This window comes from Panthera uncia, chromosome E1 (assembly GCF_023721935.1).
Source record: "Panthera uncia isolate 11264 chromosome E1, Puncia_PCG_1.0, whole genome shotgun sequence".
Taxonomy (NCBI): Eukaryota; Metazoa; Chordata; class Mammalia; order Carnivora; family Felidae; genus Panthera; species Panthera uncia.
The window spans coordinates 49,845,818-49,916,497 of record NC_064814.1 but is presented as its reverse complement, the minus strand read 5'-3'; the positions used below and the strand labels follow the sequence as shown (position 1 = coordinate 49,916,497).

The 70,680-nt window shown below is 43.6% G+C and overlaps 3 protein-coding genes and 1 long non-coding RNA gene across 6 annotated transcripts; 1 reads left to right on the top strand and 3 right to left on the bottom strand.

Annotated features, from left to right (window-relative positions):
* Positions 1-956: 956 nt before the first annotated feature.
* Positions 957-5,335, bottom strand: LOC125926968 (uncharacterized). The gene is made up of 3 exons (XR_007459204.1): positions 4,935-5,335; positions 4,008-4,079; positions 957-1,838 (listed from the first exon to the last, which is right to left on the bottom strand). It is a non-coding gene; the product is annotated as an uncharacterized LOC125926968 (long non-coding RNA).
* Positions 5,336-5,392: 57 nt separating this feature from the next.
* On the bottom strand, positions 5,393-31,714 carry LOC125926966 (zinc finger protein 300-like). 2 transcript variants are annotated; one of them, XR_007459203.1, is made up of 6 exons: positions 27,845-27,976; positions 25,178-25,325; positions 24,788-24,883; positions 17,929-18,151; positions 6,256-6,334; positions 5,393-6,162 (listed from the first exon to the last, which is right to left on the bottom strand). XR_007459203.1 is itself a non-coding variant. In XM_049636912.1 (6 exons), the coding sequence occupies exons 3-6, from the start codon at positions 27,872-27,874 to the stop codon at positions 18,072-18,074; spliced, it is 354 nt and encodes a 117-aa protein (XP_049492869.1). In that variant the 5' UTR covers positions 27,875-27,927; positions 30,153-30,243; positions 30,331-31,714; the 3' UTR covers positions 15,358-18,071. The 2 variants fall into 2 exon arrangements, 1 of the variants encoding a protein (XP_049492869.1); XM_049636912.1 differs by lacking the exons at positions 5,393-6,162; positions 6,256-6,334 and adding exons at positions 30,153-30,243; positions 30,331-31,714 and having other exon boundaries at positions 15,358-18,151; positions 27,845-27,927.
* Positions 18,159-22,454, bottom strand: LOC125926965 (zinc finger protein 883-like). Its single transcript, XM_049636911.1, has one exon. The coding sequence runs from the start codon at positions 22,080-22,082 to the stop codon at positions 20,529-20,531; it is 1,554 nt and encodes a 517-aa protein (XP_049492868.1). The 5' UTR covers positions 22,083-22,454; the 3' UTR covers positions 18,159-20,528.
* A 15,849-nt stretch (positions 31,715-47,563) lies between the features above and the next one.
* On the top strand, positions 47,564-65,972 carry ZNF286A (zinc finger protein 286A). 2 transcript variants are annotated; one of them, XM_049636909.1, is made up of 6 exons: positions 47,564-47,630; positions 48,028-48,248; positions 49,201-49,289; positions 52,667-52,781; positions 54,078-54,170; positions 62,732-65,972. In XM_049636909.1, exons 2-6 carry the CDS (start codon positions 48,221-48,223, stop codon positions 63,961-63,963), a joined length of 1,557 nt encoding a protein of 518 aa, XP_049492866.1. In that variant the 5' UTR covers positions 47,564-47,630; positions 48,028-48,220; the 3' UTR covers positions 63,964-65,972. The 2 variants fall into 2 exon arrangements, with proteins under 2 accessions (XP_049492866.1, XP_049492867.1); XM_049636910.1 differs by lacking the exon at positions 47,564-47,630 and having other exon boundaries at positions 47,843-48,248.
* The last annotated feature ends 4,708 nt before the right edge of the window (positions 65,973-70,680 follow it).

Genomic DNA, 70,680 nt, shown 5'->3' with positions numbered 1-70,680 from the left:
CTCTGACCTTCCCCCATTCATGCTCTGTCTCTCTGTCTCAAAAATGAATAAACGTAAAAAAAAAAAAAATTTTTTTTTAAATAAAAAACAAAAAAAGAAGAAAGGTCCCCTTGGTAAATGCTCTGGGGGACCGAGTGCTCTGTAGGGTTGAGCCTAGAAAACCTGGTAGAAGGCGGATGACACTACGTCACTGGAAGCTTGCAGCCCATTCAGGTTACTGGGATAAGAAAATTTTTAGGATTCTATTAACTACGATTTTAATGCTCAAATGGCCTAAGTGAGGATCCTTTGGAACACCTACTAAGCCTATTTGGACACCCAACTCCGGAAAATGGCTGTTAACTAAACAATCCGAGTGGGATGCATATTCTGCTTGGCGTTTAGAAGCTTCTAAAAAACACTGACAGGGTACCATCTGTGTAAGAAACTAGTAAGAAACTTTCTGAAATAGTGACAACATTGAGCCCCCAAAATATCAACTCCTGAAGAAACACTTCTTACTGGTCTACCTTTATCTTGCCCTTTAAGTGAGACACCAGGGAACGGGGCATTAAAATCAAAATCCTTCTCCCTCAACATGATAAGGCAATGATTATCTGTGGCCAGAAATTCGCCAGATCTGAAGGTGATATTCAGAGACCGATAGGAATTTTTCTTAAGACCTTATTCCCTAAGTCCAAATCAGAACTATGCACTCAGAGGGCAAGAAGTGAATTAAAGAAAATGGAATTAGGGGCGCCTGGGTGGCTCAGTCGGCTGAGCATCCGACTTCAGCTCGGGTCACGATCTCGCGGTCCGTGAGTTCGAGCCCCGCGTCGGGCTCTGGGCTGACGGCTCGGAGCCTGGAGCCTGCTTCCGGTTCTGTGTCTCCCTCTCTCTCTGCCCCTCCCCCATTCATGCTCTGTCTCTCTCTCTGTCTCAAAAATAAATAAACGTTAAAAAAAAAATTTAAAAAAAATTAAAAAAAATGTAATTAGATGGGTAGGTCAATTTCAATGTCAATGAAACTGCAACCCAGCTCCTCGAAGGAGTGAAAAGCCTCTGTCCTTATATCGTACATCTTTGCAAAAACTAGAAATATGGCCCCATTAATAATTCAAAGTCCTTCAACCTCTCTGGGAACTTTTATCCAGATCATTCCCCGTTCCCAAAACTGAAGGAAAAAAGGTGGAGGTGGGGGGTAAGGGGAGAGGCTTTTTGAAAATATAAATAGCTAGGGGCACCTGGGTGGCTCAGTTGGTTAAGTGCTTGACTCTTGATTTCGGCTCAGGTCACAACCTCGGGGTTCGTGAGTTCAAGCCCCGCCTGGGGCTCCACACTGAATTGGAGCCCTTGGAATTCTCTCTCTCCCTCTCTCTCTCTGCACTCTCCTGCTCTCTCTCTCTATCTCAAAATAAATTTAAAAATTGGGGCGCCTGGGTGGCTCAGTCAGTTGAGCGTCTGACTTTGGCTCAGGTCATTATCTCCCGGTTTGTGAGTTCGAGCCCTGCGTTGGGCTCTGTGCTGACAGCTCAGAGCCTGGAGCCTGCTTCGGATTCTGTGGCTCCCTCTCTCTCTGCCCCTCCCCCGCTCACGCTCTCTCTCTCTCTCTCTCTCTCTCTCTCACTCTCTCGCTCTCACTCTCTCTCTGTCAAAAATAAATAAACCTAAAAAAAAAAAAGATGTGCAAACGAACCTCCCCCCGTCCCACCTCTAGCCAAAGCTGCACAAAGAGGAACTTTACCTGGGAAAGACTGGCAGGTTGATTTTACAATTATGCCCATCCCTGCAGAGGATATAAATAACTCCTGGCTTCACAGATACTTTTACCCGGTGGATGGAAGCTTTTCCTCGCAGAACTGAAAAAAGCAAAGGAGGGAGTCAAGGGGTCACTTGAGCAGGTGATTCCTAGGTTTGGTCTTCCCTGAACAATGCAAAGTGATAATGGACCAGCATTTGTTTTTAAAATAACCGCTGGGTAACAGGCCCAGGTTCTAGGGATACAATGGAAGCTACATGCTGCCCGGAGGCCACGATCATCCTGGAAAGGTTGGAAGATGTAACAGAACTTTAAAGAAAAGTTTAGCTAAGCTTTCAAAGAACTCAGGAGAACTGGTCGAGGCTGCTCCCCAAAGCTTTAACTGGAGTTAGGGCAGCCTCAAAGGGAAGGCCTGCACCAAGCACATCTGGATATGCGGAGGGCCTTTTCCAAGCATCTGAGGGAAACTTCATTTGCCCAAATACTGAGACTAAACAAGCAATAAACCACATAATTCAACCAGGGACTGCTGTGGCCGCCCTCAACAATTATGCAAATAGGAGCCTCCCTTTATCAAAGGAAATTAAACTCCATCCCTAATGAGCCAAGCGACTGGGTGTACTTGAACACCTGGCAATGAGGGTCAGCTCGGGATCAGCTCAGCCCTATCTGGACAGGACCCCACTTGGTGCTGTTAACCACCTACTCTTCTCTTGAGCTACAAGATGTGGCTCCCTGGATTCAACAGTCTCAGGAAGCCCGCAGAGCCAAGTCAAGATGTTCCTGAAGCTTATACGAGTGAGCTGCTGACGGACCTGAAGTTCCTGTTCAAGAGGCAGTAATTGTCAGACAAATACATCTTTGCTCAGATGCTCGGTTGTGCACTGCGAAACTGCGTTAAGTATTGAGGATAATCTTTTTGTGGCCAACAGTAACAGCTGTAATCCTAACCTTCTTCTGTCGCTCGGGGACCAATGTATTCAGTCGATACGTTAACCTGCTAGTAAAATTTGCCTCTTCTTGGATGCAACAGTCCCATATAAATCACACGATCCAGCAGGGATATGAAAAACTGCAGCCCAAACCGTCTAACCCCAAAATTTACACTTGCGGGAGCAAGGCATCTTCACTGCTCTAACCCCTGACAGCAGGAAGTAGCTACAGAAGACTGACCTCTACCTTTTAAGAATGAAGAGGAGAATATCTCAAGGGGGCACTTTGTAGGCAGATAGGGTTAGGGGGTCGTTGGAAAAAGGAAGACGAGACATAGCCTTCTTAACATAAGAGACAAACGAAAGGGGCGCCTGGGGGGCTCAGTCGGTTAAGCGTCCGACTTCGGCTCAGGTCCTGATCTCGCGGTCTGTGAGTTCGAGCCCTGTGTAGGGCTCTGTGCTGACCCCTCGGAGCCTGGAGCCTGCTTCCGATGCTGTGTCTCCCTCTCTCTCTGCCCCTCCCCTGCTCATGCTCTGTCTCTGTCTCTCAATAATAAATAAACATTTAAAAAAAAGAGAGAGAGAGAGAGATGAACGAACATCACTTCCACCAACCTCTCGGGAATGCATTTCCCTACCGCTCTGGACTCGTGTATGTGGCTTCTAGATCTCTATCAGGTTTAAAACCCTACCCTGCCTGGTTCCCAACCTGACATTCACACTGACCTGTTGGCTTTGTTACCCTCGCTTGAGAACAGGGGCATCTGTAAGCTTCATCTCGGAAATATGGTGTGCGTCCGTCTTAGCGATCTGGGGAAAGTGTGCTCATTCTGTCCCCATAGGCTAGAAACATACCTGTGGGGTAGAACCACGGACCCGGGTAAGGTCACGTGGGGTTGAGGCATACAGAGCATGCCCTCTAGGGTTATAGGAGAGCAATGACAATTATAAACCTGAGTCATGGGGACTTTAGGTTCTGTACCACTATTCACTCTTAGCGAAAGGGAACGTGTGTTTTGGCTTCAGAAACCAGCATATGAAGAGGGACGGGCAGGCAGGACGGTAGTATTTTAAGTCATCTACCCACCATGACGTGCTTGCTTCTGGCAAATCGTTCTGTTTGCTTTCCTAAGATTCTGCCGAGCAATTCCTTCAAAACCAGTTTTTCATTGCGTAATGGCATGAGGAAAGGGTCAGGGTGCATCATGTTTCTAAAGGAAGATTATAAAATGGACGGTACGCCAGGAGCCTAATTATACCAAAAAGAAGAGCGTCAAGGGCATGAGCACGGACACAGGTGGAAGAGGGCTGCAAGTGGAAATTATTTCAAGTGTTACCTTTTCACGCCTTCTCGTATCTCCCAACGTTCAAAATATCAACCGATAATTTACATGAGCGGAGAACAGCACCTGTCAAAAACAAATCCGCGTGTTGACACGCCCCCTCTGGCAGTTCAGTGACGGTATGTTCACGAGTGGTGCCGCCCGGGGTTCCGACGTCACAAGACTTGGGTGTTTATGCCAGCTCAGCCCCGTTTATTAGCCACTTACGGATACCATTTGCTTTATCGGCCCCAGGGTTTTTCCACTTATAAAACTAGGAGTAGTTGGCTTTGTATAACTCACGGGGTTAGTGTAAGCTTCCAGATTTTAGAACAAGGTAAAGTATCAGGAACCTAAATAAACGAACGGGCAACATGCAGGTGACAGACACCACGTTCTCCGGGTGGCCCCCGCGGATGTTACTTTTCAGCCTGCCTTCCCTGCTCCTCTGGTAACCTGGCTGTTAAACTGAGAGGTTCTCTGAGGCCTTAACCCGAGACCTCCTCCTCTTCCCCACCTCTCTCTCTCTCCCTACGTGATTCACTCATTCCTAAGACTTCAGTTTCCGCTGGTGCAAATGACTCACAGGTTGATGTCTCCAGCCCAGACCTGAAATGTGAGATTCCATACGACATATGAGAACCTGGCTTTCTCACGGGCACCTCGAACCTAATGCATCCAAAGTTAAACTTTCCGGATCCCACCACAACAGAGCTGACCCTCTTCACGGTTCTTTTCTCTGAGACGGCCACCAGCTCCCGGCCAGATGTGCAAACAGAATCGTGGGGGGGGGGGGGGGGGGGGGGGGCATCCCTAACTCTTCCCTTTCCCTCATCCCCCATACCCATTCCATTACCATTTTACATCCCAGATATCTCCAGAACCTTTACCCTTCATGTTTTCCCTGCCATGACTGTAGTCCAAACCACCGCTGTCTCTTACCTGCATTATGGCCACAGCTCCAAACTAGGATTCCTACATCCGTTAGTTCTTCCCTCTAGTCCACTCTCCATATTGCATCCAGGGAAAGCTTTCTTAAAAATCACCGTCACTGATGCGGTGCCTGGGTGGCTCAGTTGGTTGAGCGTCCCTCTCTTGATTTCAGCTGGGGTCGTGGTCTCAGTGTCATGGGATCAAGGCCCACATCAGCCTCCGGTGTTGAGCATGGAGCCTGCCGAAGATTCGCTCTCTTTCTCCCTCTGCCCCTCTCCCCGGCTCACACACACTCTCTCTCTCTCTCTCTAAAATAAAATGACATAAATTTTAAAAATAAATAAAATCTTTAAAATAAGATAAAATGAGCCTCTTGTAGGCATCATATAAGTATTATTTTTTAATCCAGTTTAATGACCTCTGCCTTTGGCAATGCGGGGGAAGGAGTAGAGTGGGGGGGGGGGGGGAGGAAGAAAGCTAGTGGATTTCATTAATGGGTTAAGTATAATAAGCATAAAATATGTGTAAGGACTTGCCTTCATCTTCCAGAAACTCTGGATGCCTGCCAGGAACCCAGTGGTTCCAAACGTGTGGTCTGGACTCCTGGGGCCCAGGGAGACCCTTTCAGGGAGTGTGTGAGGTCAAAATTATTTTCATGTTATTACTAGGATATTATTCACATTTTTCACTCTGTTGACATTGGCACTGGTGATGCAGAAGCAATAGTGGGTAAAACTATGGAGGGCTTAGCACAAATAAAGGCAATATTACGGAGTTGCACTAGCAGTCACAGGGCTCTCACGCACACAGAGATCTAAAAATAAATAAATAGGGGCGCCTGGGTGGCTCAGTCGGTTAAGCACCCAACTTTGGCTCAGGTCATGATCTCGTGGTTCATGAGTTCCAGCCCCACATCGGGCTCTGTGATACCAGCTCAGAGCCGGGAAACTGCTTCTAATTCTGTGTCTCCCTCTCTCTCTCTGCCCCTCCCCCACTCACACTCTGTCTCTCTCTTTCTCTCTCTCTCTAATATGAGTAAACATTAAAAACCGTTTTAAGGGGCGCCTGGGTGGCTTGGTCGGTTAAGCGTCCGACTTCGGCTCAGGTCACGATCTCGCGGTCCGTGAGTTCGAGCCCCGCGTCGGGCTCTGGGCTGACGGCTCAGAGCCTGGAGCCTGCTTCCGGTTCTGTGCCTCGCTCTCTCTCTGCCCCTCCCCCGTTCATGCTCTGTCTCTCTCTGTCTCAAAAATAAATAAACATTAAAAAAAAAATTTTTTTTTTAAAAAAAGAAAATATTTTAAAGAGAGAAAACATAGTCTTTTGTATTTACCTACTTTTTTATCGTTTCTGGCGCTCTTCATTTTTTCCTGCAGTTCTGAGTTTCCACTTCATTATCATATCTCTCAAGCCTGAAGGACATTTATTATTTTTCATTGTGCAGTTCGTTTAGCAACAAATTCTCTCAGCTTTTATCTGAAAATTCCTTTATTTATTTATTTTTATTTTTTCCTCACTTCCACAAACATTTTGTTTTTTAAGTAGGTTCTATACCCGGCATGGGGCCCGAACTCACGACCCTGAGATCAAGAACCACGTGCTCCATCGACTGAACCCGCCAAGCACCCCTCAAAGAATATTTTTTGATAGATACAGAATGCGAGGGTGGCCATTGCTTTTCCGAACTTTAAAAATATTTTACTGTTTTCCTCTGGCCTCCATAATCTCTGATGAGAAGGGAATGGGTCCTTCTTTTCCTAGTCCCTGAATATATATTTTCCTCTGGCTACTACAAAGGTCTTTTTATCTTCAGTTTTCAGAGGTTTATGATGTGCTGAAGTTAGATAGACAGGGAGGGAGGGAGAGAGAGAGAGAGATCTGTCTTACTGGCTTTACTGAGCTTCTTAGGTCCATAAGTTGGTGTTTTTCAGCAAATTTGGGGAGTTTTCAGTCATTGTTTCTTCAAATGCTTTTTTTCTGCCCACGTTTCACTCACTTCTCCCTCCTCCTGGGCCTTGAAGTACATGCATATTAGATTGTTTGACATTGTCCCCCATGTCTCTGAGGCTCTGCTCAAATTTTCTTTAATCCCTTTTCTGTGGTTTCTCAAACTGATCTGTCTTTAAGTTTACTGGCTCCTTTATCATCTCTAATCTGCTGCTAAGCCTTTCCACTACATTTTTTGTTGCCATTATTTTTCTTTTCAATTCTAGAATAGAATTCTAGAATGTCGAGAATATCAATAGATATCTAGAATATCGAGAATATCAATTCTAGACTATCTAGGGGCACCTGGGTGGCTCAGTCAGTGAAGTGTCTGACTCTTGATTTCAGCTCAGGTCATGATCCCAGGGTCATGGGATTGAGCCCCGCATCAGGCTCCACGTGGACCATGGAGCCTGCTGAAGATTCTCCCTCTCTGCCTCTGTCCCCCTCTCCTGCTCATGCTCTCTCTCTAAAATAAAATTTTAAAACATCTCAGATAAAGCATTAATAAGCAAAATGTATAAAGAGCAACATCAAACTGATAAAAAAGAAAACTTGTATAAAAATGAGAAAGGGAGGAGCACTTGAGTGGCTCAGTTGGCTAAGCATCTGACTCTTGATTTGGGTTCAGGTCATGATCTTGCGGTTCGTGGGTTCAAGCCCCGCGTCAGGCTCGGCACTGACGGCACAGAGCCTGCTTGGGGTTTTCTCTCTCCCTTTCTCTCTCTCTCTGCCCCTCCTCCACTCACTCTCACTCTCTCACAAAAATAAACACATTTTTTTAAAAATGAGAAAAGGATGGGGCGCCTGGGTGGATCAGCTGGTGAAGCATCCCACTTCGGCTCAGGTCATTATCTCATAGTTCATGAGTTTGAGCCCCACTTCGGGCTCTGTGCTGACAGCTCAGAGCCTGCTTTGGATCCTCTGTCTCTCTCTCTCTCTCTCTCTCTCTCTCTCTCTCCCTCCCCCGCCCCTTTTTGCTCACTCTCTCTCTCTCTCTCTCAAAAATAAACATTTAAAAACAAACAAACAAAAACAAACACCATGTATCTTGAAAAACAATGAGAGGGGCGCCTGGGTGGCGCAGTCGGTTAAGCGACCGACTTCAGCCAGGTCACGATCTCGCGGTCCGTGAGTTCGAGCCCCACGTCAGGCTCTGGGCTGATGGCTCGGAGCCTGGAGCCTGTTTCCGATTCTGTGTTTCCCTCTCTCTCTGCCCCTCCCCCGTTCATGCTCTGTCTCTCTCTGTCCCAAAAATAAATTAAAAAAACAAAACAAAACAAAACAAAACAAAACAAAAAAAAAAAAAGTTGAAAAACAATGAGAAAAGGAAATGAATGGGCAATTCTTGGGCTGATGAATGTGAAAATCAACATATAAAATGATGAATGCCTAAGAATGCAGTATAATATAAAATATACATTAAAATAATAAAATATTGATAGTAGAATGTAGGAAAGAGGACGGGGAAATAGGTACACTGTGAGAGTATAGATTAGTATTGCCAAGTCACCAAGATTCTAAATGTATGTATTCTAAATCCCAGCTCTCATCTTTCCAGGCATCTATCCTACAGAAATAACAGCAGGACCGCAAAACTGCTTGGATCAGCAAAAAAAATCGGAAAGAACCCAAATGCTTATCAGTAAGAGTATATATAAATACAGTGCATGCATATATCAGAACACTAAGCATCCATTTAAAAAAATGAAGTAGACTTCAATTGCTTATGTCCACAGGATGATGCTGAGAATTAAAAGTGAATTGCAAAACAAAAGAAACAGTAAAATACTAGCTATATGTGTGTGTGCACACACATATACATAAGAATCTGGTCAGTCAGGTACACATCAAACTTAATTCTAAAGGATAGGAATTGGGGCGCCTGGGTAGCTCAGGCGGTTAAGCACCCGACTCTTGATTTCAGCTCAGGTCGTGATCTCACGGTTGATGAGTTCAAGCCCTGATTCAGGCTCTACGCTGACAGTGTGGAGCCTGCTTGGGATTCCCTCTCTCCCTCTCACCTGCCTGTGCTCTTTCTCGCTCTCTCAAATAAATAAACATTTAAAAATAAATAAATAAAGAGTGGGAATTGAAGGGGGAACAGAAGAACGCTTACTTTTTATTTTATATGTTTCTGTATTGTTTGAGTCTGTTGCAAAAAACATTTCACTTTTGGGTTTCTTTTTAAATTTTTTTTAAATGTTATTTTGTTTTTGAGAGAAAGAGAAACAGAGTGAGCAGGGGAGGGGCAGAGAGAGAGGGAGACACAGAATCCAAAGCAGGCTCCAGGCTCCGAGTTGTCAGCACTGAGCCCGCCTCGGGGCTCGAACTCATGAACTGCGGGATCATGACCAGAGCCAAAGTCAGACACTTAACCGACTGAGCCACCCAGGCGCCCCCCAAAACATTACAGTTTTGTAACTTAAAAACAATTTGTGTGGGGGCGCCTGGGTGGCCCAGTCGGTTAGGTGTCTGACTCTTGGTTTCAGCTCAGGTCATGATCTCGTCGTTTGTGGGTTTGAGCCCCACATGGGGCTCTGCGTTGACAGTGTGGAGCCTGCTTGGGATTCTCTTTCTCTCCTCTCTCTCTCTCTCTCTCTCTCTCCCTGCCCCTCCCCCAGCTCGTGCTCGCACGTGCATTTTCTCTCTCTCAAAATAAATAAATGCACTGAAAAATAAATACATAAATAAATAAATAATAAAACGATTTGTGTGTGTAAGATTAGATGGACTATTCCAATCTGCTACTACTGGTGAGGTCCTTTAACGTCTCAGCAGCGGGCATGACTGCCACCTGGTGGTCACCTACAGCCATGGTAAATTGCCTAGCTGAGGGTTTTTCAACCTCCGTGCAATTGTCATTTGGAGCCAGATAAATGGGGGGGGGGGGGGGGGGGGGGGGTCTGTCCCGTGCATTGTAGGATGTTCAGTAGCATCCCTTGCCTCTGTGTTCTAGATGCCAGTGACACCCTGTCTCCAAGTTGTGACAACTGAAAAGGTCTCCAGACTAGTAATTGTCCCCCCCCCCCAGGAGATAGGGCAAAAAACCACCCTGGTTGAGAACTCCTGATCTAGAATGGAAGTCTCGTGAATATACAAAATGTGCTCATTCATTCACTCACAAAATCACAGTAGACAAAATGTCTTTCTGAGATACTTTGGTTTTTTTTTTTTTTTTAAGTTTATTGATTTACTTTTGAGAGAGAGAGAATGAGAGAGCGGGGTAGGGGCAGAGAAAGAGGGAGGCAGAGAATCCCAAGCAAGCTCTGAGCTGTCAGCGCGGAGCCCGACGCGGGGCTTGAGCTCACGAACCGTGAGATCACGACCTGAACTGGAACCAACAGTCAGCCGCTCAATCACCTGACCCACCCGGGTGCCCCTCTGAGATACTTCCTAACGTCAGTTGGGATCAGTGATCTCTTACCCATGGTTGCTCTCACACAGAATTCTTTGCACAGCTTTGTGATATTCTGAGGTTTCAGTTCAGTAGCAGGAAAAGCGATTCTCACCCAGCGAATCCCCAAATGCCTCAGGCAAAGCCTGGCGCACACGTCCCGCACTCCACTCACAGACCTATGGCAGGAAATCACAGCAGCCCCAGCCCAGTGCTCCAGTCAGTAAGTGCCACCAAACAGTCAGTAAGCAGGTCCCCTCCTGTCCCTCACTCAGCCCACTGATTTCCTCCCTCTGGAATCATCTCTCTGTCCACTGTACCCATGGCATTACTCCCTTATGGTCTATATGTCACCCAGAAGTATTTGGGGGAAAAAACGTCTGTAGATGGGCTGCCTGGGTGGCTCAGTCGGTTGAGCATCTGACTTCGCTCAGGTCACGATCTCGCGGTCCATGAGTTCCAGCCCCGCGTCGGGCTCTGCGCTGACAGCTCAGAGCCTGGAGCCTGCTTCAAATTCTGTGTCTCCCTCTCTCTCTCTCTGCCCCTCTGCCCCACTTACTCTCTGTCTCTCTCCCTCTCTCTCAACAACAAACATTATAATTTTTTTTAATTCAGCTCTATTGACTAACACCCCTCCCAAAAAAACACACACACAGAAACAAAAACATAAAGCAAACATGGCCTGAGCATATTATTAATCTCTCCAGACCTCTATCTCCTTGTTTATAAAACACAAGATCTATACTAGATATCTGAAGTTCCCTTTCAGTTCTAAAATCTATGCTTAGAGAGGACTGGAAATGAGCCACTATAGGCTTTGCTATTCCTACTGAAATATAAGTATTTTCTCCAGTAAGGATTTTCCTGTATACAACTAGGCTGGTGTTACTGGAGTCTTTTGTATACTTACTTAAGTTCCAGGATTTGGTGTCCTATAAAATCCACAATGCTAAGCATAGGATTCCAAGCCATAGCTTTACAATACATTGATTGTATTTCTAGAGTTTGTTGTTTGTGCCAGTGTGCGTTATCACATATCAATAATCTATGGGTAGACATTGTCCCAAATATTCCCACTTTCATTATATTTATAGGTTCTGTTTTATTAACATCACACGTGCATTGTCTGATGCAGATTAAGGTGAACCGAACACAGAAGGCTTTGCTGTATTTTTAGGATTTCCCTGGGGTGAACCTGCAGATGTAGAGTAAAAGCCTAGCGACGACGACACGACGGGTCCCCGCAAATTCACGGCCTTTTTAAAGTTTCTTTTCGGTGTGAATTCTCCCACGAAGCGTGAATGAAGCTAAGACCAGAGGCTTTGGCACCTTTGCTGAGTTCACATTCTTCTCTCTGGTGTGAGTGATGGAGTGAGGGGTAACAGGTGTGTCACAGCCAAGGGTCCTCCACTTTTAAGATATTCGCAGGGTTTCTTTGCCGTGTGGATTATCTTATATCAATTAGGTTTCAGTGATTACTGGGGGCTCTTCCATACTTACTACACTATATGGCTTCTCTCTAGCAAAAGTTTTTTTTAAGTTTATTTCTGGGGGGGGGGGGGGGGGGGGCGGGGGGCCAAGGGGGGGGGGGGGGGGGGGGGGAGAGAGAGAGAATTCCAAGCAGGCTCCGCCCTGTTAGCGCAGAGCCGACGGGGGGACTTGAGCTCACAAACCGTGAGCTCACTAACGGTGAGACCGTGACCTGAGCCAAGACCAAGAGTCTGACACTCAATCCACTGAGCCACCCCGGCACCCCTAGCATGAGTTTTGGTGTAGAGTAAGATATCTGTCTATATCTGTATCTACACCTACATATATAAAATGGCTGAGAGCTATGCACACACATATATCATGGCTCCTACGTTATGCGCTATATAAAGAATATATAATGACCGAGCATTACCTTATATTTGGGAGCTAAGCAGCAGTACTGGATTTTAAACCTAACGTTAAAATTACAGTGCTAAAAACAAAAACAAAAACACGTTACATTCCTAGCATTTGTGCAATTTGGGGCTTTCATGAGGACAACTGTTAACTGCCTGAAACCTCTCTTGAACAAACGACTTCTCTGCATCTTTCCTGAAGTGTTCCTATACATTTCTAACCAGTTCTTATTTTCTTCACAGTCTTCTTCTTTTTTTCATTTAATGTACTTCTATTGAAAATGCCAGTAGAGTTAACATACAGTGTTATGTTAGTTTCAGGTGTTCACAGTCTTTTTCAAAGATGGAGCCCAAAGAGACATTTCCCAGAATCTTTCCACTACTATTTTCTCCTCTATGGGACTCCAGGGGGGCACGATTCATAGAGATTATGGTGCGACTGCCACTTGGATCCTTTAACAGTGGTCCTGCTAACAGGATCAGCTGGAGTTAGAAAATAGAAGCTCTTTGAGAGTACGGGTTATGGAGACACTCGGGAAAATTTCAAAGTATTTGAAACGCCTACGAAATGCTGCCCTCTTTTTCCTCGTGGTAAGTAGATGGAACTGACAGAATGTGACTAATAACTTTTTTTTTTAACATTTATTTTTGAGAGACAGAAAGAGATGGAGTGTGAGCAGGGGAGGGGCAGAGCGAGAGGGAGACACAGGATTTGAAGCAGGATCCAGGCTCTGAGCTGTCAGCACAGAGCCCGATGCGGGGCTTGAGCTCACGAACCATGAGATCATGACCGGAGCCAAAGTTGGATGCTCAACCGACTGAGCCACCCAGGCACCCCATCTCTTTTTCTGATAAAATAGAAAAACCCCCCAGTGGTGTGTTAGAGCCATCGGCACCACTCCCAAGAGCCAATCACGCCCATTTCTTCCCAACCCAGTGCTATTGGTAACTTGAAATCAGGCATGAGGGGACTATTTGCACAGCAGAAAATGGCAAATACTGCAAATCGGTCTCTCCCCACTATCCCTCCTGAGAGCTACTCATTGAAAATTTACCAGCACACCAGTGGGTATACAGAGTTCCACATGTGCCTCTCAGTGAGAGAGGCCACATCTTTGCAATGAAGAACATGTAAAATCAAGATCCCCCAGCTTATATGTGGAGTCTAAAAAACAAAACAAATGGGTGCCCGGGTGGCTCAGTCGGGTAAGTGCCTGATTCTGGATTTCGGCTCAGGTCATGATCCCACTGGTTCATGTGAGCCCTGCCTTGGGCTGTGTGCTGATAGCACGGAGCCTAGTTCTCTCTCTCCCTCTCTCTGTGTCCCTTCCCCACTCTCTCTCTCTCTCTCTCTCAAAATAAATAAATACACTTAAAAAAATACAAATCAACAGGGGTGCCTCCGTGAGTTCGAACCCCGCGTCGGGCTCTGTGCTGACAGCTCATAGCCTGGAGGCTGCTTCGGATTCTGTGTCTCCCTCTCTCTCTGCCCCTCCCCTACTTACATGCTCTCTCTCTCTCTCTCTAAAGTAAATAAAAACATTAAAAAATGTTTTTAATGTTTTTATTTATTTTTGAGAGAGAAAAAAATGTTTTTAATGTTTTTATTTATTTTTGAGAGAGAAAGAGAGAGAGAGAGAGACAGAGCATAAGCAGGGGAGGGGCAGAGAGAGAGGGAGACACAGAATCCGAAGCAGGTTCCAGGCTCCAAGCTGTCAGCACAGAGCCTGACGTGGGGGCTCAAACCCACGAACCGTGAGATCATGACCTGAGCCGAAGTCAGACGCTCAACTGACAGAGCCACCCAAAGTTTTTTAAAGTTTCCCTAGCTTCAAATCCTCTAAAATGGAAGCACGCTTGGTTTATTATGTTCCTAAGAAAATAGTCAGGAAGTTTGTCCCCCAGGGTCTAAATAAGGTGAAAGAACATGTCACTGAAATTATCCTAACTTGCCATTTCTGCCCTCTGTGAACAAGAAGAGATGAAAACACTCTTCCCCTTGGCTTAGATCCTACCCTCATGGTTGCCTGGCCTATCCACTGAGACACCCTTGTCACAACCAGTCCTTCCATTTTCTTCCCCCATTGGCTAAGGGTCCAACACCAGCTGTGGGGGAAGGTAAACAGGTGACTTCTGGGTGGGCAACTTGACAACAGGTGTTCAAAATATGGGTACAATTTGACCAACAAATTCCATTTCTGGGATGTTACCTTAAAGATACAATCAGTTAGGGGCACCTGGGTAGCTCAGTCAGTTAAGCATCCAACTCTTGATTTCAGCTCAGGTCATGATCTCACGGTTCAGGGGATCGAGCCCCGTGACATGCTCTGTGCTGACAGAGTGGAGCCTACTTGGGATTCTCTCTCTCCTTCTCCCTGCCCCTCCCCCACTCGTTTCACACAGGCTCTTTCTTTCTGTCTCTCAAAATAAACATGTAAAATGAAAAGATGCAATCCGTTATATCACAAAGATGTACAGAAGTACCGGGCGGTTAACACTCCCAAAGCAAACCTCAACCAATGAGGAATGGAAGTTGGTGACTATATATCCAGCTTCCTGGACCCTCGTTGGGACAAGTCTGAGATGCGTTCTACACAATCTCTCAGGGGGTCCCCAGAGGCACTGAGCCTCAATGGTCATCTGCTCATTAACTGCCCTTTATAGATTTTCTACTTGTTTCACTTCCCCAGTCCCTCACCATGCTTGTTAGGATCACCTCCAAATTAACTATTTACCTCCAAACACTTGTCCGAGTCAGCTTTGGGGGAAGTCCATGCTAATACTGTGTGTGTGTGCACATGTGTGTGTGTGTGTGTGTGTTTAAACCCAAACCACTAAGTTATTCATGGGTCCTCATACTGTCTTATCTTTCTCCTCACCACACACACCCAGGAAAAAAATAAGAAGGAAAAAAAATGGCGGGGGGGGGGGGGCCTGGGTGGCTCAGTTGGTTAAATGTCTGACTCTTGATCTCGGCTCAGGTCATGATCTCAGGGTTCGTGAGTTCGAGCCCCACGTCAGGCTACGCACTGTCCACCGTGTAGAACCTGCCTAGGATTCTCTCTCCTTCTCTCTCTCTATCCTTCTCCACTCACACTCTTTCTCTCTCAAAAATAAATAAACTTTAAGAAAAAAAAAGGAAGGAAGGAAAAAATGAGGGTTATTTTTTAAAGCATTACTCGATACAAACTAGTCTGTAAATATTTTGTAAAGTTACAGACCAGACCCTACCCATCCCTGAGTGAGGCCCGCCGTGGGCTTAAGGCCAAGCTGGCATTCTTGGTAGACAGATCTTTAGGTTATTGTGCAAACCCAGCATGATTGTGGGGTGCAGGGGCTATTTGTCTTGGGGGCTGATTGCCTTCAAGAGACAAAACATTGGTAGCCTCGATGCTCATCATCTTAGGTTGATTTCTGTGGCCTAGAAAGGGTCTTTTTGGCTAGGGCCAGCCCACAGTGATCCCTGCAGTCTCTGAAGGCCTGCAGCCCACACAATGGCTAAAATATGGCATGTTATGCCAACTACTCACTTTGAAGTGGGCCAGGCTCCTAACAGGGCCTGGCGATCCAACCTGGCTAATCACTGGGAGGAGGGAAACTGAGGCAGGAGGCAGATACCTGGGTTTGCAGAGGGATAGGTTCAGCCCAGTCCCCAAACACCCCTACCCCAAGCTATCAAGGTGTGCAGCAGGAAGGAGCTACGCTGCCAGGGGGTGGGACACAACCCAGGCTCCCTCTGGGGTGTTGTTCCCTTCCCCTGTGTTATAAGGATCCCTCCTGCCTGGGAGCTTGTTCTTCAAAGGGTGCTGGACCCAAAGTGGCCACGGTCAAGTGCTCCCACCCCAACGGCCCGTTACAGGGTCTTCCCTTGGAGGAAGGGGAACCATGCCCCACCTCCTTTCCCATCCCTCTGTCTCTGCAATGGGGGGACATTTACCCGGGAAGCAACTGTGTGGCTTCCTAGCCAATCAGCAGGTGTAGTGTTTCCTCTCTGCCCCCTTCCTACCCTCCTAGTCCCCATCTGGTCTCCATGACAACTCCCAAATGTCCCTCATTACCTCCCCCCCCGCCCCCCCCCCCCCGCGGTCAACTCAATGTCAAAGAGCAGCTACGCCAAAACAGGAAAGGCAGGAGAAAGGTGATTAATTTCTGTCTTTATCACCTAAACAGGTAGGGCTGTCTAAGGGGAAAAGGGTTTCACGCCTCCACCTGGTTCGTGAACGAGAGATTACAGTGAGAAAGGTTGGGTTCGTCCAGAAACAGGAACAAGACGCCAGTGAACTAAGTGCGTGTGAGCATTCCCAAGAAAGAAAACCTGAGGGCACATTTTAAAAGTGAAAAATAATCACCGGCAACTCTTTTTCGGGGTCCACGAGGAAAGCAGGCTAAAGGGATACAAAAAAGAAATCTCCTACCCAAATAGCAGAGAAGTTGGACAACCTTTATAGCCAACATAGAAAGCAAAGAGCCTTTCGTGAGAGGGAAGGGAACTAAAGCATTAAAAGACACTGCCTGCAACTTGGATCAGCTTTGGAGGAAAGGACTCCCCTAACTCATCTGTGATTTTCAAGCCTTTTCCTCCTCTGTTGGAGACCTTTCCCCTCCTCATGAGCAGGGGATAATGACATAAATCCACACAACACTGGATTAGGAATAATTTCGAAGCGTCACAGGAAGCACAGGCCATACTCTTAAAATGACGAGAAGTAAAAGGAAAACATATCTCAAGGATTTCTGCGTTCTTTTCCTAATTTCTTGGAACTCATCTCTGGCCTCTTGAATTTACGCCACAGAGATGCCTCTGAATCCCTTCTCATGTGTGGTTATTGCTGGGTCAATCACCAAGTACAAAGGAGGGCTAGGGGGCACGATTCAGAAGGCTCTCTTCAGAAAGAACAATCAGTACTTTTTTTTTTTTTTTTTTTTTTTGAAATGCAGGGCTTGAACTCACAATCCTGAGATCAAGACCTGAGCTGAGATCAAGAGCCCAATGCTTAACCAACTAAGCCACCCAGCCCCCGCCTCTACTCTTAAGAGGCCCCTGACCTTGTCACAGTCATGAGTCGTAAGGACCACATAGGAGCTGTCAAAAACGTTGGCCTCTCTAAAAAGGGCTAGTTAAGTAAATTTGGGCTGTTCTATCCAAGGAAAACCACTCTCTGATTTTCCAGTATGCTATTTAATACCTTATTACACTTACAGCAGTTGCCTAAGTAGGCATCATAACCTGGAGTATATTAGAGAGGGCACCTTGGTCCAGAACACTCTCTTTTGGAGCCTGGATAGGAACAAATCCCAGACAAGACTGTCCCAGCCAATGAGGCTCCCTTCGGATGGTATCTTTTTTTTTTTTTTTTAATGTTTATTTATTTCTGAGACAGAGAGACACAGAGCATGAGTGGGGGAGGGCAGAGAGACAGGGAGACACAGAATCCGAAGCAGGCTCCAGGCTCTGAGCCGTCAGCACAGAGCCCCACGCGGGGCTCGAACTCACAGACCGCGAGATCACGACCTGAGCCCAAGTCGGACGCTCAACCAACTGAGCCACCCAGGCGCCCCTGGATGGTATTCAATGTGAAGCGCACTCTCACTCCGAGCTTAGCCTCTAAGCCAATATAGAAGCTCTCTACTCTTGGCAGCTTGTCTTCCCTAAGGCTACCGGGTTGCGTAACATGGAGAAAAGCAAGTTCTGAGATCTGTGGTCCCACCCAGTCACTTATGCATCCGTTATCCTTACCTAGCAAGTAGTTCCATTCAGTTACCACATGCCCTGGTGACTGGCATGCCCAGCAGCCTTCCTCAACTGATCTCAGGGCCGCACATACATCCCACACGTGCAAAGAGGCAGCGTCGCCAAAGGGTTAAGAGTCTTGAGCCAGACTAGCTGAGTTTAAGTCTCAGCTCCACACCGCTTCTGAGTAGGCCGGTGACTTTCCTTTTCTGAGCCGTGGTTGTCTCCTCTAGAAAACAGGGATAAGAGTACCTATCTAAGAGCACTGTTGGGAGAAATGAATGAGCTGGTGCATAGAGGTGCCTGAACAGTGCCCGGAGTATAAAAAATCTTCACAAGTATTAGCTATTACTGCCAGGGAAATCTTCTGAAAGGGGTTTGGGGAGACCTAAATACAAACAAAAAACAAATGGCAGTTTGGTCATTGACTTCTACCTTACCTTATGCTTGTAAAAGGAAAAGAATGGATCTTTAACTTTTTTTTTTCTTTTTGAGAGAGACAGAATGTGAGTGGGGGAGGGATAGAGAGAGAGGGAGACACAGAATCTGAAGCAGGCTCCAGGCTCCGAGCGGTCAGCACAGAGCCTGACATGGGGCTCGAACTCTCAAACCATGAGATCATGACCTGAGCCAAAATCAAGAGTTGGACGCTTAACTGAGTGAGCCACCCAGGCACCCCAGTATATGAATTTTTAAAACCATGTGGGGGCACCTGGGTGGCTCAGTTGGTTGAGCACCCTACTCTTGATTTTGGCTCAGGTCATGATTCCAGGGCTGTGGGATCAAGCCCTGTGTCGGGCTCTGTGCTGAGCATGAAGCCTGCTTAAGATTCTGTCCCTCTGCCCTGTTCTTGTGCGCTCATGCTCTAAACTTAAAAATTAAAAAAAAAAAAAAAAGTGTGCAGGTACTTTGCTTAAAGTCAACAACAAAAGACCTAACATGATAGTTACTTTCCTCACAGGGAGAACTGTGTTAAAGCCAGAGAGAAAGCCCAATAGGAAGATCGAACTAAAAATAGATTTTATAGGCATATATGAGGGATATAATGAGTGGCACAGGTTTTCAGAAGAGCAGATTATTTTCAACTGTGGTGGTCAGGAACAAGGTGACACTTTAAGTTGGGTCTTAAAGAAGACTAACTTGCAAATTAAAGAGTGATAATGTAACAACTGCCTCTTTTTTTATTTTTTTAATGTTTATTTTTGAGAGAGAGAGACGGAGTGTGAACATGGGAGGGGCAGAGAGAGAGGAGACACAGAATCTGAAGCAGGCTCCAGGCTCTGAGTTGTCGGCACAGAGCCCAACATGGGGCTTGAACTCACAAACCGTGAGATCGTGACCTGAGCCGAAGCCGGACACTTAACCGACTGAGCCACCCAAGCGCCCCACAACTGCCTCTTGATTAAAAAAACAACAACCCTAAAAAATAGTAATGCCTCCTCAGAAAAGGCAGAAAGTCCTGCTTTAATCAACAAAGATCTGGTCCCGCAATCCTCAAATCAAACCTGGAGTCAACATACAATGAGCTCATCACAATAGTGAAATCTATCCAAGCTTCTTGGAGGAGTTTGAGATATAACATGTATATTCATTTTCCCTTTATTCAACACAAGTAAGTCAACCATGAGTAGTTTTAACCACATAAATTTGTTTTAACAATATAAACTTGTTCTAAACATAGATAATCTTATCTATGATGAGGCCTCTGGAGGTAGGGCAAATGTTTCTCCACAATCCAAACCACTGGCTCCAAAGAAAAGCTTTTGAAAGGACCTTGCTACCTAAGGGGTTATTGAACATTATTTTAAGGGCTCGGTTTCTAATAACAGACACTGTTATGGAGGACTCTTTTCCCTCACCTAGAATTTCTGAAAGTACTAAAAAATTCATGTATTTCAATGATTATTTCCAGATGTCACCATTCCATCAGAGTATTTTGTCTTACAGTTTTCGGAACAAAAAATCCTTTTTTTTTTTCTCTATCTTCAGTTGTGCTTTTCAGCTCTGAAACTCAAGCCCTGTTGAACTTGAAGCTGTAGCTAACACTATATAAGCACTTTAAGTAGAAGGATAGGAAAGTCAGTGAGAAGGGAGAGTTCAAAGGAGCCCTTTTAGTGAGGACAGTATTGCTAGGGGTAGGAATAATTGTATAGTAAGGCAAAGATTCATAGAAAGGTCGCTGAATATACGATCCACCATGAGTCGATTGAACTTGGACACGGCAGTATTCCTGTCAGTACAAGGAGGAGCAATGGGCTCAATTCTGAACTAGAACTCCTTTGCATGTTGGAACAGCCTATCCCTGGGGCCAGGGGAAAAAAAAAATCACTTCCTGGTGACATTAGTCATTTTCAGGTACAGATGAAAATACACACATACACGCACACACAGAAAGTCTGATGGTTGGAGTCTCTTGGGCTACTCCAGGTTTCAGATCAGTGTTTCTTCCTGTGGATTTGTGGTATTCCGGCAGCTAATCCTTTGCAGGAGGAAATGGGAGCATTTTCAGCATTTGGAAAAAAAAAAAAAAAAGGATCACAATTATAATAACCCACGAGAGTCTGATTCTTTGGTATTTAACAAAGTGAAGAGTCTGGATGACACGTTCAGAGTGATTCTCCACTATGAAGTCTTTGATGCCTAATGAGGGCTGAACTACACCTAAAAGCTCTCCCACATTCATTACACTCACAGGGCTTCTCTCCAGTGTGAATCCTCTGATGTTGAGTAAGATGGGCACTTCTGCTGAAGGCTTTCCCACACTCAGGACAACCAAACGGTTTCTCTCCAGTGTGAATCTTCTGATGCTGAGTAAGAGACGAACTCTGGCTGAACGCTTTCCCACAATCTTTACAGGTGTAAGGTTTCTCTCCTGTGTGGATTTTTGTATGTTTTATGAGAGTTGAGCTCTGACTGAAAGCTTTACCACATTCTCTACACGTGTAGGGTTTTTCTCCAGTATGAGTTCTCTGATGGCGAATAAGGGCCGATCGATCACTAAAGGCTTTCCCACAGACATTACAGGTGTAAGGTTTCTCTCCAGTGTGAGTTCTCTGATGTTGATAGAGGTGTGAGCTCTGACTGAAGACCTTGCCACATTCACTGCATTCGTAGGGTTTCTCTCCAGTGTGAATAAACTGATGGACGATAAGGGACGAGTTGTGGCTAAAGGCTTTCCCACATTTACTGCATTCATAGGGCTTCTCTCCAGTATGAATAAACTGATGTTCAATACGGGATGAATTGTGACTGAAGGCCTTACCACATTCGTTACATTCAAAAGGTTTCTCTCCAGTATGAATTCGCTGATGTTGAATAAAGTGCGTTGTCTTAATAAAAGCCTTCCCACATTCATTACATTCATGGGGCTTCTCTCCAGTATGGATTCTCTGGTGTTGAATAAGAGAGGCACTATGATTAAAGGCTCTCCCACATTCATTGCATTCATATGGTTTCTCTCCAGTATGAATTCTCTGATGTACTGTAAGGGCTGAATAATTACCAAAAGCTTTTCTACATTCACTACATTCATAAGGTTTCTCTCTGTATTGGGTTCTCTGATGCTGAATAAAAGGTGCATTCTGAATTAAGGCTCTTTCATGCGCATCATATTCCTTCCCACCATGAACACTCTGACGATGTTTGGTAAGGTACGAGTCCCAGATATAGCCTTTCCTATCTTCATAAGACTTCTCTCCAATATTGGTTTTCTCATGTTCAGTGTGGTGTATGCCATGGCCAAAGGTCTTCCCATACTGATTACATTCCAAATTTTTTTCTCCACTATGAGCTACACAATGTTGCACATATACTGAGCGATCACTGAGTAGTTTACTACATTCATTACACTGAAGAGCTTTCTCATTTGTGCTATCTTTCTGATGTCTTGCTAATTTTGAATTCTGTTTAAAGATCTTTCCCTGAGCATCACATATATATGGTCTCTCTTCTTTAGGATGTCTTGATTGTGTGACAAAGTCTGACTTTTGACTAACACGTCTGCCAGATTCAATACATTTGGGGTTACTCTCAGCTACAGAAGTTATTTTCTTGAAGATAACCGTTGCTTCTTTCCGGAGTCTATCTTGAGCATCCTCTTTGAACTCTGTATACCCCCAGGCTTCTTTCAAACTTGCATCAACCTCTGTGTTTTTCTCCATACTTATCCCCTGGTATGATTCTTCTTCAGAAAATACATTCTTTGGGCTTAATTTTCTGGTCTCCAAATCTGCAGGGGAAAAGTAAAAATGTTCCCTGTACTAGAAGAAGGAAATGGCTACAGCAGGAATGAGATAATAATTGCATAAATACTATTGGTCACGAATATAAGTCTAGTAGTCAAAAAATAATTTACGGTGGGCACTTGGGTGGCTCAGTCGGTTAAGCGTCCGACTTCAGCTCAGGCCGTGATCTCAAGGTTGGTGAATTCAAGCCAAGCCCCGTGTCGGGCTCTGTGCTGACAGTTCTGAGCCTGGAGCCTGATCCAGATTCTATGTCTCCCTCTCTCTCTGCCCTGCCCCCACTCACGCTGTCTCTCTCTCTCTCTCTCTCAAAACTAAACATTTTTTTTTAATTTATAAAATTATGAATTTTATTTATAAATAAATAGATAAATAAAATAATTTATTGAATACCTATTATGGGCTAGGACTCAGTGATGAACAAAGACATAGTACAAATCTCTTTTGAGATTTGTAGTCTATTGGGGAAGATAGGTGTTAATCAAATAATTTCAAGAATGATGACGCTGTAAAATAATGTGTTATGGAGATTTCAACTGTGAGGTGATCAGTGTAGGAATGATAGCTGCCCCTAGCCTCTGAACTGCTAGAACCTTCCCTTGCTTTTGCTACTATCACCACCAACAGTCCCCAGGCCCCTCATCTGGAGTTCACTACAGCTAGGGTCATTCTTCAGTGCTACATCTTCTGTGCCCACTGGTCTAGTTCCACAGTAACCCTCTTTGATGACGTCTGAGCTTGCTATCAGATTCAGTAAGATCGTTTCCCATATTGTCCTTTGCTACCATGAATGTTACCATTTGCCAGAGATCTCCTTTAGCTTTCACTTTTTTCCTTCTCTCTGGGCCTCCAAAATACACACACACACACACACACACACACACACACACACAATCAAAGACAAAGAGGGTCAAAGCTCAGGAGAACGCAGAAATTTTAGGAGGATCAGGGGTTAGGCTTACTACTGGTACTAGTTCAGCCTCCTCATAAACTACACATGACATACATTTTAATTGTAAAATTGGGGCTTCGTAGTTGGGGATCTTGTAAGTACTTTACCAAGGGTCAAACAGAGCATACATGTTTTGCAAGCTGGACCATTTTCAAAGTAATCTTGTATGTGGCTTATATAATGTACGAAAATGAAACTTAAAAGAAAGCAATGGAAGTGAAGCAGGGGACAAGAACAGTAGGAGGGGGGCTAATCCACTATCGGATTAGCCGAAAAGAAGGAATGACCTATTAAGTCCAATGGACACTCTTCAGGTCTTCTTCTCTTGATCTCATAACGCTATGAGCACCTCCTCTCCTTGAAATGTTCTTTTCTGTTGGCTTCAGTGACAAAATCTGACCTGGTTTCCTCCTACTCTGGCCACCCTGTCTTAGTATCCTTTTTGGATTTTTTCATTTACATTGGATTTTCATTTACATTTGGATTTCCTTCATTTACATTGATAAAATTTGTATGACATATCTTTACTGCCATCGCCCATTATTAAAAATTATTACCATTTTATTATTTTGATACCATTTTCCTCCTGTGTTTATTTTTGAAAAATTACACAAGTGATATAGATGTATACATAGACAGACAGAGAGCAGATACTTAAATGTGTATGTTCATTGGGCTTCTAGGTTCTCTTTCAGTTTTTCATGCTCTATTTCTCTATTTTCATATTTCATCCACTCCCGCGACTTCAATTACCATCTATTATTCTCAGATGATTCTCAAATCTGTACAACCAGTTATAATCTCTTTCCTTCACCAAAATCCATTTGACATCTCTTTCTTATATTTATCTACTTTCCAGACACCCCTATTTAGGCCAGAGTTTCTCAACTGCAGCACTACCGGCATTTTGGCAAGACGAGTCTTTGTGTGAGAGGTTGTCTTGTGCATTATAGGATATTTAGAAGCATCTTTGGCCTCTACTCACTAGATGCCCATAGCACCCTCCCAGTCTTCAGACATGTCACCTGGGGGCAAAACTGCCAGTCTTTCAGAACTACTGGTGTAGACCTACCATTGACTCTTCAAACAGCTCAGAATAAACAGAACTTATCTTCCACGCCCATCCCCAAACTTGCCATTTCTCATGCGTTTTCCATCTCAGGGAAAAGAACTTCCATCCACCTACATCACCAAGCCAGAAACCTGGAAATCATCTTTGTCTGTTTCTCCCTCACCTCCCACATATACTCAGCAAATTCTATCAATTTTACGACCTTAAAATTGGATGTAAGATCACATTCCTTAAACTTACATTCAAACTCCTTCATACCCTTCATACTTTTTAGGGAGGACAAAAACCAGGTGCAATGAAAACAAAGTAAATGAAGGAGAGACTCCAGCAACTAGACAGGAAAAGGGAATGACCTCATACAATGCCTGGAGTGAGGCACAACAGTGATCTCTGCATCGAGTGTCAGGGCTATAACTTTAAGGAGGAAGTACACCATCCTTTGAGTCTGGGAAGAAGTAGAGTTAGGCTAACAAGACTCTGATCATGTCCAAATGAAGATGAGACTTGAGGAGGCCTCAACATTTTCTATAGGCCAGAGAATTTGGGGAAGAACCCCTAACTCATATTTCAAATGATGCTGTCTGCCTTGTTTCCACTTACGTGTGCAGCTGCTTCTCAGTACCTCTCCCTCCTGCATCCATGGATTTACTGCTTGTTCCAACTGGGAGATGATATCAGGTTTAGAAAATGGAAATCCTACTCAAGGAAAAGAAACGGAATGTGATGATCGGTTTCAAAGAACGAGGACCACCCCATTTTCAACCCTACTCTTGCATTTTTAAGAGCAGAAAACAAAATAACTAATTGCCAAAAGCAATTAAATATTTTCAACCAACGTGGGGTGAGAAACAGTTTAAGGATCTGCTCTGGAAACTGGAGGGAAAAGTTAACCAAAGCCTCCTTTGTGATCTTCCCCTAACAGGAGCAAGGGACTCTTTAGAAAGCAAAAGCATCCCAAAAGGCCTACCTGAGGTGAGGACCCAACCTTACCCAAGGAGACCAGGTTCCTGTAGTTCTCCAGCATTACATCCCTGTACAAGACTCTCTGCACAGGGTCTAGTTCTTTCCATTCTTCCTCAGTGAAGTTCACAGCCACATCCTTGAATGACACAAAGTCTTGAAACACCGGCAAGTGGTTCTGAAGGGATGGATGAATAAGGCAGAATTAGGGGAGGCTGAGGGAAATAGAGAGGAAATGGATCCAACCATGTTCACAGTGTCAAAAGCATACTGACTTGTAGGTTACGGAGTCTTAAAATGTATATACCCTTTTGACATGCCAATCGTATAACTAGAAATCAATTATAGGGGCGCCTGGGTGGCTCAGTCGGTTGGGCGTCCGACTTCGGCTCAGGGCATGATCTCACAGCTTGTGGGTTCGAGCCCCACATCGGGCTCTGTGCTGACAGCTCGGAGCCTGCCTCAGATTCTGTGTCTTCCTCTCTCTCTGCCCCTAACCCACTCGCATTCTGTCTCTGTCTCTCTCAAAAATAAATAAACATGAAAAAGAAATCTATTATAATAAAATGGTCAGAGACATGACAGAAGGGTTATAAACAGATTCTTATCTATTTATAACTTACGATAGCACAATAGCTCTAAATAACGTAAATGTCTGAGGAGAGTGGCAGAAACTGCTAGCTACACTTCCCCTCCTCACCTTTCTCGGTAGACAAACGTTCCCAATCTCCTTTGCAGTTAGATGGGGCCATGTGACTGAGTTCAAGACAAGAGAACGCACCACACGCAGGCCTGACTCATACATTCCTCCATGCTGTTCTCCCCTTCTGGCTGGCTAGTATGGATGAACCCAAAAGTGAATTTGGGAGCCATGTGGTAGAGATATCAGAGCTTCGGGCAGCTCATGGCCCTGAATGGCCACACTATCAACCCACTGACCCAGTCATGGTTGATGAAAGAAACCGATGAAAGAAACAAGAACAAGAAAGAAACTTCTATCTTACCGCAGCCCTTATACATTTGGGGTCTATTGGTGACACCAGTTACAAGTTAGCCAATCCTAATTAATTCAGAAACTAGCACCTTGAAGCGGAAGGTATCATAACAAAAACCTCAAATATACCGGGGCGTTGGCTGACATTAAGGCAGCGAGTTTGAAAGAAATGGGTATTTAAGGCTGGAATGATGTAGACTCTTGATACACACTGGCAAAGTAATTAAGAGCCATGAAAGCAACACCAAAAGTTCACTGAGCCTGTAGCTCTGGGGGAAGAAGTAGGAAAGAGCCAGAATGCTAGTTTGTGCAGGAGGCTTCTGGATGTAATGGGCAAAGAAAACAAAGACTTGCGCTCTGGAAGGAATTTACTGACTTTCAAGCTAAAATAAAATGGAGTCCCAAAATTGGGGGCTTCACATGGTTGGAAAAGCAAACTGTTTGTACACCTCATACAAGAGGAAGTAAATCTCAGAAAGGCTTTGAGCCACAAAGGCCCATTAAAACTTCTCAGCTAAACAAAGTAACTTAACCCAATAAAAAAGATTGAGTTAAGGATAGGGTGTTCCCATTCAAACCTATTGTTCAGCAAGCCTTAAGGTTATCTTCATTAAGAAAGAGACACAGTAGGGGCACTTGGGTGGCTCAGCTGGTTAAGGGTCTGACTTCGGCTCAGGTCATGAGGTCATGAGGTCATCTCCCGGCCCATGACTTCAAGCCCCGTGTCGGGCTCTGTGCTGACAGCTCAGAGTCTGGAGCCTGCTTTGGATTCTGTGTCTCCCTCTCTCTCTCTCTCTATTTCTTTCTCTTTCTTTCTCTCTCTCTCTCTCTCTCTCTCTCTCTCTCCCCCCCTCCCCTGCTCATCCTCTGTCTCTCAAAAATAAATAAAAACATTAAAAAAAAAATTTTTTTTAAAAGAGACACAGTAAGTAAGAAACAGAAGTATACCAAGCTTGAGAATTAAATCTAGGAAAGAACTTTGGGTGTGATTATCAGTACATGGCAAACAGATCAGAAGCTTCTTAAGTTCTTTAAGTTTTTATATCCATGATTTCAATGGACTTCCTTTCTTCCTGTCTCAGAGGAAGCAGTACGTCTCCTCAGTTCTAAGCTGCCTATGTCACTGACTTCCCAAATATTTCTTCTCAAAAATCTACTCATCCTTCAGGGCCTATTTCAAATCTCACTGCTTCTATTAGCCGGGGGCTCCCTAAAAGGGCTTAAAAGTGCCGACTGAATGAATAAAGCCTTCCCCAATCTCTCTTAGCCAGACACGCTTGCTCACTCTCCTCTGAAATCATACATTTTCCCTAAAGCACTTGGAGGAGGCTCTCCATAAATTTACTGATCTGTGCCACACAGATTTGTGTTCATGTCTTTTTACCCCACAGAGAACATTCTAAGCAGGTGGATACCATAGATATTTCATGGGTCTTTGCTGATCTAAGCCAAATGCCTCAAGGGGACAAAAGGAGGCCTGACTCTCACCCAACCGTGCTCCCAGACCTCTCCCTCCCCATGCCCTCTATTGCCAACTGATGGGAGAGACCACGTCGTTGGCGGTCCATCCCACCCTCTTGATTCTATCTTTTAAAACTACTGATGCGGACAGGGCTGACGAGCTTCATGTGAAGAGAGAGAAACTTATTTGCTTCAGGAATTAAAACGAAGTTTCAGGGAGGACAGGAAAACCCCCGACTCACCTGAGACGTTGTTGCCCCAACAGCAGCCATATTCTCCTCAAGAGACCTCTTTTAGAAAAGGGCAGAGTCCCAAGATGGCAGAACTGGAAGGAAAGTATGAAAAAGTAATACAGTTTATTTTTTTAACTTTACTCATTTATTTGGGGGGGCGGGGGGGTGGGGAGAGAATCCCAAGCAGGCTCCACACTGACAGTGAAGAGCCGGACAAGGGACTCGAACCCACGGACCAGGAGATCATGACCTGGGCCGAAACTAAGAGTCAGACGCTTAATGGACTGAGCCACCCAGGTGCCCCAGGATCCCATTTATTAATATGTATCTCAGACCTGTTATTTTGGAAATAGCCTCTTCTGACAAAAAGTACCTCTGACCTTGGCCTGTCACATGGTTTGAAGGATTCCCGCAGACATCCACATTATGAGGCTTCCCAGATAACCTTAGAGAGTGGACTGAATGTAAACTTAGGGAACGGTATGATCATTAACTGGGTTCAGGACATACCTGAGCCTGTTCCCGGAGAATGAGGATCCCCGTGACACACACCAAAAAAAGCACATACTGTTAGGCTTGGCAGGAAGCTAGCTTACAGATCTCCTGCCTCCTTTATTCATGAACAGAGAAACTTTCCAACTTCACAGAACAAGAAAAAGGGGCCGCAGAAGAAAAGGGCAACGGTACCCAAGCTGGCGGTCAAGGGCACCGGAAGAATCAGCTGCCAGATCGTGAGTGTTCCAGGCCCCCACCAAGTCTACAGCCATCCTAGGTTCGTTCCATCGCACAGGTGACCCACTAAATCGTCGTCTGTCATCTCAGCCTCCCCTGCATCCCAAGCACCCAACATAGTATACCAGACGGCAACAGGCCCAAAGTGTTGGGAATGAATTAATGATCCCCTAACTTCTTTGTCGGACCCCATGCCCATCAAGCACCTTCCTGTTCGCGACTGCCTTCCCCATTTTGATTTTTTGCCTACTGGGAGAAAACCAATAATGTTAACTTTGAGCACTTCTTTGAGCTTGTCTCTGGATGGGACGGTTGCACACCATTTATTTTACTCCATATATAATTCGGTTGTCCTAATACTCTACAGTTTATTATTCAGCTCTCACCCTCCACCACCACCAGAAAGGAATACGTAAAGCCCCTTGTGGATTTGTTTGGGGAAGAAATAGGAATTTCAAGCCCTTATCAAAAACAGTTTAGAGTTTCATGATTTAAAAAAAAAAAAAAAAAAAAAAGCATGCCCGCCCCTAAATGTTTTCTCACTAGAACACTGCCTCTGGAGGCCGCCTGCCAGCTTTAAATCCTGGGCTCTGCACGGCTACAGGCAGGTTTCTTCTGTGCTTCAGTTTCCTCATGTGAAAAATGGGAATAATAATAGTATCCGCCGTGAAGCATTGTACATTAACGTATATAAAGGGTTCAAATCAGTAAGCATTCAGTAAAGGTCATTTGTCAGTTAATTCTTATTACTATTTTCTGCATATCACCACTAACCAAAATTTTATGGGATTTTCTTTCTAGCCTTTGTTTTATGAAAACAGAAGGCATAATCAATGTATCTGGTCATACCCCAAACCCCGACTTCCCCACAAGATGCCTGTCCCCTCCCTGTGCTGAACGCTGAAAGATAGGGTAGAGACAGGAACCGGTAAGTTTCAGGGCCTTGAGGGGCACCTGGGTGGCTCCAGGGGGTTAGGCGTCCGACTTCGGCTCAGGTCGTGATCCCACAGTTCGTGAATTCAAGCCCCACGTCGGGTTCTGTGCTGACAGCTCGGAGCCTGGGGTCTGCTCTGGAGTCTGTGTCTCCCTCTCTCTGCCCCTCCCTCGCTTGCACTCTTCTCTCTCTCTATTTCTCAAAAATAAATAAACATTTAAAAAAAAAAAAAGTTTCAGGGCCTTGAGAAACAGAGGGGTTGCAGGCAGGATGTCTGAGAAAACCAGACCACAGATGGACCGCGGAATCCCCTTCTAACCTGGGCCATCCCTTTGTATCTCCCTCCTTAAGAGAGAATACTTCAGAGAGTCTGAAAGGAGTCCTACCAGAGCGGGCAATGGGCCCTGCAGACACAAGCCCCTAGAGCTGCACCTGAGCTCCCCCAAGTGCTAGAATGCCAAATCAACTCATCAGCCTCTCCCTGCCCATTTCCTTCTCTCCATCCAAGGAGTCTGGCACGCCCCCTTGTCCTCCTTCGGAGAGGCATCTGGTATAACAGAAAGAGGACGGAGGGTGAGAGGTCTTACCCTTTGGAGCTTCAGGTAAAAAGGGAATGATGTTAGTAAAATTACTACTACTCACGGCACTCACCATGTACCGGACGCTTTCCATAAATCATTTGTTACAAATGGGGAAGTTGATGACGCGTGTCAGACCTGCCCACACACATTTTACAAGGCTGCTGTAAAGACAAACCAAAATGAGGTTATGTGCGCACCCTGAAGGGGCCCAGCTAACAGCAGAAGCCTGTCTCCCTTGCAGATCTTACCTCTGTTCTGGGGTTTGCAGATCTGCTGCTCCTGAACCACAGCCTCCACACCACCATCTCCGTAGAGCGACCTCACCCAAATCCTCCATGCGTCCTCCTGGGGATTTACCAACATTCTCCCAGAAACTCCGGCAAGAGATTCTGGACTGAATTCTTCTTTTTCATGCTCTGAGACCCCCCCCTCGTCACAGTAATCAGGGAGTCTGAAGCAGTCTATTTTGAGCGAAGACTAAAGCCAAGAAGTTCAGCCGACACTCAGGCTTCAGGAAGCCCTATTCACAGGGGAGTCTCAATGTAACTTTTACCCCAGGGCCCTGCAGAGACAGACACCCAGGAACATAGATGATCACAGACGAGTGAAGATACCGTTACCAACGTGCCTTTAGGACACACAAGTGCAGGCCATGATGGCAAGCGGCCCACCGGGAGTGAAGGCACCCGGGTTCTCATTTCTACTATGTACCAGCTGGCTCGGTGACCCAGAGCAAGTAACTTTTCCTCCCTGGGTTTCTGTTTCTTTTTATGTACAAGTGGGAAGGGGGATACCGACTATTAATAATGGCTACTACTGATCCAGCCCTTACTTAGTGCCTGGCGCTGTCTCAACTGTCCCATATCAAATTTCCATCTAACCTTCACAATCCCCACTTAAAAGGTAGGAACAGTAAACTTCACTTGACGGATACGACACGGGGGATGCGACGTTCGGTATGCTTACGGTTCCATCACTATGCAATAACCGCTTTCTCGAGCTGTAGACACACAGATCCCTTACGTCCACAGCGTCTCACGTCAATACTGAGTCTACGCAATGGTTCCACCACGCCGTGGGTTGCAAAGGCACAAGGGCAGGCGCGCGTTGGTCTCCGACCTGGCAGCACGGAGAGCCTTGGGCCCTACCTGCCTCGCCTTCCAGCCAAGCGCTTCAGGCGATGCGGGCGCGCAGCCCGTTTCCCAACAAAGGACCTGAGGTATCCCAGACGTTAAGCACACGTACACACCACCGTCACGTACACACAAAAGCCAGAGCAGAGGGGCAGGGTCGAGGTGGCCGAGCCCAGACAGACGGCACCCCGACTCCAGAAGAAGGGATTATGGTCAGGTCAGCAGGCCCTGGGAGAACCCCAGTGGGACGCGGTGAGACCCCCCCCCCCCCACGCCTGACAACCCACTGCTGGACACACACACCCCCGTCCAGCGTCTGCTCCTCCCCGGTCCAGACACCGAGCAGGTCACTTTAAGGGAGCACCGCTAGGACAGAGTTGCCGCGAGTAAAGCCCGTCCAGACAAAAGAGCCGGAAGCGGAAGTGTGCGCGGAGGCTTCTGGGAAATGTAGTCCCTCCCTGCCCCGTGCTGGGACGCCCTGCCTCGGCCGTGGCCTCCCCGGCTCCCGCGTGTTCTGCGCTCAGAGACGAGCCGTCGCACGGCCCTAAGAAGGGAGGTTAACGTTGGCGGCCCCGGGAAAAGTGGACAGGAACCATTGCGGGCGTCTACTAAGCCATCTATGACTGTCGAGAGTATTTGGGGGCGGGTCGGGGTGCATCCGGAGAGCAGAGGTCTCGTCCGGTGGGCTGGTCCCTTTGGTCACTTGTCATAGAATGAGTGGAGCTGCAGCCCTGCTTCAGAAAACCCGACACAGCAGTCCCACGCGTGAGGTTCCGCGTCATTACCGGAATCCGGGCGGATACCCCGTGCTCTCGCATTCTGTGGCCAGATCTTCAGTGGTTCCGACGCTCCCACATCCTCAGCCCAGAGCACGCGGTCGTTTGACGGCCTTTAGGGTTCCTGTCACCCAAGTGTAGTATTCTGATACGTGGAGAAGTGGGACCCTCCCCGGGCGAGGAACAAATCTAACGTGTAAGGCTGTTCTTAGCACCAAGACGTTTACATGTCCCTGTCCAGAGATGTGCAGCATTGTCCCCGTTAGTTCCTGTCTGCTAGCCACTTTCATAGGCATGACAGTCCTCTGGATCCGTTGGTTGATTGATTTGATATGTATACAGATGCAGTTAATTTAGTTTCTTGGGGGTAAATTCTACAGCCAACCTCTCCACGATAGGCCCATCAGAATGTGCTTCTACTCGGTTCTACTGGGACAAGACTGAAGCTGGTTGAGCTGCTGGTGTCTTCGTTGTCACTTCCAGAAGCAGAAGGTGCTGAGAAGGTGAATACTCCAACTTCTAGAACAAACCCTTAGGCTTACCACCGCCTTTACCACCCACCCCGCTTCCACAGAGGAGGAGAATCTCTATGTAAATACAGCCTATTCGGTCTTCATATCTATGCCCTGGATCCTGTCTTTCTAAGCTCTTTTCTACCCAGAATACAGTGGGAATCCACAAAAATCCTGTAAAAAAAGCAAACCATGACATACTTGTGCTGGGATTTCAGAAGAAATGCTGAGGCCTCTATTATTTTGGGGGAGGGTTGTTTTTTTAATGTTGGTTTACTTTGAGAGAAAGACAGGGAGAGAGCAGGGGAGGGGCAGAGAGAGAGAGAGAGAGAGAGAGAGAGAATCCCAAGCAGGCTCAGCACTGTCAGCATAGAGCCGGACGTGGGGCTCAAACCCATGAACCGTGAGATCATGACCTGTGCCAAAACCAAGAGCCAGATGCTTTACCAACTGAGCGACCCAGGCACCCCTACAATTTGGGATTCAGTAGGGAGATCCCACGGAACACTCTACCAGCTGGACTCTCCCATCCCCACACTATGTCCACCCCCAAATCCCAAAGCCCCCGGTTGTCTAATGGTCCGTTTTAAATGTGTGACCTGATGGATGCAACAAGAATGGAAAATTGTTGAAAATTGTTGACAGTGGATGACAGATAAATGAGGGCTTATTAAGCTATTGCCTCAACTTTCGTGTGTTTGAAATTTCCATAAATTTTAACAGTATAAATTAAGTTAAAAAATAAAGCGGGTTTGATCGTATCTCTCCTATACTCAGAGAATTTTTAGTCGGCTTCCCGTTGCAGAATAAAATCCAAAGTTCATACGACTAAGGGTTCTTGTAATCAGTTTAGTGCCACACCACCAGCATTTTTAGAGAGTGATATAGAACACAAAAGAAGAAAAACACTAGAGTCCATTACGTGTAGTAAGAATATGTCTTGTTCAATGCAGTGTTCTGTGTACGTGCGTATTTGATTATGATGGTGTGTGTGTGTGTGTGTGTGTGTTCTGTGGGTCATATCAATAAAGTTTCAAATTATTGCTGTCGTGATCCAATCTCCAACCTCACATCTCTCTCCCGTGTCTCTTATCACTACTTTACCCTCCACCCCCGTCCTCAATGCACGCCAGCCTCCTGGCTATTCATTAACATGCCACACTTAGCCCCAGATACCCACATAGCTCCCACTCCCTCACCTTTTGCAAATCCTGTTTGAATGTCCCCTTTAACACCAGTTAAAGGGGAGCCCTAGAATGTCATTCACTATCTCCCTGATCTACCTTTATAATTCCTTTTTTTTTTTTAAGTTTATTTATTTTGAGAGAGAGAGAGAGAAAGCCTGCGTGGGGGAGGGGCAGAGAGAGAGAGAATCCCAAGTAGGCTCCCTGCCACCAGCACAGAGCCCAACTCGGGGCTGGGACTCACAAACTTTGAGCTCATGACCTGAGCTGAAATCAAGTCAGTCGCTCAACCAACTGAGCCACCCAGGTGACCCCGCCCCCGCCGTTATACTTTCTTAACGATACTTATCTCTACTTGACATACATTTATGGTTATCTGTTTACTAGCTTCCTCTCTCCTCTCCAAAGGGAAGCTCCTCCGTTTTGACCAATGTTGTATCTGAAGTAGACACTTAAGAAATATCTGTATTGTCCTGGGCATTCTTTATTAGGTTAACACCTAGGTATTTTTGTTGAGCTTGTGACAGGCATCGTACAACATTGGCCCCTTCCACCACGTGAGGACACAGCAAGAAGTCCACAGTCTGCAGCCTGGAAGAGGACTGTCACCAGAACTCAACCACACCAGCACCCTGATCATGAACTTCCAGCCTCCAGAACCGTGAGAAATCAATTTCTATTGTCCGTAAGTGACCTGTTGTATCCTGTTACAGCAAAACAGGCTAAGACATGTTTGTTTTTATTCTTAGAATTTGAGAAGTAGGCATTATATCAAACATTTAAAAATGATACTTGGTGGGGGGGGGGGGTGCACCTGGGTGGTTCATTCGGTTAAGCGTCCGACTTTGGCTCAGGTCATGATCTCACAGTTTGTGGGTTCAAGCCCCATGTTGGGCTCTGTGCTGACAGCTCAGAGTCTGGAGCCTGCTTCAAATTCTGTGTCTCCCTCTCACCCACTAGTGTGCTCGCTCTCTCTCTCTCTCTCTCTCTGTATTTCAAAAATAAATAAATGTTAAAAAAAATTCTTTTAAATGATATTTGGGAGTGCCTGGGTGGTTCAGTCGGTGAAGCATCTGACTCTTGATTTCAGCTCAGGTCATGATCTCACGGTCATGACATCGAGCCCCATGTTGGGCTCCACGCTGGGCATGGAGGCTGCTGAAGATTCTCTCTCTTCCTCTCCCTCTCAAAAAGTATAAATGAAGTATACATTAAGTTAAAAAATAAAGCAGGTCTGATCATCTCTCTCCGATACTCGGAGAATTTTTAGTTGGCTTCCCATTGCAGAATAAAATGCAGAGTTCATACCACTAAGGGTTCTTGTAATCAGTTTAGTGCCACCCCGCCAGCCTTTTTAGAGGGATATAGAACACAAAAGAAGAAAAACACTAGAGTGCATTACGTGTAGGAAGAATCTGTCCTGGTCTCTCCCTTCTCAAAAAGAAAAATATTTCAAATATGGTCATGGTACGAATATTATTAAGAAAATATAATATATTTTAATACAGCTACACAAAAATCATTACATAAATTATAGAGCCCTCGGCAGCAGCTTTTAGTATTTTCCCAAAGGGAAGTATTGTATTTCATTGTAGATTATTTTTGTGTTCTACAGAGCACCTGTGCATACACACCCCAGGAGGAAAAACAATCCGTATTGCAAGTTGCAACTAGCATAGCATGGAATTGTTTGGTTTTTTTTTTTAATTTTCACTGGTAGTTTACAGCCAAAAATTGTTTTATTAGGAACAACATACAGAGTCTTGGGTAAGACTATCTTCATCATCCTGAGTCCTATTTTACAAAAGAAATCTATCTGGAAGAAATATAGTGACGTATAGTAGCTTACGGTTTACTTATTTCCCAGATAGGAAAAGAAGAAAGAAATTAATACTTAATGGCTGCTTTCCAAGTGCTCAGTTCACCATGCTTTATATATATATATATTATCTTATTGCTTTATATATATATACATATATATATGTATTATCTTATTTACTCTAAGAAGAATGTTCCTTTTTTTTTTTTTAAGTTTTATTTATTTGAATAATCTCTACATCCTATATGGGGCTCAAACTCACAACCCTGAGATCAAGAGTCACATGCTCTTCCAACCAAGCCAGCTGGGTGCCCCGGAACGTTCCCATTTCAAAGATAGGGCTGAGGTGCCTGGGTGGCTCAGTCGGTTAAGTGCCTGATTTGGCTCAGGTCAAGAGCTCACAGTTTGTGGATTCGAGCCGGTATCGGGCTCCGTGCTGACAGCTCAGAGCCTGGAGCCTGCTTCGGATTCTGTGTCTCCGTCTCTCTCTGCCCCTTCCTCACTAGTACTCTGTCTCTCTTTCTCTCAAAAATAAATAAACATTACAAAATTTTAAAAAAGAAAGATAGGAAATATTTCCTTTTTTTTTTTTTTTTAATGTTTATTTTTGAGAGAGAGCACAAGCAAGGGAGAGGCAGAGGGACAGGGGGACAGGGGATCTGAAGCTGGCTCCATGCTACAAGACAGCCCGTTATGGGGCTCGGACTCCAGAACCATGAGATCATGAAATCAAGAGTCAGACACTTAACTGACTGAGCCACCCAGGGGCCCCTCATCATCTCCTTTTAAAGACAAAAAAAGTGGAGGCTCAGGGAGTTACAGTAAATAGTCCAAAGTCACACCAGTGGAAAAAGACATTCAAGCCAAGAACCAGGTACCATTTAATCCACAAATCCTGTGATATGTTCACTATGTTCTGCCTAAATGAGAAGAGATTATCATTTTCTGATGAAGATATAATTATATAGACTATTAAAATATCAAAGCACTGGGTCTGGTTGAGCTATAGCTCATGTAGAGTCCCCTTCAGCTGCCTCCCAGAGACTATTTTTGGGAATAGAGGCACTACTGAGTCTTTAAGAGCCGGGGTTGTAGAATCTGAAAGCTTGCATTTGAATGTGGGCCGCTACCATTAATAAATCTTTCTACGTCTGGGTTTTCTCATCTGTAAGACGGAGATAATAGCATCCAACTTAGCCGTTTGTTATTAGGAATGAATGCAATAAGACAGAGCTCTTAGCATGATTCCTGGCATGTAAAAAATGTTCAGTAAATATTAGCTAAATTGATTTGTGTAGGAAATTTTATTTTCCAACAGTAAAGGGAAGGAAAAAGCTTTGGGAAGAGAGGAACCTGAATAAAATGCAGTGGGATAGAATGGTCCCCGGGATCTAGCGATTAGATGGTAAAGGCCAGGAGTCAAAATACTGTTCTGGGGCACCTGGGTGGCTTAATCAGTTAGGCATCTGACTCTTAATTTCAGAGCAGGTGAAGATTTCACAGGCGTGAGATCAACCCCTGTATCAGGCTCTGTGCTGGCAGAGAGCCTGCTTGGGTCTCTCTCTTTCTCTCTCTCTCTCTCTCTCTCTCTCTCTCTCCCCCCGCCCCTTCCCAGCTTATGCTCATGCACTCTCTTTCTTTCTCAAAATAAATATATATGGGGAAAAAAAAGATTTCTCTATCTTAAAAAAAAAAAGAAAACCTGTCTTGTTGAGAGGCTTTATATAAAATCAATCAGCAGGAGAACCCCTCCACATCCAGCTGACCGGCAAAGAAAAAGCCATCCTTCCCCACGTCTTCATGAACTTAGTACCTTCTAAACACTGTGAAGATTGGCAACTTGGGAGTACCAAGAGGTAGAATAGTAGAATGGTCCGTGGTTTTCTTTACGACTGGCAATAATGAGTCTCCTTCAACATTTGAGCAGGCCGTGAATGTTCTCCAGGGGAGCCAGAGCATGAACAGGAGAATGAGGTGAACCCCCAAGTCTGGTTTATGCCCATGTAGCTTCTAGAACCTCACTGTGCACTCCCAGAAATGCCTGGGGTGACCTTGAAGGAGGGAATACAAGAACAGAAGGCAAGAGCAGCAATTCGGGATTATCAATTGTAAGATGGTATAATAGCATATCTTCATGGTGTAAGATCTGACACTTTTGGTAGATTTTAATATTTATATTATATACACACATAGGTTTATATAGATGGATATATTGGCATCATGATCTCTTTCTTCTGCAAATTCATTAATTACCCCCCCCCACCAAATAAATGTAATATAAATGTATAATGCATTGGGAAAGCAAATTTTGTAGAGCAAAGATTTATCTAAATGACAGAACCCCTGACTTCCACAAATTATTTTTAGGTTGTTAGAAAATAGGAGAAAAAAGAACTCCCTTTAAAAAAAAATTTTTTTAATGTTTTTATTTATTTTTGCGACAGAGAGAGACAGAGCATGAGCAGGGGAGGGACAGAGAGAGAGGGAGACACAGAATCGGAAGCAGGCTCCAGGCTCTGAGCTGTCAGCACAGAGCCCGACGCGGGGCTTGAACCCACAGACTGTGAGATCATGACCTGAGCCGAAGTCGGATGCTTAACCGACTGAGCCACCCAGGCGCCCCAAGAACTCCCTTTTAAAAGCTTATGATATAAATATGACACATGCACACGAATGCATACTGCTTCAAATAATAGTAAAACATGCCCGTGTACCTACTACCCAGCTTGACATTCTGTGACCGGTATGTTACTTTCTGTGACAGTTGGTGTAGAGGAATGTTACTGGTATCAGTAAACCAACTGAATCTAGAAACTTGGCTAACCGATTTTTTACGGTTTTAAGGATTTGTTGCTTCTTTCAGGTTTTCTCTGTAGATATTCGTATCCTACTACATCATCCGCAAAGAACTAAATAAAATACATATGAACCCATTTAACCCTCACCTGTATAACTCATTTATCTTCACAACCATCAGGGAAGTACGTATTATTTATTGTCCTCACTTTACAAAACGAGAAATGAGGTATAGAGAGGTTAAGTAATGTGCCTGAGGTCAGACAGTATGCAGCAGAGTCAAGATTTTAAATTTAAAACCTGGCAGTCTGGCTCTAGGGTCTGTGATTTCAACTTCTACGTATATAAGTAATTGCCATTCAAATTTTGTCTCTTCCCGCATCCTAACCAGCCCCCCCCCCCCTCCCCCCCCCCCCCCCTTCCTATACTGAAGAGTACTGTACTCCCTCTTCTATATTTAACATCAACAGTGCTAACATTCTCCTCTCATTCCCTCCCAGGCTGAAGGGACTACTCCGGAGCATCTGTGTTAAATTCACATTTGCTCTGGGTTTTTGGTAAATAGATTTTACCAAGTTAAGGAAGCTTATCTGAGTTTTTAACCTAATCATTTATAGATAATGAACTTCACCAAATGAAGTTTCGGCTTCTGTTGATTTCATCGTTTTATTTAATCATGTAATCATTTTATTCTTATCCTTTAGAGTCCATTAATGTAGCAAATGGCATAGCTAGATTTCCTGATGTTAAACCCTATTTGATCATGGTACCAGCCAAATTCAGTTGCCTTAAGTTACCATAGATATAGGATTTTTGCATCTATATCGAAAAGTTGAATTAGTTTATAATTTTTGTGTTCCACATAGTGTCCTTATCCATTTTAAGAACGAAGGTGATCCTGAGTCACTAAAACAAATACGGCAGCTTTGTCTCTTTATTTTCCTGTTTTTAGAACATCTTGTTCAAGATAGAGATTTGTTCCTTGAAAGTTGGGTAGAATTTGCAGTATGGTCTCTTATTTCAATTTCTTTCATGGTAATTGATTTCCTAAAGTTTCCAATTTAATTGTGTACTGATATTTTTTCATTTTATATTTTCCTAAACTTATCTACTTTATGTTTTCAAATGTATCGTTTAATAATTTCTGTTGTGTCTCTATTTCTGCTGCTTAATTTCATCTGTCTGCTTTCTTTTTTATTCCTTTTTTTAAAGTTTGTTTGTTTGTTTATTTAGAGAGACAGAGCATGTGCACAAAACCGGGGGAGGGGCAGAGAGAGAATCCCAAGCAGGCTCCGCATTGTCAGCTCTCAGCCCTACACAGGGCTCAATCTCACAATGAGATCATGACTCAGCTGAAATAGAGCTGGACGTTTAACAGATCGAACCACCCAGGCACCCCCGCTTTCTTTTTTAGATTCATCGTTCTCTCTGGAGATTTGTGTAACTTATTAATGTATTCACCAAACCAGTTTTAAGGGGTGTTTTTTTTTATTAATTAATTGTTTTTAAGTAATCGCTACAGCCAACATGGGGCCATAATTCACAACCCTGAGGTCAAGAGTTGCACACTCTTTGAACTGAGTCAGGTAGGCACCCTACCAGCTTTAGGTTTTGATAATTTTCACTACTGGTTTTGGGGTATAGTAATTCATTTATTTTAACTCTTTATTATTTCTATATTTCTTATTTCTTTGGCTTAATCCATCCTTCTTTTTAGCTCCTGGAACACACTCCTTAGCCCACTTGTTTCTAATTTTTCTAAAATGTGTTTAAAATTATATGTGTATCTCTGGGGGTTCCTGACTGACTCAGTTGGTAGAGCTTGCAACTCTTGGTCTCGGGTTTGTGAGTTCAAACCCCACGTTGGGTGTAGAGATTACTTTTAAAAAATCTCTAAAAAAATTATATGTGTATCCTTTCAAGTATCCTTCTAGTTATGTCCTCCAATATTTGAATGAAAATTTTCAGTGTGATTCAGTTCTATGTATTTCTTTATTTTTTTTCATTATTTTCTCTTTAACCCAAAATTTATTAGTAGTATATTTTATTTTGCTCTTAATATTCAGATGTAGAGAATTTTTAGCTCCCTTTTCAATTTTTATTTCTATTTTATCACATACAAAGAAGATGGATCTGTGCTATCCAATATGATAGCCAACAGCCACATGTGGGTACGGAGAACTTAAAATGTGCTTAATCTAAATTGAGGCGTGCTCTCAGCATACAATACACAACAGATTTAGAAGACTTAGGACAAAAATGTGAAGTGTCTTATTAATAAGTTTGATACTGATTAAAAGTTAAATATAGTGGATATGTTGAATTATTTAAAAAAAAAATTTTTATTTATGTTTTGAGAGAGAGAGCGTAAGTGGGGAAAGGGCAGAGAGAGGGGGGGACAGATGATCCAAAGCAGGCTCTGCGCTGACAGGCCGACAGTAGCGAGCCCAATGTGGGGCATGAATTCATGAACCGCGAGACCATGATCTGAGTTGAAGTCGGATGCTCAACCCACTGAGCCACCCAGGTGCCCCTGGATATATTGAATTAAATAAGTATATTTATTTAATGCATTTTGCCTCTTAAAAAAACCTTAAAAAATATGACTATTAGAAAATTTTCAATTACATATGTGTCTTGCATTCTATTTCAATTATCTATAATATATGTAGTGACATAGATATGATACTCATTTTGTTTATTTGTTTATTTTGAATTTTTTTTTTTAAGGAGACTCCACACCCAGCATGGAGCCCAAATCAGGGCTTGAACTCACGAGTTTGAGATCAAAACCTGAGTTGAGATCAAGAGTCAGGTGCCTGGGGCAGCTGGGTGGCTCAGTTGGTTAAGCATCTGACTCTTGGTTTTGGCTCAGGTCATGATCTCACGGTTTCATGAGTTTTAACCCCGCATCCGGCTCCATGCTGATGGTGCAGAGCCTGCTTGGGATTCTCTCTCTCTCTGCCCCTCCCCCACTCACGCTATCTCTGTCTCTCTCAAAACAAATAAACTTAAAAAATATATATTAAAAAAAAAAAAAAAGAGCCAGATGCTTAACTGACTGAGCCACCCAGGCATCCCTGATACCTAATTTCATTGAGGCATCTTCTGTATTTGAGCATGTAGTTAGTTTTTCTGAATAATGCATGTATGCTAGAATAGAATGTGTATCTGTTTGTTGCATGACAAGTTGCTGTAAATCTATTATCTTGGGCTTCTTAATCCTGTTATTAAAACTTCTATAGCTCTCCTTCCTCTTGTCTGCTCGGTGTATACTTTCTCAGGGGTTATGTAAAACTTTCCTACTACCATTACTGACTTTTCTGTCAGTCATTCTATCTACTTGATCTCTCATTCATTTTTTATAGGTATATAATGGGTTCAGACAAGAGGATACGTAGACTGATTTCTCCCTGATCCTTCCTGCTGAGTTCATTATAAGTGCTAGAAATAACAAACGAGAGCTCTGATAGGTAGAAAGAGGAGGACGGACTGGGTAGAGAGACAGACCTCAGGACTAGAGGAACCGCACGGTGGCAGAGCAACTCACAACCCAAACCTAGCATGAGAAGGTGGCCCAGGTAGGCTCATTCTTCTCCCCGATCAAATAGAGGCCCTGCCTACAATACCAGAGGAGCCTGATAGCACTGGAGGGGGAACTTATTGGAAGGCCCACTGACAATAAGAACCAGGGAGAGCATTCTCTTTGCCTATAAGCCTGACCCTCCTCACGCATCCAGAACACCAGCTGTATGGGGAACACCTGCAAGTGGGGAGGGGGGAGGCCTGTCACCATCACACAGCCAGGAAGCCTCTTTGTCCCTTGGACCTGAAACTCCCCTCCCCCGCCTAGAGCTGAAGTAGGAGGGAAGTGTCACTTAGAAGAAATGGCACTGGCAAGGGGGATCCCACCACTACAACTGATTGAGAAGCTTCCATGTTCCCCCCAAGCCTGAGACCCCTCTCATGCACAGAGAGAAAACAGGCTTTAATCTGCACGTCCTGGGGGATCTGACCAAGACAATCAGCTGGCCCAGGAAGCACTCTCTGTCCCAGCCAGCCCTGGGAATCTCCACCTCCACACCCAACACACGTCCACGCTCACATCTGGAGACACCAGGTGGTTGGACCAGCAGGGGAATGCCACCACATGAAGGGCCCAAACTAGGAAGCACTCTTTTCCCCCGTGAGCTGGAGACCCCTTTCCCCACCTTAGCCCAGCCTGCAGAAGCTCTTTCTACCCACTCGGGCAGCACCAGCAAGGACCAGCGGGAGCCCCAGCCGGATCCGATAAACCAAGCAGACCGAAATAGTATCACAAAGGCTCTGAATGTTAAATGCTTATTGAAATCACAGCCCACAAAAGTAGGCCGAGACTTGTATGCTAAACCTAAACAGGGTGACAGCGGTCTAAAACAGAAGATTTAAATAGGACCCAGAGTCTCCTAACGTAATCGACAGAATATCCAGGAATCAATACAAAGTCACTCATCATACCAAGAACCAGGACAATCACAACCTGAAGGAGAAGAGACAGTTGACAATGTCAGCGCTGAGAAGAATCAGATGTTTGATTCATCCAACAGGGATTTAAAGGAGCCATCATTTGAAAAAAATATTTCGGTAAGAATTTACAAGTTCTCTCAAAACAAATTTAAAAATTTTAAATCGTAGCAGAGAAAAGAGGTTATACAGAAACAAATGAACATTATAAAACTAAAAAATACAAATACTGAAATAAAAACCTCACTGGATAGGCTCAATAGTAGAGTGGAGATGAGAGATGATAGGATCTATGAACTTAGGTACAGATCAATAGAATGAACTCAATCTGAAAAACAGAAAAATACACTGAAAAAAAAAAAATGAACAGAGCCTCAGGGACCTGTTGGGATAATGACAAAAGATTAAGCAATGTTAACATGAGTCCCCAAAGAAGAGGAAAGACAGAATGAAGCTGAAAGAGTATTTAAGGAAATAATGGCAGACAAGTTCCAAAACTTGGTAAAAGACATAAATTTACAGATTCAAGGAGCTGAACAAATCCCAAATAAATAAACATAAATAAATCTTGAACAAGACACATCATAATTAGAATTCTGCAAACTAAATGCACAGAAGAAATCTTGAAAGCAGCAGAGAAATGTCACATTACCTATAGGGGCACACCACTGAATGACAGCAGGTTTCTCATATTTGAAACCATAAAAGCCAGAAGGAAATGGTACATTTTCAAGTGTGTCAATTTGAAGGGAAAGAATTGCCAACCATGAGTTGAATACCCAAAGAAACTATCCTTCAGGAATGAAGTGGCATTCCAAACATTCTCAGATGAATGGTAACAATGAGAATTTGTCACTTAGCAGACCTACCCTTAAAGAATGGCTAAGAGAATTTCTAACAACAACAACAACAAAAACAACAACAACAACAAAAACAACAACAAAAAGACATGATAAAGGAAGGACTCACAGAGCATCAGAAAAGAAGAACAATGGAAAGAGTAGAAATATAGGCCAATACAATAGATTATACTTCTCATGAGCTTTATAAGTATATAAGGTCCCTCTTTTGTCCATTATGTTGTTTTTATCTTGAGTCTAATTTTATTAATAATAACATTTTACCTAGGTATTCTTTTAGTTCTTTGCCTGGTATATCCTTTGCCATCACTTTGTTTTTAATACTTCCCTGTTGTTTAGTTTCCAGTGTATCTTTTGTAAAAAATATATTGCTGCATCTTGGGGTTCACGTTAGTTTTTTGTTTGTTTTTAATTCAAACAGAGATTCTCTGCCTTTTGACGGATGGGTGTGACTCATTTACATTTATTGTGATAAATTCTATAATAAGTCTTATTCAATGTTTTCCCTTGATCATACTTTATTGTTGTTTCTTGTTTTCCTCTTGTCTGGGTTTCCATTAAATAATCAATTATTTTCTTCTGGTTTGAATGTTACATCTACTTTTACTCTCATGGTACTTGTACCTAACTTATTAAAACTCACACCTATGTTTTTCCCCCAATTCCATCCATTTATTAAGCTTGTGAATATGTGTATTCTCCCTCTAGCAAGACAAGTAACTTAATTACCTCACTTTTGCATTTCTACTTCCCACCCTCATCCCCAATGGTATTAAAATTTTAGTACTGGATCGTTGGGTACACGTAGTTGGTGTCACCCTGTCTTACTACCTCTGTTCCTTGGTTAAGATGATGATAAACTCTTTACTAAATTCTTTCCAAGATGATGATAAACTCTTGGCTAATTATTTCTCTTTATTTATATCTTGAAGCATCTTCTTGAATTTTTTCTTCTTGCAGAAATACTTCGTCCAAGAATATTTCCAAGGTCCTATATGCATAAGAGCATCTTTATTTTGCCTCACTTACATGGTACTTAACTAAAATTCTAAGTTTTATCTTTTCCAATTTGAAAACACCATTACACTTTCTTCTGCAGTCAGTACTATGATTGAATAATCAGATTTATTTATGCAATTATTATTTATTGAAGGGCCACACAATTCCAGGTGCTGTTTTTGACACTGGGGATTTAGCATCAAACTTTGTTTTGTAGGTGATCTGTTTTGTCTCTGGGAGTTTTTAGAGTTTCTTGTTATTTATTGTGGAAGAGATAATCAAGAGTGACTGCCAGTCGAGCTGTGAGTTAGACCCAAACAATGGGAGGCTCCTTGCCCCCTCCCTTGTCCTTGGAAATATATATTCTGCCCACCATTGCCACAGTAAGGGTCATTTTGGGGATGCAGCCTTTAGAGAGTAATGTGTTATTGAGACCATGTGGACTGAATATGTGACTGAACCCAGTTAAGGCCTCTTTATAAACTTTAAAGATTCTGGTGGGTGGGTGCAGAGATAAACTTGTCTTGCAGCACTCAAGACAAGCTGGTATATAAGTTCCTTTGCTTATTAAAATTGCTGCTTATTGGGGCACCTGGGTGGTTGTCGGTTAAGCATCCAACACTTGATTTCTGCTTTATATGTTATAAATTGATCAGTTTATTTTCTTTTTATAGCAATAAAATTCTTCAGATATCTCCCCGCCCCCCCGCCGTGGGCCCAACAGGTTATAAGCCGAGTAATAACAGGGAGGGAAGAGAACCAAGCCCTGGAGTGTTTCCTTTATCCTCTTCAACTTACCAGGAAGGACACAAGCTGTAGATCATATGTTTGTCTGTGGAGATGGCAAGGGGCACTTAGGGGGATTTGAGTTATTTTTAAAGCAGAGAATCTATTGCGGTAACATTTGGGCAAGATCACTCCCCATATACCACCCTCTCCCTAACAGATTACCTTATCCCTCAGAGGACCTATCTCTACCTCTTTTTTTACAATAATCAGCTGGCTCACTGTGTGTGTGTGTGTGTGTGTCGGGCTGGGAGAAAGCTGAATAAAATCCTTTGAGATGAATATACTTGCATCTATCAGTATCCACTCTTCTCCCAGCCCAGCTCTAAGGCTACCCTGTGAAATGGTGAAGGAGTAGGCAAGGAATTACCCAGCTCAATGTGAGAGTAGATGGAAAGGACCAGAAAAAAAAAAAAAAAACAACAACCTAAAAAGCAGCCCCACTCCCTATAGCACCTACCTGCAGTCTCCTTTTGGCATCTATCTTCCACTGCTGCTGCCATTCTGTCCCCACCTACACACACACACACACACACACACACACACACACACACACACACACACCCTAGGACCAATTGTAGCCATTAGTCTTCCAGAGGGCTTCCAATCAATTTTTCAGTAGTCTTTCAATCCAACAACCTCCCTCCTGCCATAGGATATCCAGGTTGGGTTTGGGGAAAGGAGCGAGACATTTAAGTTAGGATGCTGTATTAGTTACCTTTTCTTTGCATGACAACATTGCTATACATTTAGTGGCTCAAAACAGCATGCATTTATCATCTCATACTGTCTTCAGGTGAGGTCTGAGCACAGCTTAACTGGGTCCTCAGCAGCCAGCTATTAAGGTGTCAGCCAGGGCTAGGTTCTCGTGTGAAGACTATCCTAGAAATGATCCGCTTCCAAGCACCAGGGGGTTGTTGGCAGCGTTTGGGTTCTTGCTGGCCACCCACAGTTCCTTGTCATGTGGGTACCCCCCAATATCAATCCTTTTTATATCAAAGCCAGCAAGGAGTCTCCTAGCAAGAAGCATTAGAATCACATCACCTTTGTCGTGTGCAATTGTTTAACAGTGAGTCACCGGTCCTACCCACAATCAAGACGGATTACACAAGGGTGTGAATGATGGGAGCTACGCTGGATAACGGGGGCCAGAGAAGGGGTGCCTTCTTGTGGGGACTAAAAATCATTTTTCCCCAAAGTTTTTGAAAACCATTTCAAAAGATTTTGACAGTAAAGTAACGTTATATTCTTGCTTTAGAATGATCCCTGACCAGCAAGTGAGCAGAATACACTGGTGGGAAAGAAAACTTGAGTTAGGGACTTGGAGATAGACCGTGAAAAAGAAGAGTTGAGCATATTCTGGTTCTGGCTTTTGCAGAGGGGTTTGTGGGCAAACGACGAATGAAAGTCATTCGTCGAGATGAGGAAAGGCAGTTTAGAGGCTTTAGAGTTTGGTTAGTTAGAGGTTAGTGAAAGAATACAGTCAAAGACTAACCACCCTCCCTTGGGCAAACAACCTCTTTTTGATAAATTTCAATTAATTGTTATGGCTGCAAAGAATCTGCTGCTCCCACTTGTTGAAACTGGCCGAGTCTTTTCAACTCATCTATCTCACAGAAGTCAGTGTTCTGCATCACAAGCCGTCTATGGATGCACGAACAGCGGTTTGGGGATACAACCCGCTGTTCCCCAAAATACACTTTTCACATTGTTTGAAGGCAAAGGAGGAGTTTGGGAGGACAAAAATACGGGGAAAGCCACATGCCCTCATATAATCTGACAGCTGAGTCGTCAGGGTTGAAGTCCTCAGCGGCCCTAAGCACTGCGCGGCGGTCCCACGAGGAGACAAAGCTCGGGTACCCGCGGACGCGGCTCCGTCACTCGGCTTCCGCGCTCTCCCCGGGGTGAATCCGACACGAGCGTTGCGGCCCGATACTCTCGCGAGAGGAAAGGAGACCACAGCTCCTTCGAGTCTCCCAGCCGCGCCACGTGTGCTCCCACCTGCTGAGAAAAGGAGTCCGGCAGCGCCCAGAGGCTTCTGGGATTCGTAGTTCCGGGGCTGGCTGAGGCCTGCCAGCCTTCCCCCCCCCCCCCCCCCCCCCCCCCCGCTCCTTCTTACGCATGCGCGACTCCGAGCTGGCCCAAGAAGTTCGTAGCCTTTGTCAGGCCCGGGATGGGAGGTGAGTTGGACGCTCGCCTGCCGCTCTTCTCCGCCCAGCCTAGATGGTGGCCCCTGGGGCATCCTTTCGTGCCGAGTCGGGGCTGGAGTGCGCGTTTGTGGAAGGGGCCTCGAGGGAGGATCATGAGCCCCATCCCTTCGCGCTCCGGCCCGAATGCCTCCCGCGGTGCCGCCTCCCCGGGACGCGGGTGCGAGCGCGGTGCGGGCGGGGGCGCGACGGGCGGGGCGCGGGGCAGTCGCGGGGCTTCGGGGAGAGGCCGGAGCGTGGCGGGGTTTGTCTGCGCGCCTGCTACCTTGGCTGGACCCGTGCAGCCGCTCGGTACCCCCAGGGACAGCTGCGAGCTGCAGGGACAGGCACCTGGCACCCAGCCTCAGGGATGCTCTCCCCGGGTTTCCAGGTTCCAGCCTCGCGGTACCGAGCCAGGCTCGAGAGTGAGGAAGAAACCCGACCCGACCAGATCGAAACCTTTCAGCGGAGCCCCCCGAGGGAAGGCAGGAGGGAGGACGACGAGGCCACGGAGGCTTCTCACTGTTCGGCCCGGAGAAGTCTGAACTGGCGGGGGAGATCGGAACCGGGAGCAGGTGGTGATCATGGAGACCGATGTGCACGAGAAGAGAGGTGAGAGTTGCAGAAGTATTTGAACTTGTGTTGTGGAAGGGCCAAATTCCTTCCTCCTGAAGGGAAATCAGTTGGCCTGTACAGGAGGTGGCTCTTGGTTGAGAGTGCTGTCCGTCTCCTTTGTCTGGGGGACGGATGGCCTCTTTGAGTGAGCAGGGAGGGCTTGGTGTGGGATCCATCCCCCTTTCCTCTCCAGCTGGGCGCACAATGGACCCTTCAAAGTCACCCCCAAAGTCCGAGCGGAATGTTAGCTTCTAAGGCGTGAACATAGCCTCGATTACTTTTTCTCCCACCTTCTTCTCCCACCTTCTTCTTCCCAGATGATTATGCCATCCTAGCCTCAATCATCGGTCTGAGAACTTAGCTTTCTGCTTGGCAAAAAGTATTTCCCATACCTTTTATGCCTTTTTGTCTGGACAACAGCCCTATGATTTCAAAAAGCAAGGGATTTTTGTGTTATACAGGAGAAAACAGGCCTAGAAGTCCGTGACTGACTTCCAGTGCTACCAGAACAGTCTTTGTTGAAGTTTGGCTTCCTACATCAGAATTACATGCCCGGGTGCTTGTTAGATTTCTAGATCTCACCGCAGACTCAACTAAACGATAATTATTTGGAGATGGGATACAGCAGTCTCCGGTTTTCAAGTAAGCTTGCAGGATGCTTTTTGAAAACCGGTTGAGTCTGTTTTTCTGATAGGGACGTTCGGCTCAGGGAGCAAACGGACTTATTTTGCTTTCCAGATCAGAGAGTGCCATCTTCCAGAATGTGTTATAATTGTAGCAATGCTTCTGGACATTGGCCGTGACGCTGGGATCCTGGGTTGTTTGGGGCTCCCTTCTGTTACGGTGCTGGTAGGGAGCTTCATTCGTATGGTAGGGGTGGGGGGGAATTTGGCTGATCGGAGTCACAAGATGGATCCAGGCCCCATCATCACTGCTTTCTTGCCCTTAGCTCTGTCTTCCCAGGATGCTCCCCTTTCCCAAGAGCGGAGCACAGAAGAGGGGGAAGTGGCAGCTCTGCGACTCACAGCTAGATCCCAGGTGAGTGGGAGTCCCTACCGATTATTGAAAACGCCGCCTGATTTCTCAGAGTACACACGTACCCCCTTGTTTTTAGGGTGGGCTTTTGTTGTCCGCTAGAGCTCGAGTAGAGACCTGGGTTCCAGTTCTAAGAGACTTGCTTGGGTATCTAATGCACTCCGTAGAAAATGTCTTCTAGTTACCCCGAGTACCCTCTCCAGCTAGTATTTATTGTCATTCAACAGGCATAGGAGGAGCATTGTCCTTCTTGGACTGTTTATGCTCTTTCTGTGCTTGGTAACTTAGGGAACTTATTTTATTTTTAAACGTTTATTTATATCTGAGAGAGAGAGAGAGACAAAGTGTGAGCGGGGTAGGGGCAGAGAGAGAGAGAGAGAGAGGGAGACAGAGAATCCGAAGCAGGCTCCAGGCTCTGAGCTGACAGCACAGAGCCCCACCGTGAGATCATGACCTGAGTCAAGGTCGGTTGCTCAACGGACTGAGCCACCCAGGCACCCCCTGAAGGCTTAATTTATTTTTTTTTAATTTTTTTTAACGTTTATTTATTTTTGAGACAGAGAGAGAGAGAGCATGAATGGGGGAGGGTCAGAGAGAGAGGGAGACACAGAATCTGAAACAGGCTCCAGGCTCTGAGCCGTCAGCACAGAGCCTGACGCGGGGCTTGAACTCACAGACCGCGTGATCATGACCTGAGCTGAAGTCGGACACTTAACCGACTGAGCCACCCAGGCGCCCCTGAAGGCTTAATTTAAAGAATTAGAATCCAGCCCTCCAAATTGATGAATGTTGAAGTATTTTAGAGGTGAAGTGTTACGTCTGCAGCTTACTTCCCCATCCGCCTCCCTTCACTAGGGAAAATACTAAGAATTGTTGAATTCGAGTGGTGGTTGGACTGTGTGGGCAAACAGTGTATTAGTCTCTTAACTATTTGTATTTTGAAAAGTTGGGGAGAAGACAGAGCTCCCCATGATGTGTGTGGCATACCTCAATTAGCCTTTCTTTTTGCTACTATAATCCGAAGCGAAAAAGTAGACACTGGCACATTCGTACTGTTTGAAAAGTGACTTCTCAGGATCCTTTTTTTTTTTTTTCCTTAAAGTTTTTTAGTTTTTTATTTATCTAAGCAATCTCTACACCAAACATGGGTCTCGAACTCACTACCCCGAGATCAAGAGTCACACGCTCTTCGGGCTGAGCACCCCTTCTCACGATCCTTCTATATACTTGCTTGTCTCCCTTGGTTTCTCCACTGCCTTACATGAATCTCAAAGCATGTATTAGTCAAGAAGTTTTGAGATGAAAAAATTAAAAAAAAATTTAAAAAATAAAAAAATAAAAAAAGTTTTAAGATGCAGCTCATGAAAACTCAAAACTGGCTTAAGCAAAAAGAGTTATTGACTAACATAAGTGAAACATCCAAGCTTGGTATACAGTTCAAACAGTATTATTAGAACTTACTCTATCCATTTCAGTGACCTTTTTTTCCCTCTCTCATTGGGTTTCGCTGTCAAGCAGACTTTTTTTCCTAGTGCTGGCTCCTAACATATTTAGGCTTACATCTTCCCGTGTTGAAGACCAGAGAAAAAAAAGGCATTTTCTCTCCTACTCGTTCCAACAAGTCCTGGAATTAACTCTTTAATGGGCACTAGGCACATTCTGGCATCGTTATTGGCCAGATCTGATGGTAATTTTCCAACTGGTTAGACCTAGGGGATATACCTGCACATACCCTTATAAATATATGTCCCACCCATGAGTCAGGGATGGAATTAATACCACCTGAACTATACTAAAAGTAGCCAAGCATAGCAGCCAGAGGAATATAGGTACCAAGGGAAAGGTGAGCGCTTTATATATTTCCACACTTTGATAATGGATTCAGGATTGTTATCACTTCCGGGTGGATTAAACCTTTTATGGAATTTTTTTTTTTTTAAATGTCTTTTGCAATGCATTAGATTTTGCTTGATGCCAACTTTGCAACTTTCTTACTAGAATTTTCCTGGGCTATTTTTTGTCTTTAACTTACTAGATTTCTTAAAAGATTAAAGTTTTAATTCTTGCTCGCTGTAACCAGGTGAACAGCACAGACATTTATAAAGATAAAGGTAATATTACTTTCCCTGATTCAGTCCCCCACTTCTCCCTGCTGAGGATAACAGTGTGGTGTATATTTCACTTCCCTCTCATCCCAACTTTGGATTTTTTTTTTTTTTTTTTTTGAGAGCCCTTTCTGTCAAGAGGATGCAACATTTAAAAACAACAAAAACAAAAAAAACCCACCTTTTTATGAGGTAAATTAACTAATTCGTATTAATTACTTGTTATGTTTCAGATTTTTACCACGTGATTTTTATAATTCTGTTTGCTATGCTTTGTTCTTTTGTATTGTTTCCTGCCTTTTGTGCAATAGTTGGCATTTTTCTGGGTTTTTTTTTTTCCTTTAATCTGGAAATTAATTCCCGTTGAGTGTCATTTCAGCTATATATATGCAGATTATAGGACCAGGTTCATTTTTTACTCATAATATCTTGTCTGTTTAGTGGCTACTTAATGATTTTTTTATATTTCATTTTATTTTTCAAGGACGATTCTTGTTATTTTTTTTTTAATTCTTGTTATTTAAATCTCAGATCATTTCCACTTTGGAAATGTTATTTTGAAATAATTTTAGACTTAAAGAAATGTTGTAAAAAGAGTTTTCATATACTCTCCATTCAGATTCTCTGAAAGTTAACATTTATCTCACTTATAATAATTTATTACAGCTTTTATATATTTTGTGTTATATAAACTTAATCCTATGATATTTACAACGTTTATAAGTTATATCTGTGCCTTCAGTTTGTTGCTGGTAGTTTCCAATTTAATGCTTTTTGCCTTGAATTCCATGCCTACCTGGATTTGGTGCCTTTTGCCAATCTTTTCATTCCATAACTTCTTCCTTTGCAAGTTTTGCATTTCAATTCATCTTCTGATTGGCTAGGTTAATTCTTTGAGTTTTTATTGAGGACTCACCAGGAGAATTATGCAGACATGCATCATTTTTCCTCTGCTCTTTTTTTGTTTACTCTGCCAAATTGCATTGTTGACTCACTGGTTCATGTTTCAGCTCTTCATTTCCCAGAAGAACTGTGGTCTCAGTGGACAAACCACAGTCTGTCTTCTTTCGGTTCTCATATTGAATCCAGGACATAGGTGATACCCAGTGACTTTGGAGTATTCCGAATTTGAATACATGACAAGGCTTGTCATTTATCACAACCGTTTCCCTCATGCATGTATTTTACACATCTACTCTGGGGCCATCAGAAATTGGGGGGTGAAATTGAGTCTGTTGAGTGAAAGATGTGAACAAAAGTATGTTTGTGTCTTAGGCATCAGTGACATTCAAGGATGTGGCCATGGACTTTACCCCAGAGGAGTGGGGGAAGCTGGATCCTGCCCAAAGGGAGGTGATGCTGGAGAACTATAGGAACCTGGTGTCGCTTTGTAAGGATGGGTTCTCATTGTGACTCGAATCTGCTTTGGGGACGTCATTACTTTATTGAAAGTGAACTCGCTTAACAAAGCATTCACTTTTGCATTCAGAAATCATGAAGTATTGATCCCTTTGGGCCCAGAGAAAATCTGTTTCTGCCCTTGGTTCTTGGTGAAATGTCTGTGCTTGTTTTGTATCAAAATTCTTTGGATTCAAATGACAGGAACCTATTTCACACTAACTTAAAGGGCATAAGAATGTTGGTTCAGGAAATTATAAATATTGTCAGATATCTCCTTTATTTTGTTTTAATCACGTGGCTTGGCTTTGCCCTATATTAGCTTTATTCTCAGGCTCTCCCCATGCGGCAAAGATGGCCATCGGCAGCTCTAAGGTGGCATAAGTCTCTCAGAGAAATTACTCTCTGGCCAGTGTGGATCTTACGCTCACTTCCGTGAAGGGCGTGTGGGTGTGGGAATGTGCGAATGGGTACTCCCCCATGTATGTGTTCTTTCGGGGGTAGAAGGAACTATGTTATCGTCTCCCAGTGATATTTACACATGAACATTCAGAAGTTCTATTTGTATCAATAATTTGTTGCCATCATTTTCTAATTTAATACTTTTTGCCTTGAATTAATTTTGCGCTTGTGTAATAAATTCCCTAAGAAAGTGGGTTCTGATAAATGAAGAAGGAAGAAAGGGGAAAACTATTAAAAAGGAGACAAAAACTCTAGTCGCCACAGGGCACAACTTTTTGGTGCTGCCACTGAGGTCCCACTTTCTCTACCTCTTCCCTAAGCTAAGGACTCACCTGCGGTGTCTCTCTGGAACTTCTTCAATAGAAAAATAAAGAGAAATTGTCTTCTTTTTTAAGTAAGCGCTACACCCAACGTGGGGCTTGAACTCATGACCCTCAGATCAAGAGTCATGTGCTTTCCCCACTGAGCCAGCCAGCCAGCCAGGTGCCCTGAGAAATTCTCTTCTTTTTGACCGGCAGATACATTTGCCTTTTCCAGTGCATGTAAACTCCTTACGAGACCCAGACTCTTGCTGCAGATATTTTGAGTTCCATTCAAGGTCCATCCTCCCTTATTTCTGATCTTCTTTTAATATCCTATCTTTGTAGATCAAGGGGTTGGGACTGTGCTCTAGAATAGACCTTTGTGCCCATCACAAATAGTTAAGTCCTGTTTCTTTTTGTTGTTGTTCTTTCTTTCCCTTCCCTTTCCCTTTCCCTTTCCCTTTCCCTTCTTTCCTTCCTTCCTTCCTTCCTCTCGTTCTCTCTCTCTTTCTTTCTGTGAGCAGGGCTTCCAGTTTCCAAATCTGAGAACTACAATTTGGAGAGCGGAAAAGAACCACTGATGCTTGAGAGAAAAGCCCCCAAAAGCAGCTATTCAGGTGAGTCAGATGTATGGGAGTCTTCAGAAACAGTAACGCCACAGGACAGCGAAAAAGTGACACTTTTCTGTGCTTAAAAAAGAATACTGGCAATACCTACGCGCTTTTATTTTTTTAATATCTTATTTTAAATTATACAGCTTTTTAAATAATATAACAGTTGAGAAAATAAAATAACACACGTGTTCACGGTCAAAACCAGACATGTGCCAATACTTTGCTTCTTTGGCCTTTGTTTCTTTATTTTGCAATGCAAAATAAAAATATAACTGTACAGTTCTTTGAATTTTCGCAAATGAACACATTCATGTGACTACTGCCCAGATCAAGAAGCAACCTCACCAGCCCGGAAGCACCCTTGTCCCTTCATTCCTTCCAAGGGTGACCTTATCCCAACTTCTAACACCATAGAACTTGTTCTTGAACTTCATTTAGACAGAATCCTATTGTATATTCCAATGTCCGGCTTTCTTCACTGAACATGACCGTGAGATACATCCATGTTCTCGCATGTACTTATAGTTCATTCTCTTTGTTGTGCCATCTTTCATTATGTCAATATACCAGTTTATCCGTTCTCTTGAGATGGGCGTGTGGGTAGTTTCCAGGTTGGGGCTAAATGAAGAAGACCGCCCTGTATATTCTTTTACATGTCTTCCGATGAACCCATGCAGGCATGTCTTGGAGATACTGTGGGTTTGGTTCCAGACCACCAGAGTAAAGCAAGTGTTGCAGTAGTGGAAGTGAAATGAATTTTTTGGTTTCCCGTTGCATGTAAAAGCTATGTTTATATTACGCTACAGGGTACAATAGCATTATGTCTAAAAACCAAACAACACACATACCTTAATTAAAAAATGTTGTCTAAAACTCCTGTCATATGAGCCTTCAGCAAACCGTAATCACTGATCGCAGATCGCCATAACAAATACAACACTAATGAGAAAGTTTGAAATACCGCAAGAATTACCAAAATGTGACCCAGCGGCACCAAGTGGGCAAATGCTGCTGGAAAAATGGCGTTGATGTACTTGTTTGATGCAGGGTTGCTACAAACCTTCCATCTGTAAAAAGCAAAACACAAGGCGGTATCTGCAAAGCACAATTAAGTGGAATGAAACAAGGTATGTCAGTATATGCATTTCTGTTGGACAAACACACAGGTAGAATTGTTGGATCCTGGGGCCGGTATTTTGGTAGATGGCACCAAATAGGCTTCCAAAGTCATTGTCTTAATTATAGTTACCCTCCCACTAGCAGAGGATGTGAGTTGCCCCACATCCTCACCAGCACTTAATATTGTCTGTCTGCTTCATTTTAGCCGTTCTTACAGGTGTGTGATATCTTTTTAAGAAGTAAAAAATGGGACAGATTTAAAGTCCTTTTATTTGCTCTGTCCCTAGAAGTAACTAGTTGGGGTGAATCATTCTAGTGTGTGTGTGTGTGTGTGTGTGTGTGTGTGTGTGTGTGTGTGTGTAGTTACTCACATATATACATATACACGTCAAAGAACAATTGTAGGGGTGCCTGGGTGGCTCAGTCAGTTAAGCGTCTCAGTCTTGACTTTGGTTTAGGTCACGATCCCAGGGTCATGGGATCCAGCCCCGTGTCAGGCTCTGTTGAGTGTTTCCTCTCTCCTACTCTGTCCCTCTCCCCCGCTCACACACTCTCTCTCCCTAAGATTAAAAAAAAAAAAAAAAATAGTAATAATTATGTGTGCATAGTATTATGTTGTACTTTTTATTTTGTAATCCAATTCTCTTACAGCTTCACACTGTATTTTGATAGTACCTATGTTAATACATGTGAATTGTGTTCATTTGAACTGCTGTGGAGTAAGTCCATTGTGTACGTGAACTGAACAGTTTAATTTCTCTGCTGTTAACAAGAGAGTTGCAATGATCATCCTTTTATTGAGTCTTTATATTCGTCTTGAGATTTGGTTTAGGTACGTAACCAGGATAAGATGGACTGAATCTTCAAGTATCACATGTTTGGCTTCGTTAGGAACTGCCAAGGTCCTACCTTCATCCGGGCCAACAGGTGATGCTATCAGATGTAGTAATTTGTGTCAGTCTGATGGGTGTGAAATGAAATTTCATGTTTTTTAATTTATGGTTCTCTGGTTACGAGTTTTAGTAATTCGTATGTTTCATTAGCTACTCAGGTTTCCTCTTTGGAAATTACCTACTTACATTCTTTGCCTTATTTTTTTTTTTTGAAATTGGGCCATTCACACCTTTTTCTTGATTTGTTGGAGTTCTTTACATATTTTAGATACTGATATATGACAGGTACCATTACGAATCAGTGAGAAAAAAAATATTGGTTCTTTTTCTCTACGGCTTATTCTATTTTATGGTGTCTTACGCGTGCAGAATTTTAAAATTTTATTGTTAACGGATTTATCTTTTTTTTAAGTTTATTTATTTATTTTGAGGGAGGGGTGCAGAGAGTGAGGGAGAGAAAGGGAATCCCAAGGAGACTCCATGCTGTCAGCACGGAGCCAGCCGTGGAGCTCAAACTCACAAACCACGAGATCGTAACCTAAGCCGAAATCAAGCCTCAGGCACTTAACCAACTGAGCCACCCAGGTGCCCTATCTTTTATTTTTTTTTTATATACTTTATGCTTTTTCTGAATTCTTATTCCAGCGCCAGGAAGATAATCTATACTTTATTCTAAAATGTTCAAGTTTTATCTTGCAGGTAGATACTCGGGGTTTGCATACTGTGTGAATAAGGAACTACTTTTATCTTTTCCCATGTTTAAAACTGATAATTCAGCATCTTTTTATTGAAAAATCTATATTTTGTCACAGATTTGTAACCCTAACTCTGGTAAACTCTGGTCCCATATATACTTGGGTCTGTTTCTAGGATCTCTGGTCTTACTTATCTGTCCATGCTGCAATAATCTGTTTTAATTATCACAATAATTATTTTAATTATACTTGTTAGTGTGTATATCTCCAAAAGGAAATCTTGTCTTAATATCCTTTTTTAAATCCTCTTATTCTTTGGAATACTGAGAGTTCTAAAATCTTCCCCTGTGATTATAGATTCATCTTTTCCCCATGTAGGCATATCACTTTTTGAGCCTTGCTTATTTGTAACCCTTCTCCCTTTTTTTACAGGAGATCTTGCCATTTTCTAAATGAGCTACAAGAACTCTTCATACATGAGGCATTTAATCCTTGTCAGACGTTTTTTCTAGGTTTTGTTCTTCAGTTTTGGGTGCTTTTTAATGTACAAATTTAATGTATTACAATCTTCTAAATATTCCAGTTTTTTTTTAAGTTTATTTATCTTTGAGATGGAATAAGCAGGGGAGGGGCAGAGAGAGAGGGGGGGAGACACAGAATGCAAAGCAGGCTCCAGGCTCTGAACTGTCAGCACAGAGCCTGATGAGGGGCTCGAACCTATGAGCCTTGAGATCACGACCCAAGCTGAAGTCAGATGTTTAACTGACTGAGCCACCCACGTGCTCCTAAATTTTCCAATTTTTGATTAGTGCTTGGAAAGATCTCTCTCTGGCGTGCTTGGGTGGCTCAGTCGGTTAAAATCAATCCAACTCTTGGGGAACGTGGGTGGCTCAGTTGGTTAAGCGTCCAACTGCGGTTCATGATCTCGCGATTTGGGAGTTCGATCCCTGAGTCAAGCTCTGTGCTGACAGCTCAGAGCCTAGACCCTTCTTCAGATTCTGTGTCTCCCTCTCTCTCTGCCCCTCCCCTGCTCTCTCTCTCTCTCTCTCTCACTCTCTCTCAAAAGTAAATAAAACATTAAAAAAAAAGATCAATCCAACTCTTGGGGCACCTAGGTGGCTCAGTTGGTTAAACATCTGACTTCAGCTCAGGTCATGATCTCAGGGTTTTTGAGTTCGAGCCCCACGTTGGGCTCTGTGTTGACAGGTCAGAGCCTGGAGGCTGTTTGGAATTCTGTGTCTACCTCTCTGCCCCTCCCCCGCTCACTTGTGCTCGCTCTCTCTCTCTCAAAAGTAAATAAAACATTAAAAAAAAGTCTATCGAACTCTTGGGGCGTCTAGGTGATTTAGTCGGTTAGGTGTTCGACTTTAGCTCAGGTCATGATCTTGTGGTTTACACGTATGAGCCCCATTTTGGGCTCTGTGCTGACAGCTCGGAGCCTGGAGCCTGCTTCAGATTCTGTGACTCCCTCTCTCTCTCTCTGTCCTTCCCATGTTTGTGCGCTCTCTCTCTCTCAAAAATAAATAAAAACATTTAAAAAGAATTTGAAGTCAATCCAACTCTTGATTTTGACTCAAGTCATGATCTTGCAGTTCGTGAGTTCAATCCCCGCTTGTTAGGGTCTGTGCTGACAGTCTGGAGCCTGCTTGGGATTCTCTCTGTCTCTCTGTCTTTCTCTCTGCCCCTCCCTCCCACTCTCTCTAAAAATAAATACATAAAACTTAAAAAAATCTGTATAAATAGGGTGGGCCAAATACAGTAAGTCTGAGGGTCAGATTTGTCCCACTGGCCACCTGTTTGCAGCCTCTATTTTCTCCCACAACCAAATGATATCACTATCTAGATGAATCCCAAATTTGTATTTCCAGCCTAGACCTCTCCTTGGGCCAACTGTTCTAAACATCTGTGTAACTATTTGATGTCTTTATTTGCTTATGTTTAAGACGCCTCAATACAGCACGTTTGAAACTGGTTGCCTGATATATGCCCAAATTCTCCATCCACCCAGGAGAATCCTTTTCCAATCATTGTCTTAACGACACCCGCTGTCTTATCAAATTGCACAAGCCAGAAATCTGTGAACGGTTTCTACCCTTCCCTCTCTCTCCTTTTCCAATTTGTCACTGCATTGATCTAATTTTATTGTAAATATTTCTTCATTCTTAGCATCCCTCCGTCTCCCTTTTGTTTGCCTGGACTACCCAGATAATCTCAGTTCTACCTTTGCCCCCATAGATTTCCACCATTCTTTATATTACAGTGAGAGTGATGTTTTCAAAATACAAATCTGATGGTGTCATCTTTTTGCTTGAAACATTGAAGTGTCTTCCTGTTGCTCTTAGAAAACAATCAAATTCCTTGAGGTCGACAAAGTCTTGTAAAGTCTGGCTTTTCGTCATCATTCCAACCTTATCTCACACATACTCTCCCTGTTTCTGTACTCTTAGCAGTTCTTAGTTAGGTACTCTGGCGTCAAAGGATCCAGTTTAAGATTATTGACGACCCTCACGAGCTTTTGTTTATGTGGTTTATATTTACCAATACTTCCTGTATTAGAAATGAAACTGAAAGCAATTTAAACTATTAAGTTATTCATTTAAAAATAACAAAAATAGGGGACGCCTGGGTGGCCCAGTCAGTTAAGCGTTCGACTCTTGGTTTTGGCTTAGGTCATGATCTCACAGTTTCGTGAGTTCAAGCCCCGCATCAGGTCCTGCGCACCAGGCAGGGCAGAGCCTGCTTGGGATTCTCTCTCTCTCTCGCTCTCTCTCTGCCCCTCCCCCACTCACACTGTCTCTGTCTCTCTCAAAATAAATAAACTTTAGGGAAAAAAAATAGGGGCACTTCGGTGGCTCAGTGGGTTAAGCATCTGACTTTAGCTCAGGTCACGATCTCACGGTTTTTGGGTTTGAGCCCCACATCAGGCTCTGTGCTGATAGCTCGGAGCCTGGAGCCTGCTTAAGATTCTGTATCTCCTTCTCTGTCTGCAACCCCTCCCCCCCACACACACACACTCTATCTCTATCAAAAGTAAATAAATAAACATTAAAAAAAAATAGGAAAAAAAAGTAACAATTACACGGGCACCTGGGGGGCTCAGTCAGTTGACTAGCTCTTGATTTTCCAGGGTCATGGGATTGAGCCCCATGTAGGGCTCCGTGCCGAGCATGGAGCCTGTTTAAGATTCTCTCTCTCCCTCTGCCCCTCTCCCCCACTCATGTGCACTCACTCTCTCTCTCTGTCTCTGTCTCTGTCTCTAAAATAAAAAAAAAGGGACGCCTGGGTGGCTCTGTTGGTTAAGCATACGACTCAGCTCAGGTCATGATCTCACAGTTCGTGAGTTCGAGCCCCGCATCGGGCTCTGTGCTGACAGCTCGGAGCCTGGAGCCTGCTTCAGATTGTGTGTCTCCCTCTCTTCCTGTCCCTCCCCCACTCGCGCTCTGTCTCTCTCAAAAATAAATACTAAAAAAAATTATATGTAAAAAAGCAATTATAGGGGCGCCTGGGTGGCTCAGTCGGTTGAGCATCCGACTCCGGCTCAGGTCACGATCTCGCGGTCCGTGAGTTCGGGCCCAGCGTTGGGCTCTAGGCTTATGGCTCAGAGCCTGGAACCTGTTTCCGATTCTGTGTCTCCCGCTCTCTCTGACCCTCCCCCGTTCATGCTCTGGTCTCTCTCTGTCTCAAAAATAAAAATAAACTTAAAAAAAAAAAAAAGCAATTATAAACCCATTACATGTTAATGCAAATGATATAATTTTTATGAAAACAACTATTTGCTGAAAAAAAAAGTACTGAAAACTCACTTTTACATTTTTGTAAATCTGTATTTTCCTGCTTCTGAATGCAGTTTGTTGTGATATGTTGTTCTGGTTGATTTGTGTGAAAGAAATCCAGCCTCACTCCAATATATAGTTGGAAAAGAGAGGAGTATTTTATAGGTGTTTTCAGATAAGTGTGGCTGTTCTGATCCACACTGAAACTGGACAAGCGGTAGTTTCTTAAAGGTGAGATACAATGTACTATCTGAAATCAGATCTATGAATTTTTCGTACTCTTGTTAAAAATCTACTGATCTTTTCGAAAATAGTGGTTCATTGAGTTATGCAGATCTTCTGAGTATTGAGACATTACATTATACAATTATTTTTTAAACCATAACGTAAAAAAAAATTTTTTTAATGTTTCTTTTTGAGAGAGAAAGCGTAAGCAGGGGAGGAGGGGCAGAGAGAGAGGGAGACAGAATCTGAAGCAGGCTTCAGGCTCTGAGCTGTTAGCACAGAACCTGAGGCCGGGCTCAAACCCATGAGCCAGGAGATCACGACCTGAGCCAAAGTCGGACACTTAACCACCTGATCCACCCAGGCGCCCTTAACTTAATTTTCTTCTAAATGTTTAATCAGTTGTCATAGCGCCATTTGTTGGAAAACAAATTACCTTTTACTGACTGACTGAAATATCACCTTTGTATTGTTTTTAGCCGCACATCCTTGACTCTTTCGGAAGTTGCTCTCCTGTTTGACTGACCAATCTATTCCTTTGACGCACACTCTTTAAATTATTTTAGCTTTATGAAGTAGTTTTATATTGGATGTAAAAATTCTAATATGTTTAAAGAGATCTAGGGGTGCCTGGGTGGCTCAGTCGGTTAAGCGTCCGACTTCAGCTCAGGTCACGATCTCACGGTCCGTGAGTTCGAGCCCCGCGTCGGGCTCTGGGCTGATGGCTCAGAGCCTTGAGCCTGCTTCCGATTCTGTATCTCCCTCTCTCTCTGCCCCTCCCCCGTTCATGCTCTGTCTCTCTCTGTCTCAAAAATAAATACACGTTAAAAAAAAAAATTAAAAAAAAAAAAATAAAGAGATCTAGCTTCCATCCCTGCCCTCTTCTATTCTGATACTTTCCCCATAGGCAACCATTTTTACTAGTATTTCATTAATCTGTCCTTGGTTTTTGAAGATATAACTAAATATGTATGTATATTTGTATCTCCCTACCCCCCCCTTTTTTCCTACACAAAAAGTAGCAAACTATACACCCTTACTTGCAGCCTGCTGGTTTTTTTTTTTTTAATTATTTACTCTATCCTGGAGAGAACTTCATACCTATATATGGAAACCTTTCTGACTTTTTAAAAAGTCGCCTAGTACTCCATTTTATGCCTACATCATAGCGTATTTAATGAGTTCTCTACAGTAGAATATTAAGATTTTCCAGTTGTATGTCTATATCATCATGTGTTTAATGAGTTCTCTGTTGTATAGGTAGGATATTAAGATTTACCAGTCTTTTGCTGTCTCATCTAGTGTTATAATGAGTCTTGTGTAAGTATAATTTCATATATTTGCCTTTATATCTTTGGGCGATCATAGATTTTTGATCAGAGGTGTATTATAAAAGCATTGTTAGGGAAGATTAGACTGGAAATGGGACGCGTATTTGGACACGAGTAGGACTGGGTGTCTGGAAACCTAGGCGTCATGACCATCCTCTACACTGAAGTGATAACCGTGTATTTATTACAGAAGTCGATGTTCAGTAAGAATTTTTCTCCCCTCTGCTGATCTAGTGTGCTCAGTACCTGCTCATCCAGTGATGTATTATTGCTCCATATCTGAATCTCTCCTTCTCCTGTATTTCTGGTCATCTTTATCCCCTTTTGACTGTCCTGGATAAGGTCTCCTCATTCTCTCCACGTCTGTGCATTTGTTTCCTTTCATTTGCTTCTCTTTGCAAATCATTTTATGAAAGTCAAATCCACCTACTCCTCGAAAGCATGCGTTTCATCTTCATTAGCTATTACAGAACTGCTTTTTGTTGAGCACTGAAAACGAAGGAAATTTGCATTTCCAATTTCTTTCAGACCTGGAGGCTAAACCTGAGGGCAAAGATTCAACTTCAGCGCAAGATATTTCCAAAGAAGAATCATGCCAAGCCACAGTAATAGACAGACTGACAGGAAACGGTGTCTATGACTCCAGCTTGGAAACAACTCTTGAATGTGAAAATTGGTTAGAGAATCAGCAAGGAAACCAGGAGAGACCCTTGAGAGATATGTTCACCCATGTGAATTCACTCCCCGAAGAAGGAGCTCATGAGCATGACGTATATTGGAAAAACTTTGGTCAGAAGTCTGTTCTTCTCACTCAAGACAGAGTTCCCAAAGGATCTTATGCCTTCCATACACTTGGAAAGAGGTTGAAACCGAAATCAAACTTAATGAAAAAGCAAAGAACCTGTAAAGAGAAAAAACCTCATAAATGTAACGATTGCGGGGAGCTCTTCACTTACCATTCGGTGCTTATTCGACACCAGAGAGTCCATACTGGAGAGAAACCCTATAGCTGTAATGAATGTGGGAAATCTTTTAGCCACAGAGCTAATTTAACTAAACATCAGAGAACTCATACCAGAATTCTCTTTGAATGCAGTGAATGCAAGAAGGCCTTCACAGAAAGCTCATCCCTCGCGATACATCAGAGAATTCACATTGGGGAGAGACCGTATGAATGCAATGAATGCGGAAAAGGTTTTAATCGAAGTACACATCTGGTACAGCATCAGTTGATTCATACTGGAGTGAAGCCGTATGAATGTAATGAATGTGATAAAGCTTTCATTCATTCCTCAGCTCTTATTAAACATCAAAGAACTCATACTGGAGAGAAACCCTACAAATGTCAGGAATGTGGGAAAGCCTTTAGCCACTGCTCATCCCTTACTAAACATCAGAGAGTTCATACTGGAGAAAAGCCATATGAATGTAGCGAATGTGGAAAAACCTTTAGTCAGAGCACACATCTTGTTCAGCATCAGAGAATCCATACTGGAGAGAAACCCTATGAGTGTAACGAATGTGGGAAAACCTTCAGCCGGAGCTCAAATTTTGCTAAACATCAAAGAATTCATATTGGAAAGAAACCGTACAAATGTAATGAATGTGGGAAAGCCTTCATTCATTCATCAGCTCTTATTCAACACCAGAGAACTCATACTGGAGAGAAGCCTTACAGGTGTGACGAATGTGGGAAAAGCTTTAAGTGCAGTTCATCCCTCATCAGACATCAAAGAATTCATACTGAAGAGCAACTCTGAAAAATTACTGAATGTGAAGAAATGTAAGTTGGTTTTATCACTGTGTTAAATACCTGAGCATTTAGGTGGAATACCCATAAAATGCTGCTGGAGGACCAATCGTGTATGCATCTGATTTTACTTGCATAATACATAGTTTTGAGCCATAAACAGAATGTTCCTTCTATCTACTGATTGAATCAGTATGAAAGCTTCTAGCTAGGGATCTCAAATTTTGATCCCCTTCCCCCCTACCCCCACCAAATACCCTTTTGTGGAAATTCAAGAAATCCTTGGGAGTGGATAGCAATATAATTGTGGTGAAATCTGGGTCCTCCCTCTCTTTGTCACATCAAAGCCCTGTTTATAGCTTCTCATTCTGTACGGAAATTCTTGTTTGTTAACTTAGGCAGAGGACCCATATCTTTATCATCAGGAAGGCACAGAGTTGTTCCTCTGGATCCAAAGTAGATCTCCAGATAATACAGGTAGTGTCATTTCTCCAGAGAGGGTCATTTCTTTTGTATTAGCTATAAAATTTAAAGGTTAAAAGTTGAAATATGCTTTGGATCCTCTCCTTGCCCCAAAGGCTACTGTCTCATTTGATGCACATAAATAGAATGTATTTACAGCAGGTTCCAAGTCACATTCATTTAAGATTATGCTGGTCATCAGTTTAGATAATTGTTACCCTCTACTGTGTAGATCTTCTTTTTCTACTTCCTTGGAAATACCCTGAAGTTGAGAATGGATCAACGTCTTAACTGTAGTTTTCAGTCAAATGCCTCTTTTCTCATCTTTGGCATTGAAGGAATCCTGGTTGGTTGGTTGGTTGGTTGGTTGGTTTTTATACTCACGTGAAGATTTCATTTCTTTACATTATTCTGCTTTCTGTAAACTATGTCGCATTGAGAAAAGGCCCCTGGGATGTTGAGGGTCTGAAAAGTTGATGAGTTCGATGTGTTATTATATTTAGGGTCCCAGTCAAGAAGAATAATTGAAGCAACTGTGAGACACAAGGACACACCTTCCTGTCAGATATGGAAATTAGTTCACAAGGCAGTGACTCATTGGAGGATAAGCAGCCTCCCTCCATGAAGAAGAGGTTGCCATTTCTCTGGCTCTTAAAAGTCTGTCCACACTTTTTGTTGTTACTACTGTTCTCCCGATATGTGTGTTGGTCTTTGCTACATCCCAAAGCCCCAAAGAAGGTAGAGGGGTGCCTGAGTGGCTCAGTCGGTTAAGCGTCCGACTTCGGCTCAGGTCACGATCTCACGGTTCGTGAGTTCAAGCCCCGCGTCGGGCTCTGGGCTGACGGCTCAGAGCCTGGAGCCCGCTTCGGATTCTGTGTCTCCCTCTGTCTGCCCCTCTGCTGCTTGCACTCTGTCTCTCGCATTGTCTCAAAAATAAACATACATTAAAAAAAAATTTTTTTTTTAAAGAAGGTAGAAAAGACATGAAACCACAATGATAACATAAGTTATTTGGGTGACCAAAAACCAGCAGTGGGATTGGAAAAGCAAAAGTTGAAATAAATATTTAGCCAAACGCTATGCAAATGTCAGTTTTTATTGTTACTCTATTGTATGACAAGAAAATCATAGAAAAGGTAGAAGGAAAGTAGTGACAGATTTCTTTTCTCTTCTAAATTCTATCCTTTATGAACATTTCAGCAACCAGTCCGTGCTCTTGCCTTCTCCACCCTATCCTTGTTACTGTAATTCCTTCTCTGTAAACCTTTGTTGTATTATTGAAAAAAGGTAGAGGAATAGAGTTTAAAGAAGTGATAGTGGAGAGCAAACAAGATGGTTAAGGATGAAGGAGTTGAATCCAGCAGCAATGAAAATCAAGACAATAGGATACGGGGCCGAAAGGGCTGGAAAGAGGTTTTGGAAAGAACAAAAGATACGTTGAAAGGGTGGAGGCTCCCTGTTTCCGATTCTGTGTCTCCCTCTCTCTGACCCTCCCCTGTTCATGCTCTGTCTCTCCCTGTCTCAAAAATAAATTAAAAAACGTTAAAAAGAAAAAAAAAAGCGTGGAGGCTCATGGGAAGGCTCAAGGCCTGAGAGGTCAGAATAGGGGGCTGGCACAGGAACAAGGGAAAGGCGCTTAATCTTTTCACCACCTCAGTGCTCCATATTCATGGTCTAAAGTAGGAACTGACAGAGTGTGGCCTGGACCCGTGGACCAAGTCCAGCCTTCTGCCTATTTCTCCAAACACAAGGCTTAGTTGGATCTTGACCACACTCGTTTGTTTATGTTTGTTGGTGCTACAACGGCAGAGTCAAGCAGTTGCCGTAGAGATTGTATGTCCCCCACAAGCCTAAAATGCCTAATATTTCTCAGCATGCCCAACACTTGAGTGAAAATAAGGTCCTAATTTGGGGGCCTAAATTTGACTAACAAAATAAGACCCACGTGGGATTTTCAAAGTTGGGATTGAATTCTGCCACCTTCACTTAGCATTTATGTGACCTTACTGAGTCTCAGTGTCTTTATCTGTAAAATGGGAATAAGTCGTGCTTCTCTCATAAGATTGTGAGGATTAGATAAGAATGCATGTAAAAGACCTGGCACACGATAAATTATGTGGAAAACCTCTATATGTATATGTATGTTTGTAAATATATATATATATATATATATATACATGTATGTATATATATATGTGCGTATATATACGCATATGTATATATATATATATATGTGTGTATATATATATTTACTTTTTATTTTTTTTAATGAAATGTCAGTCCATTTGGGCTGCTAACCAAATAACTCACCGTAGACTGAGTGGCTTATAAACAACATTCTCACAGTCCTGGAGACTGGGAAGTCCAAGATCAAGGCCTCAATGTCCAGCGAGGGCCTTCTTCCTGGTTCTGGGACAACCATCTTTTTGCTGTTTTTTCTGGTAAAAGGGCAAGAGGGCTCTCTGGGGCCTCTTTTCTAAGGGCACTAACCCTATTCAGAAGAATTCTGCCCTCATGACCTTCCAAAGACCCCACCTCCTAATACTATCACTCTGGGGATTAGGTTTCAAGATAAATTTGGGAAGATAAAAACTCAGTCTATATAATAAGTGGCTAAGCATCAATCAAGCAGAAATTACTTAAGAATGAATGTATCTGACACCTCTTGTTTACCGGTCAAGAACTGTGACCATCCTACTGTCTAGCTCATCATAGAGAAGGGGCTTCTCTATTCTTCCTTCCATCTGGTGCTGCTCCCTACAGAGCCTCCTTGCGACCTTGGAGAATCTGCTTTTTTCCCTTCTGCATACCACTCTACTGGGAACTATCTGACAGTTCCAAAGACTCAAGTTTGTAATCTATTTACAGTTTCAACAGCATTGAGAGACGTGGTCTAAGTTCGTTTTGCTGAGAACTCTGATCCTTTACATTTCAGTATTTGTTCTGTTTATGCTCGATGTTCGACCTGTGTTGTTTGTACTCCAGTGTGATTGTTGGAAGTTTTAATGTTCCATTTTTCAAGTGTTTTTGGTTACGTATAAAACCAAATTGACTGCTCTTACCAGTCCACTGTCAATAAAGATGTTGTTTATATATATACATATATTGTCAGAAACTTTTGTAAATTGCTTCTAAGTTTTCCTAATTTAAGCATATTTTAAGAGGCAAAGAAAGACCTACCGTAAAATCCTTCAGGAAACCGATCACGCTTCTAATTGTTCATCTGGGCTCCACCACTTGTCAGACAGGGGATGGGGGAATTCCCTCCACGGCCCATGGATCTGCAAGAAGGTTAAAGAGTAGAGAAAGGTCGTTTCTACCAACGGGTGTTGAGTCCTCAAGCCAAGTGCAGGCTCCACTCACTTAGCAGGGGGTAATGGAGAAAAAAGGGACCACTCATTTAGCAAGAGTACCTATAGAAAGTACAGTTACAACTAGACAAGATCAGATAGACCGATTTAGCATAAATCTTAAACTATGTCTGGCTTTTGGGAGGAGAGTGTAACCACCCAAAGAATAAAAACAATAGTACTTTATAAGAACACCAAACAGTACTCAAATTCGTTGGCAATTAACCAGTTCAATTGTCTATTGAAAGTTTCTAATAACTTTGTTTTCCTAGGTGAGTTTTTACTTTTTAATATTGCAACAGGACTCAACAGGAAGCTCTTTGTCCCTGCTTTGTCCTTTCCTTTACCTGATTCTTTTTAGGCCCCAACAGGGCAGTCTTGGAATCCAGAACCACATGAGCTGTCTCTCACCATAGGCTTTATTGGCAAGGGGAAAGCGTGTGCCCCTCTGGTAATACATATAGAATGACATCTGTGGATTACCTTCTAGTTCCAATTAACGCCCTCAAAAAATCAGATGTTTTCATTGAATTGTTCTTTACATTTTTCACACGGTAGCCTCTGTTAGTCCATAAAACAGATAGTCTGCCCTTAGATTGAGTAGACTGTACATAAAATGTGCATACTTTACTCTCCCCCACTCCTGCCAATTCACCCATAAACGTTACTACCATGTCAGAAAAGTTCCCGTGTCTGGGGAATTGAAGGGTTGAAACCAGAGATTCAGGCATTGGTTGGTCAAAGACTTCCATCTCTGCTCTGTTTTGTTTGTTTGTTTGTTTGTTTGTTTGTTTTCTGTGTGGGCTATATTCTATCTTCTCCAGTGATGACAAATACATCTACTGGAAATCCCAAGTTAGTATGGTTCAAAACATTTGCAGTCCCAAGAGGAATACTTCTTTCTAAATAGCTCCGGCAAAATCCACAAGGCTACTTCTCGGCTTTGCTTGAGATCATGCTGATTGATCACCGAGCCATTTGCTGCTTTGAATTGCAATCTTGTCATTGAGCAGCCGAGTCCCTGTAAAACCGCGGAGCAGGGGAGGGTGAGGCCCATCCCACTCAACTTGCACTGCGGTGGGAAAGGGCTGCTTCCCTAAGAGAAATCCAAGGATGGTAAAACAAACAGGTCCACTGCAATTGGTAGCAACCTTCAGTATGAACAAGTCTCCATCTGTGTCCCCAAAAGAGCTGTTCTTCAAAGATCAGTGACACACTGATAAAAAAAGGCCAAAACAGGGGGCGCCTGGGTGGCGCAGTCGGTTAAGCGTCCGACTTCAGCCAGGTCACGATCTCGCCGTCTGTGAGTTCGAGCCCCGCGTCGGGCTCTGGGCTGATGGCTCGGAGCCTGGAGCCTGTTTCCGATTCTGTGTCTCCCTCTCTCTCTGCCCCTCCCCCGTTCATGCTCTGTCTCTCTCTGTCCCAAAAATAAATAAAAAACGTTGGGGAAAAAAAAAAAAAAAAAGGCCAAAACCTAAAAATATTTACAACATTGACTTCATAGGATTTCTGTGAGTGTTGAATATGTGAAAATGCTTTGTAAGCTATAAACGTGTTGCAGAGTTACATTGTTATGAAAATGGTCTATTCTTTGATGTCAGGCTCTGGTATATATACAGTAAGCATGGACTTCTCACCAGGGTGCCAATTCTGGTTTTTTGTTTTGTTTTGTTTTTTTTAATGTTTGTTTATTTTTGAGAGACAGAGACAGAGCATGAGTGGAGGAGGAGCAGAGAGAGAGGGAGACACAGAATCCGAAGCAGGCTCCAGGCTCTGAGCTGTCAGCACAGAGCCCGATGTGGGGCTCGAACCCACAAACTGTGAGATTGTGACCTGAACCGAAGTCAGATGCCCAACCAACCGAGGCACCCAAGTGCCCTGCCAATTCTGTTTAAAAAAAAAAAAAAAAGTTTATTATTTTGAGATAGAATCCCAAGCAGGCTCCATGGTGTCAGTACAGAGACCTACTTGAGGCTTGATCCCATGAACTATGAGATCATGACCTTAGCTGAAATCAAGAGTCAGATGCTTAACCGACTGAGCCGCCCAGGTGCCCCCAGAGTGCCAGTTCTTTTTTTTTTTTTTTTTTTTTTAACGTTTATTTATTTTTGAGAGAGAGCACAACCAGGGGAGGGACAGACAGAGGAAGACAGAGAATCCAAAGCAGGCTCCAGGCTCCGAGCTGTCTGCATGGACCTGAGCCACCCAGGCACCCCCAGAGTGCCAATTTTTAATGCTAACTTGTCCTATCTGTCTATCGTGGGTTGGCAAAGAGTCTTTGCTCATCAATAGTTATGTTCCCGAGGTGATATGTTACTTTTGCCATAGCAAAAATGTGGTTATTTTACGTGGAGTGGAACTCAGTTCCCAATTTTATTGACCCATGCAACTCATGTTATAGTGACTTAAACCTACTGAACTACCCAGGACTCTAATCAGTGAAAACCCATTTCAAGCAAGCATAAACAAAAGGGCTACCATGATTAATGAGTTTAAGGGCTAGACATAAGATATGACTGCATCCAGGGGTTCAAAGATGTCATCAGATCGTGCTCCAGATTCGTTTTATTCTCAGGCAGACAGGACAGCAGAGATGGCCATTGGCAGCTTTTGGCTTGAGTTACCCTGGCAGCTGTTGATGCCAAAGAAAATATTTTATTGTCTATGGGGCCATTCAAAGTTGCAAGGTAGATTATGGTCGAATGGCTTGGATCACGAACCCATTGAACCAATCACTATGGCCAAAAGAATTGGGTATTCTGACATGGGGCGAGGTAGGGTGGAATTTAGCCTTATCCAAAATGGTAGCATGGGTTTCCCACAAGGTCTCTGTTACCAGAAGGGGAGAAGGGAATGTGTGCTGAGCAGAAAATAAAATCCACTATCTCAGGATCTAGGCCCACCCAGTCCAGGAA

Excerpts from the sequence above, each read along its gene's own strand:
- LOC125926965 (XM_049636911.1), bottom strand. The coding sequence starts at position 22,082 with ATGGAGAAAAACACAGAGGTTGATGCAAGTTTGAAAGAAGCCTGGGGG.
- LOC125926966 (XM_049636912.1), bottom strand. The coding sequence starts at position 27,874 with ATGGCTGCTGTTGGGGCAACAACGTCTCAG. Across the intron at positions 24,884-25,177 it reads CAGGAACCTGGTCTCCTTGG|GATTTCCATTTTCTAAACCT; the intron begins GTAAGGTTGGGT and ends TTCCTTGAGTAG. Across the intron at positions 18,152-24,787 it reads ACTGAGAAGCAGCTGCACAC|AGGAGACAACCACGGCTCAG; the intron begins GTAAGTGGAAAC and ends CCTGTTTTCTAG.
- ZNF286A (XM_049636909.1), top strand. The coding sequence starts at position 48,221 with ATGGAGACCGATGTGCACGAGAAGAGAG. Across the intron at positions 48,249-49,200 it reads CGATGTGCACGAGAAGAGAG|CTCTGTCTTCCCAGGATGCT; the intron begins GTGAGAGTTGCA and ends TCTTGCCCTTAG. Across the intron at positions 54,171-62,731 it reads CCCCAAAAGCAGCTATTCAG|ACCTGGAGGCTAAACCTGAG; the intron begins GTGAGTCAGATG and ends AATTTCTTTCAG.